The 72,089-nt window shown below is 41.1% G+C and overlaps 2 pseudogenes; both read left to right on the top strand.

Moving 5' to 3' along the window:
* Nucleotides 1–18,094: 18,094 nt before the first annotated feature.
* On the top strand, nt 18,095–19,329 carry LOC121491733 (annotated as a pseudogene).
* A 16,056-nt stretch (nt 19,330–35,385) lies between these two features.
* LOC121490578 lies at nt 35,386–35,625 on the top strand (annotated as a pseudogene).
* Nucleotides 35,626–72,089: the final 36,464 nt, after the last annotated feature.

The raw sequence follows: 72,089 nt of genomic DNA on the forward strand, positions 1-72,089 counted from the left end.
ACCTACCTCCCCACCACTTTGCCTATCTGTGACTCAGTTTCTCCATCTATAAGAAGAGAATGATAATAATAGCATGCTTATCTCCTGGGTGTGAAAATGTAAGGAAATCATGTGAACAAAGCCCTTGGAACAGTCCTAGCCCAAGGGATGTGTTTGCTCTGATTTTGCCTCCAGCCTTTGTAAGCCACCTGGAAACTGGTATTGGTTAGTATGTATTTCTAAAATGCTGGAATTAACTTGAGGCTGTTTCCTTGTCTCTAAAAGAGCAGCTTTGTCTACCTGCCTTTGAGAATTGTCTCAATTCATGGTTGTAAAAGCACACAGGATGGCACATAGTGGGTACCCAGTAAGCATTATTATTACCCACTTATGATGTAAACCTCATCTTACTTTTCAGCAAAATGGGTAGCCTCAGGAAGCCTGCCTGAAAGGTGCTACTATCCTCATTTGACGAATAAGGAAACGAAGATCCAGAGACTCGCTAAGGTTAACATACTGTACACATATAACAATGAAGGTCAAAATGCTATGTAAGCAGTGAAATGCTGTACAATAGTGAGCTGCTGACACCATCCACCCCTGCCTCCTCCACCAGTACCTCCCCACCCCACATGCTTCCTCAGCCTCCAGCCACTCCCTCACTCCCTTTCCGTTGAAGCTGCCTCCTATTCCCCTCAGCCTCCTGGCTTCTCCCATCCTTGTTATTTCCCAGCTGCCCCCGGACCCTGCTCCTTCCCAGGCAGATTCTCTCCCTGCAAACATGTGCCTCACCCTCCAGGGCCAGTGAGGTCTTCCCACTCCTTTCCCTTATCCACTGGGCTGCTGGCAGGAAGCCCTTACCTCCTCTCTCCACCCTGTTTCCTTTTGTAACACCCTGCACACATGGGGACTATTTCTTCTGGCAGCAGGTGTCCAGCTGTCACACAAGTGCACAGTCTTTGGGTGCATCAGTCTTTGCCAGAAGGAGGCAGGAAGGAAGGTGGAAAAATGAGACCCAAATGGAAAAGGCCTCCCTCCTTGTCCCGGCCAGAAACTCTAAGAAATGGGGAGGTATGCATAGAAGCCATCAATCCCAGAAAGGTGCAAGAGAGCAAATCACAGATCTTTATCTGAGAGGCTGGACTCATCCAAATCCCAACTTCTTGCCCAGACAAGTGCCCTCTCTAGCACAAGCAGAATGCACAAAGGTGCCAAAAGAAAGAACAAGGTAAGATTCCAAAGTGAAGGGTCACCTGCTCTGAAGATTCATTTCTAGTTACTTCCATATTTGTATTCACCACCTACGGAGTACAGCATGGGACTGCCTTCAAGATTAAATAAGTGGGTAAGCAGAAGTACTAGAACAGTTCCTGTCGCACAATAAGCATTGTGTGAGTATTAGCTAATTATACTGTTTTATCATCAGGAATGGTAAAAATACATCAAAAGTTCTGCAGATTGTGGATTTCAGAATCAGAGACTTGGTCTCAAGTTCTCTTTCAGCTGCTTTCTAGCCATTGACATCTTTGAACCTCAGCTCCTTAATCTGTGAAATTGTAGCAATATTACCTTCTTTATCACTAGGGACTAAATTGTACCTCCCCAAAATTCCTATGTTAAACCCCTAACTCTCAATATATATTTGGAGATGGGGAAGGTAGGAGGTAATTAAAGTTACATGAGGTCGTAAGGGGAGGCTCTGATCCTATCACACTGGTGGCCCTATAACCAAATGAAGAGGGAGATTGCACAGAGAACAAGCCAGGTATGGACACAGCAAGAAGGCAGCAGTCTGCAAGCCAGGAAGCGGGCCTTTGCCAGAACTCTGCCAAGCTGCACACTGCTCTGGGACTTCTGGCCTGCAAGCTGCAGGGAGACAATGTCTGGCATTTAAGCCATCTGGTCTGTGATATTTTGTTATGGCAGCCTGAGCCGACTAACACACTTGCCTTGCTTTGAGTGGCAACTGGGAGGTATATCCTCTCTCTTTCTAAGTTGAGGAAATAAAGTGAGAGTCGAGAGCAGGTGATATGACCTACAGTGATATTCCTTCTCATCACTTGGAGTTTACCATAGCCCATGGAAGCTTCTAGGGCATTGACCATGTTTTCACCAACAGAAGCAAGGAAAAGAGAAAGAGGGTGGCTGTCAGAGAGACAGTAAAATAGGGGTGGTGGGTGTGAAGCATTACCTCAGTTTCTGGAAAGGGTACCAATGTTGGAGTCAGACGATCAGTTCAAATCCAGCTCTGTCATTTACCTGCAGTGTGATTTTAGGCAAATTATTTAATTTCATTGTGAATCCACATTTTGGGGGGATTCAAATGAGGAAGTATAGAAAAGCCTAAAATTGGTCAAGACTCCTGTGTTTCAAAGGGGTAAGAAACAAACTCACACTATATTAAACAGAAGAAAGGACTGCAATGGCTCAAGCAGGAGTCAGAGTTCCAGAACTTCAGGCTCTCTCCACCCCCTTGACTGCTCCCTTCTCCCTTGCCATCATGAGTTCACTCTCCTACCACTCTTCTTCTCAGTTCTGTTCTCAGTTGCTGCCTTCAGAGTTTGATTTCCTTTCACTTAAGCTCTGTTTACTTTTGAAAGCATTTTCAAAAGTAACAGGTGCGTGTTTCCTCCCCACCCCCCACACAAAAACACACTTGGTTCCATGGAAAACACAAACCATGGACATAAAAACCTCATAAACCAGCACTTTGACAGACTTGCTCAGAGATTTGGAACCTAACCTCTAGTCATTTCCAAAGTTTATTCTTCCAGAATGTCAAACTACATACAGTGGACATATATTTTGAGCCCAAATTCCTGAGGGCACTAGTGACTAACACTTAAATATCATGTTCTTGGGGCTCAGTTGGATAAGCAGCCAACTCCTGATTTCAGCTCAGGTCATGGTCTCAGGGTTGGGACTGCGAGCCCCGCATTGGGCTCTGCACTGAGTGTGGAGTGTGCTCCCTCTGCCCCTCCTCTTGCTCTTGCACACACACACACACACACACACACACACACTCTCTCTCTCTCTCTCTCTAAAATAAATAAGTCTTCTTTAGATATGTATTCTTGAGTTCTAGAAGGAGAATTAGATCCAGCCTAAAACATATGACATTCCACTTCCCACCTCAAATTCCACTCTAGAAATTTGACCTTAAGGTTCCTGTTTGTTTTTTCCACTTTTACTTCCTATTCCATGCCTGACTCCACCCTCAACCCCAAACACACACTTATGCAAATAAACCCTGTGTTTCCAGCTATACAGAGCTATTCTGGGTTCTCCAAATGCACCATGCACTTTCATCCACTTCCCCAACAGAAATTCTGATTCATCTTTCAAATCCTGGCCCATGCAAAGGGTATTCCAGCACATCTCCCAGGAAATTTGTCCCTTTTCTCTCATCTCATGACAGTGCCCTAACATACCATACTGTGGCCATTGGTTTAACTTTCTGCTTTTCTTTCTTCAAGGTCAGAAACTATCTCAGTCACCTAATTTCCTAGCACCTAGTACTGTATTTGTCACACAGTAGGTGCTCAGTGAATGTCTGAAAAATGCAACAGTGGAATGTCTGGGAGGTTATTATGTGTGAATGAATTTCATACCTCATTTAAGACCTGTTGGTAGAGCCACGTTTGTCCATTTACTTAGTGCTACAAAATGATATTCAAAGTAGCTTAACATAGCCCAACATAGAGTAGCTTAAAACAGCAATGTTTGTAATACCTCTTACAATATCTCTGAGTTAGGAATTCAGGGAATACTTGGTGGCAAGCTCTGACTCAAGGTCATTCACTCAGCTGCAGTCTGACAGTGATTAAAGCTGGAACAGTGTGGAGAAGCTGGGGTTGGGAGGCTGGAGTATGACTAGGTATCTCTCCCCATGTTGTCTCAAGGACCCTCCTTGTTATCTCTCTGCATGGGCTACCTTGAGCTTCCTCTCAATATGGTGGCTCAGAGCAGTTGGCCTGCTTACATGGAGACTGAAGTCTTCAAAAATAATCACCACTTATGGGATCCCTGGGTGGCTTAGCGGTTTAGTGCCTGCCTTTGGCCCAGGACGTGATCCTGGAGTCCCGGGATCAAATCCTGCATCAGGCTCCCTGCATGGAGCCTGCTTCTCCCTCTCCTGTGTCTCTGCCTCTCTCTGTGTATGTGTGTCTATCATGAATAAATAAATAAAATCTTTAAAAAAAAAAAAAAAAAGAATCACCACTTATGACCTACACTTGGAAAGTCATGCATTGTCACTTCTACTATACTCTGCTGGCCAAAATAGTTGTCAAAGACTGTCCAGTTTTCAGGGAACATAGACCTCACTTTCCATGGGAAGAGTGTCAAAAAAATTTGCAAACACATTTTAAAACCACCCCACTTAAGTACAATGTGGATAGAAAAAGAGGCCTTTGGAAAAAACATAAAATTAAATTAAATCTAGAGTATGATTAATAGTAATGTGCCAATGCTAATTTCTTAGTGTTAACAAATTATCATGGAACTGTATGATATTAGGGGAAACTGGGTAATGGATGGTATATGGGAACTTTCTGTACTATTTCTGCGACTTTTCTGTAAACCCAAAATTATGCAAAATTTAAAAAGTTGAGTTAAAAAAAAATGCTGCACACCTCCTTCTCCCTACTCTAATAGCTGTTAGAGAATAACTAGTCTTGAGCCAAGAAGCTCATGCATATGCAATAACTAAGAACAGATTCTGGCAATCTTCTATTCTGATCAAGCAGGATTTGCCACACCCTCTATAAATAGACTATTCACAATGTTCTGTGGTATCCACTTAAATGCCTATCTCCCTTACTATGTCCCCTGAAGAAACTTTTCTACTGTTCTTTTTATCCACAGTACCCAGAACAATGTTGAAATAATGTAGTAGGTAGAGCCATATGAAAATGCCAGTTTTGTAGCTCAAAAACAGTTGAATGGCAGCAATTAATCTACAAACAATTGAATGAAATGGACTTTCCTTATCTTATTCATATTTTTGCTCAAAGGGAAGAACAGAGTCCAAAAGTCCTCCTTCAGGAGGAATTCTTTTAGAAAACAAGTATTGACCTATATTTTTCACTGAGAGTTCCACAAAGACCTTGGGATTCCTTACCCATTGGCTAACTTCTTGTCTCCAGAGCCTTTGCTGGGCTGAGAAAGTTTGCCTTGCTCTAGTCGGCCAACAGCCAGAGGCCACAGGGCCTCCAGATGCAAACATGAACGTGCAGGGTGGGGTCCCTGATAGCAGAGGATCCAGGCCCAGCTGGAAGGCAGCCATGGGTGCTGCTGGAGCGGGAGGCTGCAGGAAGTGAAGGAAGGAGGAAGTTATCTTGTTGGCAAGCCCCACCCCTCCTCTATTTCCCAGGAGGTCAAACAGATGCCATCAGATGAATTTTTCCAGACTTGAATGGAAGCTCCACTATGATTCTAACAGGAGACAGTGGGGGGTACATTTTTGCCACTTTCTTTCTTCCTTTTTCTCTTTTTAAGCCCAAACTTAAGAGCAACAGCAGCTGCTTTTTTATTGTGTTAAGTTGTGCATCACTCTGCAAGGCCCATATAAGCAAGAAACAGTCACCAGAAGGACAAAGGTAATTTGACAGTCTCATGCATGCTACATGACTTCCTCCAGGATCAAATTAAGACATGTCTTCAGACACATCTGAGAAGAGAAAGTGGCGAGTGGTGCTTGGTGGCCAAAAGAGTTCTGCCACCATGATGGCCTCCAACTCATTGTTGAGTCATATCCAAAAATGTGTTGCCTGTTTCTCTGTTTATGAATTATCCTTCCCCAAACAGAACAGCTGGAGCATTTTGTTCTCCATTCTCTGAATACGACTGGGCTTTCCAATTTCTTGTTCTCCATAGTTTAACACACACAGCAATAAAACATAGAGCCATTTTCTGTGGTATTTAGTTAATGATGCAGTGTCTGGCAGCCTCTCCTCCTTCACCAAAGCCATCCTTGGGAAAAGTTCTCATTCAAACACTCTAGAAGTTGTTTTTAACTGGCAAGTCCCAAGACTTAGATATTTTTTTGGGCAATCTGGTTCTTATTTTAACTGAAACTAGTTTATTCTCCTCAGAACAAAAGAATGCCAACAATTCATCAGTCCTTCACGCTGCTATGTCACCAGCCAGAGCCTTTCTGAGCTCTGAGAAACAGTGCTTCAAGAGATTAAAATAGAGGTCCTGGTGGTTGTGCAAGGCATCTGTTTTTAATTGGTCTTATTCTTTATTCTGTGTGCCCATGCAGCCAAGAGTATGTTAAGACCCAGTGTACATCACAGCTGAGAGCCTTTGGAGCCAGACACACAGAGGTGCAAGCCACACTCCAATGAGACCTGGGATATGGTCAATACAGGGCTAGTAGGGAAGAGGGTACTTCTGTAAAAGATCGAGAATGTAATACTGGATCAAGGGCCTACATGCAATAAGATCTTCTTGCAGATCATCCTATAATCTGTCCTTCTCAGGACCAAGAAGGATTGGAAATACCACAGTGATTAACCTGATAACTACTCAAGACAGAGCAGGATGCCCCAAGGCTTCTGGATCCAGTCACAAACCCAAAGTGTGCTCTCCCTTTAAAATTATATCTCAGCCTTTTGGAGGCTTTAGAAAATCTCTATTTTTGTAGATGGAAGAATATTTATTGTTTCAGGGCATCTCTAGAGAAGATGACCCATTATAAGTCACTTTAGTTAACTTTGTCTTAACTCGCTCCAACTTTTTATCTCCTCTCTTCTTCATACACTTCTTTTATTCTTTCCCTCATTGAGTTGGTCAATATTTAAATATTGAATATTTAATTATATGCCTGATTATCCTAGGGACTGAGGAATATAGCAATGTATGTGTCAAAATGGACTGCATTATGTTCCAGTAACAATCCAAGAACTTAATGTTTTAAAACAACAAAGGCTTATTCTCCTAATGCTTCTTATTCATTAAGGATTGCAAAGAAACATGCAAAACAGGAAAATGAAGAGGATATACTGATTATATCCTATATACCAATAGAGTATCATCAGCTCCTCTGCCCACATTTTCTCATTTAATTTTCACAACCCTATAAGATATGAAAATGAGGCTCAGAGAAAAATTAGTACTTTATGTAAGTTGAGACATGCCACATAGTAGAAGCTCTGTAAACGTTACACTATTACTATCATTGTTAGTATCAGAAGGGAGAGTATTAAGTCAGTATATTCCATACAAGTGGAATAACATTTCAAAGCAAGAAGAAGAGCCCAAGATAGCAGTGCTCCAAAAATAGGAAGGAGATTCCCTTGGGCAGAAAGTCTTCAACTCTCGGGAAGTCTGGGATCTCTTTGAGACTCTAATGAATATCATGGACCCACTTCCCAGAAATGTCTATACACACACAGTTTTATGGATCTTCAGATTTATGGACACACAAAAACCCATCCATGAATTCCGGAAAAATAAATATTAATGTTGACCATGTACTGCCAACTATGTGCCAGGCTCTGGTCTAAATGCTTAACACAAATTATCTCATGTAATCTATAGAGCAACTCTAAGGACTAGCTACAATTATTATTTTCGTCTTTGTAGACAATGAAACAGAGACCAAAAAGTTAGATAACTTGCCAAAGGTATACTGAAGTGTGAGAGTAAGTGCCATTACTGGGATTTGAACCAAACTGGCTCTAAAGGAAGTACACTCCTCCCATACCCTGCTGCCACTCAAGACCCCATCCCCTGAAGGCTACTGAGCTCCCCTCCTGCATTCAAAGAAACAAACAAAAAAAAACCTTGCTTCTTAAGAGCAGATTCCTTCACCAATGAACCAAATCATGACCACCTGTTCCTCTTACCTGGCACCTGCAGACCAAGGCCCTTTCCCAGCATGACCATGAAAGTAAAAACCACTTGATTCTATGGCCATCCTGATTGAGAAATAACCAGTTCCAGAGGTGTTACTGAGATCCATACAAATCCTTTGAAATAACAAGCAGCCTCATACAAGCAGAAACTCCTTCCCCATCCATCTCTTCATGAGAAGTGTGCAAAACTTCCTTTTCCACCTCAGAGTCTCAGATATATTAATGTTTTAAGCTCTCCCCCACACTACACTTTCAGGTATATAACCAATCCTTCTCTATTAAACCCAGTAGTGTAACAGAGAGAAGAGGCCAAAACTGTGGGAAGGTCTCAACTAGCAGGGACAGGTAGCACACCCACAATTAATTATACACATTTATTAGAGAGCTGGTAAGCAAATCAATGTCATCAATGATTTATTCCCTAATTTGCTTTGAGTATGCACCTCATAAATCAATAATAGAAAATGGCATTAAAACATTGGTGTTAACTGTCAGCAAAAGGCAGTGTACCGATTCTTTTAATTAAAAGAATGTGTGTGGTGAATATGTCCATGTGTTATATTAGATATGGTACATTTTTAAATTGCTTTTTCACATCAAAAGAAATGCTAGGAGTTTGGAAGAGGACGAAGAACTGTAAATTCACAGTAAGTGGCAAGAGTCCTGGCGTTCCTGGGTGATGTATGGTAATTTGATACGGAGGCTCATCCAAGAGCATTCTGGGGATAGAGATAATATTCTCTAGTTCCAGGCCAGGCTAAGTGGATCTAGAATAAGAGCCATTGCTGACACTCCACCAGAAGAACTTAGAAAACAATGAGATGTGGCTTTATATCCTTTCGGGTACCAGATAAAATTGATTCTATCTTTCCCAAAGAGGTATATATAAACTATGCAAATCAAGTGGTTATCCAAAATTGACAGTCAAAGTAGCAATGGTTCCCCCTCCTCCAAAGTTCTGAGGGTTAGATAACTATTTTAGATAAGAAATCTACAAAAAAAATATTAAAAATCACAGTATTTGCCTGGGTGAAGAAGAGAAGCTATTACAATACAACATAAATTTCTATTCCATCCTGCTTGAAAACACCAGCTATTGTTAAAGTAGATGGCACATGGAAAAAATACACTTTATATTTGATTTTAACCAAAAGGCCAAGAAGCAATAAGGAGCACACTTATAAAAGAGGAACCTGTTACTTGAGTTTAGGGACTCAAGGAGAATATAGACTGCTAGCTACTCAATCTTCCAGCCTAAAAGCAATCAGACCTCCATGAGGGAAAAGCGGTGGGTAAGAGATGTAGCTGCCTGGATGCGAACACAGGTTTTCAGTCAGGTAGACAAGGGTTGAAATCCTGGCTCAAATAAATACCCACTGTGTGATCTCAAGAAGAGCAGTGTCTCTGTTTTTGCATCTGTAAAAAGGGCACAAGAATATCTATAATTTACAGTGTGATTATAGGGTTACAAAAGATAATGCATGTAAATCAATTAGCAGAGTCTTCTGAGCCATAGTGATGCCCCACAAATGGTCAAAACAAAGTAAAACATGCCAAAATAAAAAAACAAAAACCAAAGGTGTGGGACAGGGGAGGGAGGATAGATGCACAGTACAAAACTGTACGTGAGGTAATAAATGCTAGTGTGTGCCCGAGGGTAGAGAAATTTTCTGGAGCTGTTGAGTTGGAAGAAGAAAGACAGAGGCTAGGGGATGGAACAAAATTCCTGAGTAAAGTACTATATGACTTTGGAGTGGTCACTTCACATCTTGAAACTTAAATCATAGGCAGTAAAATTGGAGTTTGAGACTCCATAATCTCTGGGTCTCTTTCAGCTCTAAACGTCTGGGAATGTGTTACCCAAAGATCACAGTGGGCTGAGGGTTTCCTGACTTCCAGGGAATAGCATGTAAATTCTGTCCCTGTGTTGTTGTTGTTGTTGTTTTTTAAGATTTTATTTTTAAGTACTCTCTACATCCAATGTGGGGCTCAAGATCAAGAGTTGTGCGCTCCACTGACTGAGCCAGCCAGGCACCCCAGTCCCTGTGTTTAGATCAGTGGTACACACCTGTTTCTTAAACTAGGCTCCTTTCCAGAGTCTCATTCTTTAAACTAGGACTAGGAATGGACCAGGAGACCAGCAGAGACACACCATTCCCATGTTGGGAAAGATGCTGAATATGGTTCTTTCCAGCTCAAGGATTGTCAAAATGGGGCCCTAACGAATATTCAACAACTAGCTACAATATAGTGTGCATCCACATGCCTGCAAGTGGATGTGCTATTGAGGATGTCCAGAAGCAATAGAAAGGCACAAGAAAGAGTTGGCAGTGTCCTCTTAAGTAACTACTCTGCCTCTACTGACTTCTTTTTCATTCTTTTTATCTGTCTGGAATACCCTTGTTACCCTTGATCTCAGTCTCACTGTAGAAACTCTTCTGTATTTTTTTTAGGCTCTGAAGGTTAAGGCAACCTTCCCAGGAAGCCATTTATGCTTCTGTCAGGTGGATACTGTCACGGTCTCTTTTCAGCACAGTGTACTTCTTTGCTGGCACTCATTGCCATTCTCATTTGTAGCACAACCCCTGCCTGGAAGCTTCCTTCAGGGTCCAGGTTTATGGATCCAGCTGTCCGCTCCAAGGCAAGTCCAGAGCTCATGATATCTCCCTGCAGAGTAGAATGGTTAGGAACTCTGGAGAGAGCCAGTCTGGCTCCATCATGCCTAACTGGGTGATCTTAAGTAAGTGGCTTACTGCCTCATGTGATTTCTCATCTGTAAAGTGGAGGTAATAGTATTCCCAATTTGGATCAGACCCCTTGTTAATACTCTCATGGTATTCTATGTACTTCTTTTCTTTGTGGCACAGATCATCAATGTAGTTAAGTCATTGATTCAATAGTTAACACTTTAATATATGTCTTCTCTATTAAAATAAAAGCTCCACTGAAGCAGAGACCTGCTACTTTATTTCAAATTTCTAGAGGTTGGTTGAATGAGTGCATGAATGACTGAATGAATAAAAAGTCATCTATGTGAATGAATTATATTACTTGAAATATTTTCTACAAGATTGTTCTTCCTTTGAGGTAAGATTTTATCTTTCTGATCTTTATATCCCTAGTGCCTAACATGGAATAGGTATTGAACATGAGGCAAAATTTAATTGAAGGGCCCTTTCTGTGGAGGGCCAAGTACACTCTGGGTGGCAGTGAAAATTCTCCCCAAAAATCCTGTGTTCTGTTGATGTAGACCAGTTGTCTTTCTGCTGTTTTCTTTCTTTTTTAAAAAATATTTTATTTATTTATTTATTTATTTATTTATTTATTTATTTATTTATTTATTCATGAGAGACGCAGAGAGAGAGGCAAAGACAGAGGCAGAGGGAGAAGCAAGCTCCATGTGGGAAGCCCGATGCAGGACTCAATCCCAGGACCCCAGGATCCCGACCTGAGCCAAAGGCCCTCAACCGCTGAGCCACCCAGGTGCCCCTCTTTCTGCTGTTTTCATCTCAGTTTCTCCACCTGTGAAAGCAGAGTAATTGGCTTATGACATGCAAACACTACATAACTAAACCTCAGGCTGTCAGCTTGGAACCCAGGGCAAAACTTGTCCAGTTCCCATGACCTCATCAAACAAAATCATGGGGCAGGGTGGACCCCACCCTCACTGTAGCTCACTGGCATGAACACAGCCAAAATCAGGGCTTGGCCTGTCCTTGCTTATGCAGTGGAATTGTAGGCTTAGCCACACTCATAGGGTTTTATAAAAGATATTTGTGTTGACTTGTACTGAAGGACATTGCTTCAAGCAAACCCATCTCAGACATTTTTAATCTCAGAATACATGGATTTTAAATTTGCAGTTCTTTTAAAAATTTTGTATCTGCCATACCCAAACATTTGGAAGTTGCTATTTATCATTCTGTTATAGAACTGCATAAAGCTCGGGGATCCCTGGGTGGCGCAGCAGTTTGGCGCCTGCCTTTGGCCCAGGGCGAGATCCTGGAGACCCGGGATCGAGTCCCACATCAGGCTCCCGGTGCATGGAGCCTGCTTCTCCCTCTGCCTGTGTCTCTGCCTCTCTCTCTCTGACTATCATGAATAAATAAAAAATAAAAAATAAAAAAAAGAACTGCATAAAGCTCTGAACCCAAGACCTGCAAAAAGTCTAAAAAGTATATATATATATATATATAGAGAGAGAGAGAGAGAGAGATACATTTTCTCTGAAATATATCTTATATTAAGGTGCTATATACACCAAGTAGTGTAAATACAAACATAAACATGCAACAGACCCAACAATCAATGATCTCATGGATAAGCAGGAGAAATGGTAACGTAATAATAATTTGTATCAATTAGAGTATCTTTGGGTGCAAATAACAGAAAATGCTAATTTGCACTGGCTTCAGTAATTTAGAGATATAGCAGCTAGTCCAAAGGTGGAGTATTATGGCTGACAATATCATGAAGAATCCAGGTCTTTTCCATTTCTCTGCTCTGTGTCTTCAGTGTTGCTTTCTTCTTCCGTTTAGGAAATTGCTTCATTCCTATGTGCCAGTTCCAGATATAACATTAGGATATGACAATTTCCAGAGGCCACATGAGGCTATCTCTTCTGTTTTCTCCTTTGTAAATCCTCTCTCCCATCATTGTCCTGATGTATGTCACTTTCCGATCTCCACCCCAACCACTGGAGAAATGGGTATAGGATCATAGTGAAGATTTATTCCTGAGTCTATGATTATGGTAAGAGCTCCTAGAAACATGTGGAAGAGGTAGACATCAAAACATAATTAAAGTTCTGGAACTCAGGGCAAAAGGAAGGTAGATGGTAGAAAAGTAGCTAACACATGCTAGAATATTTAATGTCAACTTGGCCTTTGATGCTATATGACTCTCCTTTTCATACCCATTATCACTTGAATATAAACTCCATAGCTCAGAGATCTTTTGTGTCTTTTGTTCTAGGATGGATCACAGAGAAAGTTCCTTGCACATAGTAAATACTCAAGAAATATTTGTTGAATGAATGAAATATTGACCACATTATTTCACTCTCATGGAAACAGAAGTTAAGAGTGGTTATATGGATTCTCCAGTCATCTAGCTATGGAATTTCAAAAGAAAGATTTAACTCCTATTTGCTAGACTTCATATCCAGTGTTTATTTGAATCACTTTGGCTTAGCTGCCTTATTTATCAGAGAGGTATGGATAAAAGGTTCTGGTGCTTTCAAGGCATAGGTATTGATTCTTACTGGAATAGCTAGAAGACTTCATGGAGAAGGCACATATAATTTCAACATGGAGTTCTAATGCACACATTCATACAGATAGCAACAAGTAATTCTTTCTCACTAGAATCAATTCCAAAATTCTAAATTTTCATGTGATAAGTACAAAATCTGTATATGAGCAGAAAAAACATTTTTTCTTATTTAAAAAAATCTTTCTGCTATTTTCAGCTGCTGTATTTAATAATAACCCACCGGATTTTTTTTATATCAGTTTCTACTTTGATATGTCATTTGCCTTAAATTGTAATGTGAGATTGGCTCCATAATCTGGAGTGGTGAGCCTGGGCCATTTCATTCACCAGGATAGTCATTCAACAGCTATTTATCCAGTCTGTCAGGGGCCATGCAATGTTCTAAATGTGGAGGACATGCAGGCCAAGCATCCACTCGTACACTCTACCAGGTGGTGGTGGGAGCAATGAAGAAGCTCAAAACAGTGGAAACAGGATGGTGGGGGAAGAAAGGGATGCTCGTTTATATACATAGTTAAAGACAGCCTCTCAGCTAAGGTGATATTTGAGCAGATTTGTGTGAAGTTATAGAATATTCCAGAATAAAAGAACAGGAAGCACAAAGTCCCTGAGATAGAGGAATGCTTTATGTGTTTGAGAAACAGTGAAGAAGTCAGTGAAGCCAGAACAGGAAGGGTAAAATGATGGCAGGAGGTGAAGTCACGGGTCCCCGGGGCACCCTAATGAAGGTTCATGGGCTTGGTTGGGCGGCATGGTCCACTGCAGGTATGGTAGAGGAGGACACATGCCCCCTCAACCCAGCCTCACTGATTTCCATCTCGGGTAGAGGACACACCATCAAAAGCCATCATATAATATCTACACATACAAATGAAACGACATTGAGACATAGTGGTAACCAGGCTGGACCGGGAAGTCAGAGAGGCCTATGACAGAATCCAGATTCAGCCACCATCATTCACTTTGTCCCTGAGAAAATTATATAACCTCTCTGAGTCTTAGCTTTTACATCTTACAATAATATGATCATACCTACTTCATTCTGCTGTGAGGACTAAGCAAAATAATGCATGTGATGCAATTAAACGAGTGTCCGGCACGTAGTAGGTGTTCACTAAAGCACACCATTGTTATTACCATCGTCGTTACTGCTGTTGTTCACTGGTATTTGTTCAGCATGGCAGACACTCAAACCAGCTTAGGATCTTCCCAGGCTAACTATTCAAAACTGGAAAGAGTCTTCCCAGAAACAAACCATTTGCCCTTGCAGAAACAGCAATGATGTCCCCTAGTGAAAGTTTGGCAGCCGCAAGAGGCAGGTGAGAAGCTGGCATTGCTCCATGTGAATGAGCAGAGGACAGCCCACCTGAGCCAGGTGGAGAAGAAGAACAAAGCACCCTCTTTGGCAGCCCTGGGCACTGCTGCCTGGGATTCCACACCTAATAAGCCCTTTCAGGGCCCTTGCTCAGCATTCCTGGAGCAGACTGTTTTCCCTGCATGTTCTCTGAAGAGCCAAATATGACTCCTCTAAACTGCACACGTGGGCCTGTGGTTTGGGCCATGGTGGATGGCAAAGGAGGGGGGGCTATGAAAAGTCCTGGGGCGTATGCAGGAGATCTTGGTGTAGGAGACCTCAAGACTACCTGATTGCAAACCTTTCTGGACTCCCTATCCTGCCTCCAGTAAGGATTGGGGGCCCATTTGTCCTTAAACTGCATCCAAAGAGTCTCACCTTGCAGGGGAAGATGACTACAGCTGGAGGACTTGGGGTATCAGGTGAGAGGGTAGGGGGGATGGGGCAGGCATGAAAGATAAAGAGGGGTCCTGAAAGGTTGCTGTTTGACAGCATGTCAGGGCAACATGGAGACAGAGAAAGGCATCTCATTCTGCTTCCTAGTTCCAAGCCCTTCTTTTCTGACCAGAACAGGGCAGAGCGACACCATGTATTGCTGTTGCACTGGACAGTTGACCAGCAAGTGCCCCAGGCAGTCTCTCTTTGAAGCTGTAATTAAAGCTGTAAGTGCATCAGACCTGCATGTCCATCCCCTGGACCCTCCCCAGCCAGGACTCTTGCTCAGCTCCCCCAAGTGCCAAGCCAATCCTGACTTCTGGTGGTTTCTTTTAACACATTTCAACAACTATCTGAGACATCCTGCAGCAGGCCGGCACAGAGCCAGGCAGCAGGATGTAAAGGTGCAGAAAACTGTGCCCCCGTGTTCACACCCCTCAGAGACCAGCCACTCCCCGTGGTGGTACCGGCTCCTTCTCCACAAATACCTGACGCCACCCTAGTTCAACAGGCTCCTTTTTTAAATTCAATTAGCCAACATATAGTACATCATTAGTTTCAGGTGTAGTTTTCAGTAATTCATCAGTAGCATGTAACACCCGGTGCTCACCCCATCGCGTGCCCTCCTTAATGCTCATCACCAATTGACCCCTTCCCCCTACTGCCAGCAACCCTCAGTTCGTTTCTCAGTTAGGAGTCTCTCATGGTTTGTCTCCCTCTCTGATTTCTTGACATTCACTTTCCCCTCCTTCCCTTATTGCCCTCTGTGCTCTTTCTTATATTCCACATATGAGTGCAATCATATGATAATTGTCTTTCTCCTGTTATTTCACTTAGCATGATGGCTCTTTATGAAGCTCTGAGTTCAGCTTCAGCACTATCACTTATCAGCTAAGTGACCTCAAGCATGAAACATATTCTCCTAGAAACTATTTTCTCATCTGCAAAATAGGAATAATCCCTCCTGTCCTGCCCACCTCAGCATGGTTGTTGTGGATCCTAGAGACAACAGCCACAGAACACTTAGAAAAAATTAAACATTGTATAGGACCCAGACATCAGAAAGAGTTTAAAATTCCTCAGCTGGTAGGAATAGCCAGCATGGGGGGCTTCAGGCAAAATGGGATCCCCCAGCCAGGGCATCAAAGGTGAGGTTCTAGAAGCCCACAGGGTCTTTCTCAGCTTTATTCTTAAGTGCTGATAAAGTTCCTTGGCCACTGGGAAGGGACTAAAAGACCATCCAAAATCAAAGCTAGTAGCCCCAAACACTCACAACTTCCTTCCTGTCTTTCCTCAAGTGACTTGTTTTTACTGGAACCCAGTTTCCTCTTCCTGTCTGGGAAGCTCTGTTGACAAAGACTAGCTCTATAAGGAAGGCAAAAAGGAAAGCTCTTCCCACCAACCAGCCTTGGAATTTTACCAGGTTATCCTCTTAAACCTGAACTAAAATAGGCCATGACTCATCATGTATGCTTGGGGGGCGAGGGGTGGAGGGGAGCTTCCCCATTTATCTTCCCAGGAGAACACATCCTGAATGTTTGCCAGTAAAAAAGCAATCTGTAGGGATGCCTCTGTAGAAAAACAAATTAGGAAAAAATTCATTTTGGGAAAACTCTTTCTCCACCACACTTGCTTACAATATCTAAGCTCTCCACAGGCTGTCCTCAACCATCTTCTCCTCACCACACACTTCAATGCACTCTCTGCTGCATTTCCTCATCCAAGTCAAATTTCCTTTCATTGCTTACCCTTCCATCCCAAAGTGACAAATTCCTGGATGTGTGACCCCAGACACAGCTCTTCAAGCTTTAGTTTCCTGACCTATAATATGGCTAATAAAGGTAAATCATAGCCTACAGATGACAGAGCTCTTTGTATCTGCCACCATGTGAAGAAGCTACAAGGAGGAGCTCCCACTGTCTTCATTTCACAAATGAGGACACTGAATCACATGAAAGTAAATAATTCACCCAAGGTAACATATCAGGAGTAGAGCCAGAATCAAAATACAGGCAGTCTGGCCCATGGTTTTAACCCATATCCTACACTCACTGACCCAATTCATCAGCATGTTTTGAAGGTTTATTTTTTTTTTAATATTTTATTTATTTATTCATGAGAGACACGGAGAGAAAGAGAGGCAGAGACACAGGCAGAGGGAGAAGCAGAGTCCATGCGGGGAGCCTGATGTGAGACTCGATCTCAGGTCTCCAAGATCATGCCCTGGACTGAAGGTGACTGAGCCCGGGCTGCCCTATTTTGAAGGTTTAAAGAGATAACTGGAAAATGGCAAGCAGTGAATAAATATTGTTATATTATTGGGTGGAAATATATGTTAAAGCACCTGTCATAGTGCCTGATTCATAATGGGCCTTAAATTCATATTATTCCCTTTCCCTTCATTCATCTTCTCAAAGCAATGCTCCTGACCATGATCTGCCCTCAGGCAGCCCAGAATGTGCTGCTTGAAGGTTATTCCTGAGACATTTACAACACTCAATAATTTTTTCCTTAAAATAGAGTCTTCTGAGTAACTGTATCATTAAAGGGGATCTGCCACTTTCTAGATGGTGCTTTAGCTCAAAGGCACTCAGCCATGGGCACAAGTGCCATCAATGCAACACAGAGTTTCTGTGATAGTTTCTAAGAAACCCTGATTCTTGGTGAGAAAGCAGGGTTGTTATTCTCCATGATGAAACTCCCAACAGAGTAATATTCTTAACTTTACCCATTGTCCTCTCCTCTCTTACTTAATCAAGGATAAAGAAAACCACTGTATAATGATCAAGGGGCCAATTATCTAAGAAGAAATAACAATCCTGAATATGTATGCACCTAACAACATGAGGCAAAAATTGATACAACTGCAAAGAGAAATAGAAGAAGCCATTAGAATTAGAGACTTTAACACCCTTCTATCAGAAATAGACAGCTGTGGCAGGCAGAAATCAGTAAAGATATAGCTGAACTCAACAGTGCCAGCAGTTAATCCTTAAGCTCACATAGAACATTCACCCACATAGACCACACTCTGGGCCATAAAACACACCTTAACAAAGATAGTGTAATAGAAATCATACAATGTCTGCTCTCAGACCCCAGTGAAATTAAACTAGAAATCCGTAACAAAATATAGCTGGAAAAATCCCCCAAATACTTGGCAATTAAGCAATACACTTGTAAATAACACATGGGGGTCCCAGCTCTTGAGCTGAGGGAGAGGCATGCTGTGCAGCTGGTCAGGATATTACAGGCTATCAGAGCTGTGGATGAGGAAGAGGAGCAAACAGAGGAGAACTGTCCTGAATTGATCCCCATTGAGATGAGGGAAGGAGAAGAGGAGGAAAAGTCTGGTCCTGGTACCAAGATCCTAGTCACAATTATCACCAGGTATTAAGGGGCTAGGTGCACCAGTACTTGTGAAAAATATCTTGATGGAGCAATATAAGAAAAGAGTAGTAGTTATTTCAAACAAATTTGGGGGAGAAAGTACAGTGGAGAAATCCTTATCTGTCAGCCAAAGTGAAGTTCTCTACCAAAAAAGGTTGGAACTTATAAATGATTGCCTCTGTTATTCTACTGAATAGGATAGTGGCCCTGGAGCTAATGAGAATGTGATGCAGTAAAAGGGAAAATTTGATGACATACCATTAAAGACCACTGGATTAGCAGATGCTGGTGCTGTAGCATCTTTGTTTTGGGGTTGATGCTGAATTAGGGACTAATATTTCTCTTATTAGTATCAGAACTCTTGTGGATACAAAATATGGATTAAAACATTTAGCAGTAGAAAAACTTGATGGTCTTATCCAGGAGGCTTCTAGGCAAACTGCTTCAGCAGATATCATTATCATTAATAAAACAGATTGGGTTTCACAAGAGGATTTAAACAAATTAAGAATCACCATTAGATCAATAAGTGGACTGGGAAAAATTTTAGAAACACAAGGATCAAGAGCTGATCTCTCTAATGTACTAGCTCTTCATGTCTTTGACAGTCTCTCTGGAATACATTTGCAGAAAAGCTTCAACACTTACCAACCACACAGCCTTGCCCTGATCAGAGCATCATCAACATCACATTTTAGAACCAAGAGATGTGAAGGAAGAAAGCCTAGATGAATTTATTCAGAATCTTCTGTGGGTGAAGAATGTGAGAAGCAAGGACAATGACTGCCTGCAGGTCAAGCAACTCAAGGGGCTGGTGTTGATCAAAGACAAACCAAAACCAGTGATTGTCCAAGGTGCCCATGAGCTCTATGATCTGGAGGAGAGCTGGAAAGAAGATACTGAGAGAACGAATCAATTGGTTCCTATTGATGGGAATCTAGAAGAGGACATCTTCGATAACTACTTATAGCTACTAAGACTGAAACAGAAAAGTGGTGGACAACACATTTCAAAGAAGATCAAGTTTATCCATAACACTAGAAACATTTCTTATCCAAAGGATTGGATGATATAATTGGGAATAAGTTTCCTACCAGGTGTATTTCAAGCATCTATTCTTTGTATTACTTGTGTTACAAATTCCAGTATACTTTCAAATAGTGCTTATTTTACGAAATACATAAAATATAGTTATTAAATACTGTGAAACATTTGACATTCATACAATAAAATATAATGTCCACTGGAAAATAAGTAAATAGAACAAACTCATAAACAATACATAAATGAAAGAAGAAATCTCAAGAGAATTCTATTTTATTTTTTAAATTTTTTTTAAAGATTTTTTTTACTCATTCATGAGACACACACACACACACACACACACACACACACACACACACACAGAGGCAGAGACACAAGGCAGAAGGAGAAGCAGGCTCCATGCAGGGAGCCCGACACGGGACTCGATCCCAGGTCTCCAGGATCAGGCCCTGGGCTGAAGGCAGTGCTAAACCGCTGAGCCACCCAGGGCTGCCCGTCAAGAGAATTTTAAAATATTTTGAACTAAATAAAAATACAACTTATCAAAATTTGTGAGATGAAAACAATGCTTAGAAAAATATTTATAGCACTGCATACCTGCATTAGAAAAGAAGAAATATCTGAAAATCAATGCCCTAAGCTACCATCTTAGGAAAACTAGAAAAGAAGAAAAAGAAGGAGCAGATCCAAGCTATGCAGTGCTCAGTTCAGAATTCCATCTGTATTGGCCTCCCTGAGCCACACCTCAACTCAAAGAAGCTCCCGGGCTCTGTGTCAGTGCCTCCTCCTCCATATAACACCTCCTGGAACCTTTCTCCAGGCAGGAACCGGGGCAATCATTGATTTCTCTTCTCTCAGGAATCACTGTCCTGAGTTGCCAGCTGCCCGTACTGACATTTCACAGTATTGAATTTTCCACAAGAGAAAGTAAATCCAGAACAAAAAAAAAAGAAAGAAAGTAAATTCAGTACCCATTAGTGCATTGTGACCAGAGTCAGAAGTCATATCATTGCTATTTTCCTTTTTTTTGTTTGAATTCAATTAGGCAACATAGAGTACCTCATTAGTTTCAGATGTAGTGTTCAATAATTTATCAGTTGCATATAACACCCAGTGCTCATCACTGCTTGTGCCCATCACTATTTCAAAGCCCCTTTCTCACTTTCTTCATCACACAATTAACAGTTGGGTTGGCCTCACTGCAAATAGGCTAACTTCTGTGTGAGAATCACAACTATGCACCACACAGGGACCCAAGTGTTTTACCTGCTTGGTTTCTCATATATTAGCAATAGTTCACATTTTACATGTGTGTGGATGTGTGTGCCATGGTGGCAGCGGCAGGCAATGCACCAATAGCAAGATAACCTAAATCACTGGAGGTTACAAAACAGTTTCAGGTTCTGGCCCAGTGTGATCACAGTATATATGTCTTTAGCCCTAGCTTCTCTTACATTAGTGGTTCCATGACTCTCTGTGTGTGTGTGTGTGTGTGTGTGCGTGCGTGTGTCAGCACAGGTACAGACATGTGCATATTGGGGCTTGGAACTGGGTGGTAGCAAATAAATGCAAAAATTTCTTCATAAACTAAACATTTTGTAACATAATTTGTGATGTATGCCAAATAACTCAAAATATGTTATGACTTTTAATGCTCACAATTACCCTGAAAAATAAACACAATTCTTATGCTCATTTTACAGAACTTGAGTTCAGTGGTACGCTCCTTAAGGTCATGCGATGAATTGTTTTGTACTTGATTTGTGCTATTCTATATTTTATCACAGTGAGGCCAGTGTGACTTCATTATGGGGCCTCAATAAAAAATATTGGGAAAGAAAAGTTTTTCCTTTTCTGCACTGGAACCTTGTAAAATAGAAACCCAGAGTTCCTGATAGCCATTCATCATGCCAACACAGAGCTGGCCTGAGAGTGTCACTTATGCGAAAGAAAACTATAATTTCTAATGATAACTCGTAGGCTTATAGAACCAGTCTCTCTTGAGCCAAAATCCACTTAAAATTATACAGGTAGAGACACATGGGTAGCTGAGTGGTTGAGCGTGCCTCTGGCCCGGGTCGTGATCCCAGGGTCCTGGGATCCAGTCCCACATCGGGCTCCCCGCAGGGAGCCTGTATCTCTGCCTCACTCTGTGTCTAGCATGAATGAATGAATGAATGAATGAATGAATGAATGAATGAATAAATAATAAAATCTTTAAAAAATCATACAGGTAGCTTAACAAATTCCCATTTATGCTCAAGCCAGTTTGAGATTCTGTCATTTATAACCCAGGAGCCCCAAGAAAGGGGCCAAATAGCTACTTGTCTAGGCACTATCATTTTACCTAATTGTCACAAATTCCTTAGGAAGATTAGTCTTCGCCATTTTATAAATAGGAAAACTAAGACCCAGATATGTTAAGAAACTAGTTACACATGAGAAGGAAGTACTTGAACTTGGATTTACTCTTACCTTTCTCTGGCCCTCGGTCCTTCCCACTACTGAATACAGCAGAAGCAAACTTCTGTGATAAATCACCCTTTCTAGCTGGGTGTGTGGAAAGCATACTAAACAAGAGAGACAGATTCCTGGCTTTTTTTTTTTCTTTCTTTCTTTCTTTCTTTCTTTCTTTCTTTCTTTCTTTCTTTCTTTCTTCCTTTGTCCTGGCTCACCATACCTTTCATATGACCTTGAGCACTTTTCCTTTCTAAATCTCAGGGGCTTTTTTTGTTTTTGTTTTTGTTTTTTTGGTCTATAAAACCATGGGGTTTGGATTAGATACTAATGAGCCAAGTTCTTTCCAGCCCTAAAAATGTAAAATGTCAATTCTTGACTATTTTCCTGGAATTCCCAAGTTAGGTACTTGAAGAACCAGACATTGAAGCAAGCCAATAGGCGAAGGTTCCCTCCATGAACCTTCGCTCCTAATTTGGTCAAATGGATGAGGTATGTGTAATTAAAACTGCAGAAATAACAAGCTTCCGGCCAAGTTCTACCCTCACTTAACCATACTCCTGGGGGTTGATCTCGGGGGTGGGGGGAGCGGATGTTGAACCCAGGGTGGAATTTGGCCTGATATGTGGATTCTTATAATTTCCAAATGATGTCAGTACACTTATTTGAGAGACTGAGAAAGTGCTGAGTTTAGTCTATTTGACTCCATAAAGAAAAACTGAAAACCGCTGGGCTAGGGCCAGTGTCGACCAATGTTATCAAGCCAAGAACACTTTTGGCAGGGCAAAGTCATTCGGGGACGATAGTACCCAATTCACGTCGATTTATGGTTGTTGCCTTTCTTTCTGATTAATAGTTTGTTCTAAGATAGGGAATACCAGCCCTGTATTTGTCAACTGGCTCAAAGAAAGTGGATCTGCTAAAAAGTTTCGTCATCTGTTGATTCCAGAGCCACTGAGGTTATAGAAATTTCAACAGCAGCTAAGAGAGGCCAGAGTTAAGTGCCCATTCAGAAGAGTCAGCAAGCTATTGAAAAAAACCTGTCTAGCTAATGCAACTCAAAAAGAGTTTTGATTCTAGTCACACAAATAATGGCTTCATATTCCTCTTTTTGCCTTTGAATTGGCCTCTCCTCCTAGGGGTTCAAGGTAGAGTTTTGAATATGGTATATGTTCAGAGAACCTAGGATTCTAACATTCTACCTAATTACCCATCCCCTCCCCCAGACAGTTCCTTAAGGCAATAACGTATAGTGGGAAAGAGGTGAATGGGAATGACAAGGTATGTGCAGTTAAAGGCAGGTACCCAAGGTTCAAATCTTGCTCACTCCCCAATGAGGAAACCTTGGGCAATTTTTTCATCTGGAAAAAAAATGGAATAATAATTATGAAAACAAAATGAGTTACTTAGGCAAAGCACTCACTTTTTGGCACATAGTATGCACTCAGTAAATGTTAGCTATTAATCCTGAAGATACTATGGACAGAAAACAAAACCAAATGCATACAAGGTAAAAAAAAATTTTTTATTGGGACCAATATCTGGTATATCTTATGTGGTGCTCTGGCTAAGACAAAGAGAAGCTTGCAAACTAGTCTAATTACCTACAATGACTCTACCTCCGAACTACAACTCTTGGGTATTATCACCTTCTGAATGGACCATACCATCCAGGGGACCAGAGTTTTCATGCCAACATTTAAGAAAGCATGCAAAGAAAGCAAAAGACAGGATAAAGTAATCAAACATTGAGGGAAGTTGGCTCAGCTTAGTGATATCTCACCAAAGAAGCAGCAAAAAATAGAAAAGATGATAAAAAATACAACTACCTGACATTTTAAAGTATAATGATCATATCTATTAGTAAATATAGTCTGGTCTATGTCCTGGAATCTGACTAATCAGAGGAATGACTCCCTCTCATCTAGAGAAAGGGAGAGTAGTGGGAAGGGAACGAGGACTAAGAAGACATTCTTCCCCCACCTCTAGTCCCTTTCGTTTCTGTGATTCTCAAAACATGGAGGGTGAACTATCCACATCAGATTCATTTGAGATGTTTGCAAAAATGCAGATTCCTGGAATCTAAGCAGACATACTGTGGTGGTGAATATTATACATCAACTTGACTGAGCCATGGGAAGCCCAAAGTATTATTTCTGAGTGGGTCTGTGAAGTTATTTCTAGAAGAGATTAACATTTGAATCAGCAGACTGAGTAAAGCAGTTTGCCCTCCTCAGGGTGTGTGGGCATCATCCAATCCATGGAGGAACTGAACAGAACAAAAAGGCAGAGGATGGGGGGATTCTCTTTTGTTGTCTGACTAGAGCATCTCTCTGAGCTAGGACATCAATTTCTTCCAAGCCTCAGACTAGGACTTATACCATTGGGACTCCTGGTTCTCTGGCCATTGGACTTGGACCAAAACTACACCACTAGCTTCCCAGGTCTCCAGCTTGTAGATGGTAATTATGGGACTATTTTGCTTCCATAATTATGTAGCCAATTCCTCATAATACAGTTGTATCTGTATCTATATGTGCCAATAAATGTCTCTCTGCCTCTCTGTATGATAGATGATAGATAGATAGATGATAGATAGATAGATAACCCATTGGTTCTATTTCTCTGAAGAACACTGACTATTACATGCATTGGGGGAATCTTTTAGGGTAAGCCTTAAAAATCTGTATTTTACAAGTTCCCTAAATGAACTGATGTTTAAGAATCATTTACCTAATTCACTACAAAGTCATCAAAGAGTGGAGGTGGTACTGTAAAGTACTTTTAAGTAGTCATATTTGAGCACCTTCCAAAACGGAGAAGTTATCAGGCCCAGTGGAAATTACACTAGGCCAGCTGGTGTGGGCTCTGGTATCCATCGTGGGCTCAGCCATTCAAGTCTGGACACATCATGGGCTTTGCCTGCATCTCTCTTTCCTCACTTATCAACAAAAGCTCTCCCTTGCTTTCTTCACAGGGTTCTTGTGAACCTTGAATGAGTTGATGTGTGAAAAAGCCTGTAAAACTTATATAACACAGGAATTATTTATTTCTGTGAACTCAGAAATGCCTACCCTTCCCCACTTTCCCTGCAGTTACAGGGAATCAGAGGCTTGTGTTTTCCCCTTCAACAGGCTCTCCACTAAGATCATATTCACCAGATAATTGCAGACTTCATTTTATTCAGCTTGTGGATTCTGTCACAGGATGGATGCCCATAACCAATAGGAAATTAACCCACCATTTCAGACCAAAACTTAAAAATATCTATATTCTCTCATTAATATCATTAAACTGTTCCTGTATTTTAACTCTACTGACCTCGCTCTTAAACTCCAGCCCTGGATTTCCAATTGTGGCTTGAGTATCTCCCCCTGGATAAGGCTTTTGTATAACCCCAGAAATTCTGTGTGTCCCAAATTGAACTTCCTGGTTTCTGTCCTGAACAGACTCCTCCTGTTGACTTTCCCTTTCCTATTCATGACCTTACCATCCTCCCGAAGCTCCTCCAATTAAAGAACCCAGAGTCAACTTGGATCCCTCCACATCCAATCACTCTCCATCCGGAAAGAGTGTCTCCCTCACAGATTCTTTCATCTCTAAGCCCACCACACTGCCCTCCTTCTGGCCCTCATCTATCACCACGCTGGCTCAGGTTCATGGCTGTGCAGTAGTAAAAATGTTGTAAAGTCAAGTCTAGAAAGTCGGCTCAGAGTTGAATCATGCTTAAATAAGTGAGCCTGACAAGAGAACAAACGACATCAGTTATGTTGCCTCATATGTGCTTGCTGGTTGACAAGACCCAGGAGAGGGTTTTGGAGGTCCTGGATCTATGCAGCCTCTGCTTTGGAACATGCTTAGGGAGGTTCTAGCTGAAACTGAGCACAGCATCTCTCCTGGGAACCTGAGATACACTCAGGGATTTTGCTTGTTTATCTCACCATCATTGTATCTTTTCCTGAAAATAAACCACATTCCATGGAGATCTTTGAGGTTATATTTTTGTCCCACAACAACCCCCTAAGGATGTAGGACAGGAAGTTGGAAGGAGCTGGCCCAATGAAATGGAATCCCTGAGCCACTGTGATGGCCCTGGCCTACCTACCCCGGTACTTCTGGTTGTGTGAGATTAATAACTCCCCAGTTATTCACTGGTCAACTCTCCTCTTGACTGCAACCAAATGCAATCTTGACTAAGAGTGAAAAGACAAATCTGGAAGTTGGGCCAAAATCCATCTGACTCCAACACCTGTTCTCTTAACCACTACTTTATACTGTGGCTTATCTGAGGCAAGAGTTGTACAAATGAAGATGACATCAGATGTCCTAACATAGCCAGAGCTAGCAACTGATATCCTACACCTGGAAGGTCCCTCGAAGTGGCATCATCCCCAGCCAGCCGTGTCCAACTTTAATGCAATTTTCAATGTGCTAGGAGCTAATTTAGTCATGTCTCAGGGATGGAGTCAGAGTAAGATGCTGATTTGGTTTTCACAACTTGCCAGGGGCCACTCTTTTCCTTTGACTGTTCCCCAGGCTTTCCAACATGCACATCTGCCTCAGGAAATGTTATGAAACTGGGACCTCCATAACTGAAGGCATGGCCTCCATTAGCATTTGAACCAGATGGTCCTTCCACTCTGGGTGACAGAAAGGAATACTGTTTGCCTTGTGTTCTAGGAAATGAGAGGCCCTCATCTAATTTGATCTGTATCTGTATCCTGCGGCCTGGCATCAAACTAGAAACATGGGTGAAAATAAAAATATAAGGTAGGCAGTTTTAGACTAATCAGAACCTTGCTTTCATTGGGTCCCCTTGCCTAAGGGGTCCAAATGAAAGAAAATATCACAGTAGAGCAAAAGGGGGCTGAGGGGACCTGGAGGGAGAGAGCAGGCAGCTGACTCACAGTGAAAGAATGCATCATCAGCTTTTATCAGGCTTGACATGGCATCCGTCCTCTGCAGCAGGTCCCATCCTCCAGTGTTTACATTTGTCACATCTCCTTTCCTTCCAAACAAAAGATGCTTGACAGTCTGAATGGATCATTTGTAAGGTGCCACAGCTCCTCAGCCATCCATGCATATACATTTTTGGATCGGAAGAGGGCAAGTGGAGGGCAGTGGCTACATTTTGGGGGCAATGAGGCTATGATATCCCCAAAACATGACCAATGCAGAAAGAACCAGGAGCCGCAATCTCCATCGCACAAAATTCAATTAATGACTCTTCACCCACTGCAGAGGTCAGTGTGCTCCAGAGCCCAAGAGGGCAAGAATGAGGCACAGAACATATCTGCAGAAAAATTAGATGACTTTGACTTTCTGCCCAGACTAATAAACTTCTCCATGTTTGCAAAATCCTCCTTTCAGTTTTGGTTGTCCTGGCCTCATCTACTGCATGAAAAATCAGTTCACATTTCTCTTCTCAGATGTTTAGAGAAGTTAAGAAGTTTGCCTCCATTTATATAATAGAACTAAGAGAGGGTGTGGGGGGTTGTGTGCAGCATGAGCACAGGGTACGAGGCTCCACGGAACCTTGCATTCTTGATTAGAGTTTTGGCCACAATTGCTGGTCCTGATTAGGTATATTTCACTTTTGCAAATAACCTCAAACTGTTGACCCACTACTTGTTTGTTTTTAATCAGCCTCACCATGGGAACACCAAACTTCTTTAGCTCAGCCAATCGGCATATATATTGGAGTTATTCTGAGCAGACACAAGACCTGACTGAGACAGGACCCAGGACTTTAAGGGATGACAGTAGAGAGAGAAAAAAAGTGAATGCAGATTTATGGGTCAGTATGTGTGTGAATTTTTCTTGGAAATGACTCTTTTACTTGCACCCAAAGGATCTGGGATACAGTAAAATGTTATAAGAGAGAGTATTGCCTATAAGCTCTGTAGACAACTGGGATGCTTGAGTGAGGTGTTGAATCTCAATGAACCTTGATTTGCTTATTTGTGAAATGGAAAGGACAATGTGGCTTGGTATGAAGATTAAATAAAATAATGTAAAAATCATTTAGTGTAGTACCTGGCACATAATAGGTCATTAACACATGTTAGCTATCTCAAGCAAGGAGGCAGAGAAGAAGAAAAGAAAGCACTGGTGCAGGGGATTTTTCTAGAAGGTGTCGCACTTTGTGAGTTCTTGGTGCTTTGGGGCTAGAGAAGTCAAGAAAGGCTGCCTGGAGGAAATGAGATAAGATTCGACCCTTGAAGACCAAAAAGGATTCATATTGATAGAATTGCCAAGTGTGGGGTCTGAGCTAGGGTGGGGAAAAGGTAAGGGAAAAGAGGATAGAAATTGGGTTAAGGGTGAGTAATGTTTAGTCTTAATGTTAGAGACCCAGGCTGAGGAAACAGTAGTATTCCCAGCACAGATTTAGCAGAATCCAGTCCAGGAAATGGTGGCAAGGAGAAGTGGCTAGGGCAAATGGCCTATGTTGCCTGAGAGCGGGTAATGAGAGAGAGTCTTGGATCAAAACAAGTAGTTTCTCCAGAGTGGTGTTATAGCAGAGTGCTATTTGCTCTGCTGTACAGATTCTTTCAAGCTCATTGAGGCCAGTGCTTATGCTCATCAACCACAAAGGCAGTACTATTTCCCTGTCAGTCATCCCAGCAATCAGCCCCACATGGAGTCACTGCCTACTAAACACTTGCCCCAAAGTCTGAGCTACAGAAAGGTCTCTTGTAACTGTGCAAGGGGAAAAAGTCACTTGCTAGCAACTGCCCCTTCCATTCTGTGTCTATCAGCCTTCCACTCTCCTCTGCTGGGACATGTTCTCCACGGCTCTTACCTGTGCTTTGGGATATTTTCATACAGGGAAGAGAAGAGAGGACCATGGTGGGCCTTGTCTTCTAAATCTTTTACTTTCCCTTCTAAAACCACTTTTGAGATGGAGGTTGCTGTAATCAAAGGAATATAGAAATGAGGATTTTTCAAATGTAAGCTCTGCTATCTCTACAGGTATGACTTCTGGTTGAGTCTTTAAACCTCTTTGCCATGTTTTCTTTGTGCATGAATCTGAGTGTGAATGACAACTTTATCAGGCTGCAGTGAATATCTGATAGTTACCATTTCTGGTGCTTTTCATTCATTCCTCAAGATCTATGTGTCCATTTCTTTTTCTTTCTGGGACTCCTTCTCCTTCACACTGAATAATTCCATTTTGCATTTCTTGTAGCACAGGTCTGGTGGCAATGACTTTGCTTAGCTTATCTTTATCTCAAAATGTCTTTATTCTGCCTACATAATTCAAGGATGTATTTGCTGGATATAGAATTCCAGATTGACAGTTTTTTGTTTTTTTGTTTGTTTGTTTGTTTGTTTTTTGCTTTTAGTGCTTTAAAAATGTTCTTGCACTGGCTTTTGGCCTCCATGGTTTCTGATGACATGTCTACAGTCAGATGAAACATTTTCTCACCCATAACGTGCCTTTTTTTTTCACTAATTTTAAGATGTCTTTTTTATCTTTCCTTTTCTGCTGTTTGACTGTGATGTACCCAGATGCAATTTCCATTGATCTTATCCTATTTCATTGTGCTGAGCTCCTTCCCAGAATGTTCTCTATTACTTTCATTGTTGTGTCCTTAGTGCCTAGAAAAGAGTCTGGCTCTGCCCTATGAGGCTCAGAGAGCTGTGCTTTTCCTAAGTCATGCAGCCATTGGGTTTTAGGAGTCAGAATTTGGAACCAATTCTCTTTGACTCCCTGTGTTTCTACCCTACACCAAGGCAGGCCAAACTCACATTGCATTTCTCATATTAGTTGATGTGCTTCCTCTACAGCTGGCATTTCCTGGTTAGGAAGTTTGGGTCATTCTCTCCGTTGGTCTACTTCCCTTGGAAACAAGATCTGACTTTAAACTACTTAATTTGCATTGAATTAACAGTAACCTTAAGATGAGACAAGCTCTCTCTTCCCTACATGAAAATATTAGATTCTAAAAAAAAAAAAGAAAATATTAGATTCTGTAAAAGGGGCGTAGCATGACAGAAACTGTAGTCTAATAGAACTTTACTTTGAAAACCACCAGATCAGAAAGTTCTAAAACCATGTTAAAGTTTATTTCTTCAGTTTCCAAGAGGAAAAACAAACACGTATGGAGCCATTTTTATTATGGCAGAATGCACTTAATAAAAACCACTTTAGGGGATCCCTGGGTGGCTCAGCGGTTTGGCGCCTGCCTTTGGCCCAGGGCGTGATCCTGGAGTCCCGGGATCGAGTCCCACGTCGGGCTCCTGGCATGGGGCCTGCTTCTCCCTCCTCCTGTGTCTCTGCCTCTCTCTCTCTCTCTCTATGTCTATCATAAATAAATCTTTAAAAAATATTTTTTTAAAAAACCACTTTATACATCATGATTTTTAAGATAAATCAAAGGAGTCTCAGCACTCAGATCTTTCACATGGGAGTACCAAGTACAAAGAGGTACCAAACAAAGGAAATAGGTAATTGAAACACATTTGTGGAATATTATATCTAAATATCTGCACAAGTTTTGCAAATGTACTCATTTGATCTGACATTTTTGTGAGGAGTATATCTATTATTATTATTATTAAACCTTCATTTTACATTTAAAGCTTGGGGGAGTTATTACTAATTAGAAGAGCTAAGATTTAGTTTGAACCTTTTAAACCTAAATCCTATTTCCTTAAGCTTCACCAGGCTGGTTGAAGCAGTGATACACAGATTAGGTAAAATATTTGTTCCAGCCTAGACTCGAGTGGGTAACTTGAGGATCAGACGGGGAAGTGCTAGTGAATGTTCATATTTACACGAAGTGAGATGAAATAGATTAGAAACACATGTGACTGTGCAGTGTGTACATGCCATATACACATGTGTACACATTCATATGCATGTATTTTTATATGTGGACACATACATACATTCACATATGTGTGTGTATAACCCGTGGGGACATGTACGTGTATGTGTATACATATATCTATTGGAATCTTGAAGTATGATAATATCATAAGCTGACTGAATGAAGAAGAGATGAGTTGAACTCTGGGAGAAGAGTCAAGATTGCAAAGAGGAAAGATTAGCAGTAAGAAAGGAGAAATGGTCCCTGCTGCCAGTCAGTCCATTTGACAGAGATGGAAAGGGTATAGCACTCCAGACACCATTGTCTTCGTGCCCATGGTGACCTGTGTCCTTGATTGTGGTGTTTTCCCACAGAGCTTGGATACAACCAGAGTCTTCCTCAAGACTGCACTCCAGGCAGCCACTGTCGGTAGATCAAAGATAGCACCCAAAAAGCCTTCCTAGCACTGCCTGAGGAAATCCCCACCAACTCCATTCTCAGCTGTATTTTTAACTGAGCACAGTAAACCATAGGACTTACCCTTTAAGTTCTTTCATTTAATGCATCATTAAGCCGCCAGCATGATTTGTCCTAAAGCTAGTTCCTCTTTCTTCAGATCTTGACTTAGATTTCACATTCCCCAAAAAGCTTCCTCATGACCCAATTTACAATATAGTAGCCCTTCCATTTCTTAATCTCGACAGCCCAAATGGGCTTCCTTCACAGCATTTATTTTTTGCTTATTGTGTGTCCTGTCTCCCTTGCTAGACTGTGACAGAGGACATATCTGCTGAGCTCTCCTTGTATTTCTAGCACACTGCATGTGATTCAGTGATTCAGTGAGTGCACCAGCATATGAATAAATGAATGAACACCTTCATGCCTGACCTCAGTTGCCTCAGAGTCTAGGTGAAAGGCTCTCATGTAAACAAACAATGCTATCAACGTCATCAACAAGCCCAAACAGCACCTGAGCAAAGTGCTAGATGAGAACAAAGAGAGGGCAACTGGAAGACTTCCCAAAGAGATGATTCTTGAAGGGTGGGTAGAGATCCGCAAAGCAAAGAAACGAGAAAGGATATTGAAGCTCAAAGGCAAATTTAAAACGATAGCACTGAGGGTGAATCTGAGCTTGAGTAAAGCTGAAACAAAAGGGGGTGTTGGGGTGGGAATGCATAAGTGGCCAGTGAGGAGGCCACACCAAAAATGGCCCCCAGCTAATCACTTCTTTGGGGACCTCTGGCTGAGCTCCCACAGCTCTGCCTCTCAGACTGCTTCCTTAGGAATGTTGTTCATTTTTACAATGAACGTGCTTCTCTTTGGTAGACAGTTTAAGCCCAGAAATGGAATAAGATTATCTCTGTGTTTATTTTAGTCTCACTTTAAGGATTTTATCTCTAGTAAACCCACCATCATGGGTCACCACAGCAGGACACGATAGGAAGAGCCACTTTCAAAAAACAGAAAAGAAAAAGAAAGGCAATTATTTCTCCCAACCCCATTAAACTGTCATGAAGTTATTCCTTATTTACAAATGCAGATTCATTGCCCCAAGAGAGGAGGGCAGAGACGAAATCCTAAAGTACACGATAGTTTTGGTGTCTGGACTTTGGGGAAAATTTTTCAGGGTTTTATGAAGAATTAGCTTTCATACTAAACTTTATTAAATTCTAGCCCTGAATTCCTTCCCCTTTGGAAAGGACCTCTCAGCCATTAAGCCTGGAGAACAGCCCACATCGGATGAATTCCAAATGAAATGTAGTGGAGGGTCTGGAATCCTCTGAGCACAGACAACAGAAGTCTCATTAAATGTGTATAGACGCTTGCAACAAAGCCCTCCTCACTTGGAGCCCAAGAATGGAGAGACTGGGGGTGAGGCCTGGTCAGGGGTCTCATAGGCACACACACAAAGAAGGCTGCAAGGAGAAAGCAAACACCATTCTCCCTCATGAGATTTTTCTTTCCCCAATTGCAAAGGGAAAATCACTTGGAAATGCCAATTAGCCTCAATTCTTTTTGTCCATTTTAATACTCTTTCCCTCACCAAATCAAGATCTGTGACTGCTTAATCTCAACTCAAACTCTGGTCAAATATGAAGAGGCCAAAAGTGGTTCAAAAAAAAAAAAGGGTGGGGGGAAGCTGAGGGAAACCCTAGCCTGGGACCCATGTATTTAATTTACCTTGATGTAATAAGTACATTAGTAATATCTTGAAAAAAAGAAAATTATGTTTTTGGGCAAAAAGAGAAAATCCCCTCACTTTCACCCCCATACCCTTTCCAAGAAGCAGAAATAATTAATTCCCAGTTGCCAGCAATATAGAATATGTATTTGGGGGCTATTCCTTTTTTGGGGGGAGGGAAGGTCCTATTTTCATCAGCAGTTTTTCCTTAAAATATAGCAAATGTTACACCACTAAAAGCAAACTGCTTATTCTTTTCATAGGCCCAACTAGCTTGGATCACACAGATTCTGTGAAGTTTGATTCTAGCACAAAAGAACAATCTAGAAAGTGTGCAGAGGGGCAGAACTACATGGTTGAGAGCTCTTTGGAGACAGATTAGCAAGAAAATATTCTTTAGCTAAATCTGTACTGAGCCCTTTGTTGATGCTTAGTACATAGTACCAATTAGGATGTGTCTTCAAATCTCACACCTGCAACTTCTTCACACCTCGGTGTTTCTAGAATTGCAGTGTATCTGACAATTAAAATGTTTATTTATTTAGTGTAGTAGTGTTTCTTTTGTTCCTAAAGCCTCTTATTAAATTGAAAGTGAATTTTATAAGGGACACTTGAATATTCAATAAATTATTATTATTAATTATCACTATTATTATTAGGTAAAGCAAAGACAAGACATCATTTGGGAAGAGACTGCCTAATGGATTAAAATGAACAATTAAGCGGCCAGATCATAAAGGCTCTTAAGTACAATGCCCTGAGTTTGCAAATTTATGGTCTGCAACATTTAATGTGTTTCGAGCAATGGAAACCTTTGTACACCTAGAGACATTTGTAATAGTGGCATGGAGAGAAGAGAAAAAGGATGAGAGGTTAGAGAAAGGGAGAAAAGCCAATTGGTGATGTCCTGAGTAGAGATAAGGGAACCTGAGCTAGAGTAATATCAATGTCCAGATGGGACAAAGAGCAAGATTCAAGAGATATTTGGAATGTAGAACTGTCACAATTTGGTGACCCACTGGACACAGACAGCCTTTTTTTGGTTTCTCATGGACAGGAAATCAGACATGGATGTTGAGTTTCCTCGGTTAGCGTGAAGTTTGCAATGGAAAGCTCCAATTAGGTCTCCAGGTTAAAGATCTAACACAACCTTTGGAAGCTCTGTGTTCCATAGTGCACACTAAATCCCTCAGTCACTCAGCCTGAGATTCCTAGAGCACAACAGGTATGCCAACACATGAGGCATCCGTGAAGACAGAGAAAATGGTTGCTCATGCTGCAGAGACAAGTTTTCGAGATAACACTGCTTGTGTCAGAAGGAGGAGATGCATAGAATGATATCCAGAAAATACCCCCTCCACCCAAACCTCACCAAGGACAGTATCACACCTGAATTTGAAGAAGGTTTGTAGCTCTTAAGAAATTGATTATGGAAAAAAAAAAAGAAATTGATTATGGAGATCTAGACTATGTAGGAAGATTCATCACTTTGTAGATTATCTTGCCTTTCAGGTAAAATTCAGATTTCTTAGTCCCATATAAAACTCATCATTCTCCCTCCACAGCTTTATGCATCTATCTGCATAATTACTAATAGCAATTACCACTCATTGAGCATTTGCTATGTGCCAAGCATTTTGCTAAGCACCTTACATTATTTCATTTAATCCTCAGACTAACTTTATGTGATTCTTCATCATCATCATCCTCATTTATAGATGAGAATGCTGAGGGTCCCAGAAATCAGTCAACTTGTCTGAAGTCAAGATGTTTGTAAGTGGCAGATCTGAGAAACAAACTCAAGTCTAGCTTACAATATAACCAAGTGCCTCCTCTAGGATTAACACTCTCACAGAATACAACTAAAATCTCTGGAAAATTTAAGAACAAATATGTAAAAGCAATACAGAATAATTAAAAGCAAAAAAATATTGGAGGAGAGGGTAATTGACATTGAGGACAGGTTAAAATTCTAGTAGAGGGGCACCTGGGTGGCTCAGTCAGTTAAGCATTTGACTCTTGAAGCCCCATATTGGGCTCCACATTCAGTGTGGAGCCTGCTTAGAAATATAATTAAATTAAATTAAATTAAATTAAATTAAATTAAATTATTTCAGTAGAAGGCCAGTCTTACTGGGTTGAAGTACCAAAGAACAGACTTTAAGGCAATTCCAGACACTGAAACATATGGAGAATAATACCAGGAAGGAGAAAGCCAGAAAGAGAGAGCTCTAATTTCTATGTATAAACCATGTCCAAATCTCTGGCTAAGTCCTAAATCATGAATACTCCATGCATACTCCAAGCAGATCAGTGAAAAATAAAAGATTCAGTTGACATCAAAATTTCCACCCACCAAAGAGGAAGCAGTGTTTGCAGCTAAAATCCAGCCACGTTAGGTGCTCACCAGGAAAACAACAACAGTAAAATCCACTTTTTGGAGGAATATACCCAGATCCAAATTCTCTATAACCTAGCATTCAGAATACAGGACACAATCCAAAACTGATCAATATACAAAGAAACAGGAAAATATGATGTATTTTTAAGAGAAAAGGCAATCAAGAAAAGTGGGAGCAGTGTGGGGAGAGCATGTTGGACTCAGAGCTCGGCAGGAAGTGGGACCAGTGCATGGTGGACCAGTGCATCTGAAGATAGATATTGGTTTTGGATTAGGACTTGTTTTTTCACTTACCTTCTTTAAAAGAAGAATGTGGCCACTAGGCCTTTGTTTCTGGCATGGGATTGGGAATGGCCTACTCCAACTGTCAGCGTGATTTCCAGGCTCCATATCTTCTATATGGAAAATATGTCAAAGAGCAGGAGCAGTGACTTACACCTGAGAACATACCATCCCAGTGGGAGGAACAGAGAAATCATGTTTATTCCTCAGGAATACTTAAGTGCCCCAGAGTAAGCTGACATTCTTCTGTAACAATGTTATCAGTAATGCTTTCAACTCCAGCACAGTATTTATGTATTTGAAATGAAGTCTGTTTCTTGTTTTGTATTTTCTCTCTGGAAATTGCAAGGAGGTGGTCTTAAAAGAAATAAATTAAAAATAGGGGGGAAAAAATAGGGGGGAAAAGAGAGAGAGAGAGAAAAGGCAACCATGAAGACCACCCTGAGATGACCCAGATATTGGAATTAGCAGATAAGGCTTTTAAAGCAGCTATTTAACTATATTTAAGAATATGAAGAGAAAGACACCATAATGGATATGAAGGTAGTAAACTCAGTACAGAAGCAGAAAACATAGCAGAACCAAATGGAGATTCTAAAACTGAAAAATAACTATCTGAATCAAAAAATTCCCTGGATATGATAGCAGTGGGCAATGAATATAAAAATAGTCCAATGGCAATAATTCCAACATAAAGAACAAAAAGAAAAAGAATTCTTAGGGCTCTATGAGATAATATCAAAAGGTCTAACATGAATATAGTGAAGTCAGAATAGAAGAGGAGCAAGAGACTGCGTAGGAAAAAAATGTAAGAGATAACTAAAAAATACCTAAATTTGTGAAAGACATGAACTACAGAATCAAGAATCTCAGTGAACACCAAGCAAGATAAATACAAAGAAAGAAGGGCACCTGGGTGGCTCAGTAAGTTCGGTGTCTGCCTTTGGCTCAGGTCATGATCCCAGAGTCCTGGGATCGAGCTCCATGTTGGGCTCCCCACTGAGATTCTCCCCCTCCTTCTGCCTTTCTTCTCCCCTCTCCCCTTGTTTGTGCTCACTTGCCCTCTCTGACAAATAAATAAATAAAATCTTTTTTTTAAAGAAAAAAAGAAACAGATACCTAGGAATATCATAATGAAATTGATGAGACCAAATATAAAAACAAAACCTTGAAAGCTGCCAAAGAAAAATGGCACATTACTGTAATTAAGTGAACTCTAACTTTTCATCAAAAGCCAGAAGATAGGGCAGCCCCGATGGCTCAATGGTTAGCGCTGCCTTTGGTTCAGGGTGTGATCCTGGAGACCTGAGATCGAATCCCATGTCAGGCTTCCTGCATGGAGCCTGCTTCTCCCTCTGCCTATGTCTCTGCCTCTCTCTCTCTCTCTCTCTGTCTCTCTCATAAATAAATAAATAAATAAATAAATAAATAAATAAATAAATTCTAAAAAAAAAAAAAAAAAGCCAGAAGATAGTGAAATAAAATCAAGCATTAAAAGAAAACTACTCTCAACCAGATTTCTATATCTACCAAAAACAGACTTCAGCAATGAAGGCTAACTAAAGACATCTTCAGATATAAGAAAATTCATTGCCAGGAGACTTACACTGCAAAAACAAACAAACAAACAAAAAGCTACAGGAAGTCTTTCTGGCTGAAAGGAAATGACACCAGATGATCTTCAGGGAAGAATGAATAGACTCAGAATGGTAAATATGTGGGTAAATACAAAGGGCTATTTTTCTCCTCTTAATTTGTTTAGGACATACAATTGCTTAAAGCAAAAAACAATATTGTATTGTGGAGTTCATAACATACGTAGATATAATACATGAGGAGTACAGCAGAAAGGATGGGAAAGTGATAAAATGTAACAATGTTAATTCTAATTATACTGTTAAAAGTTAGGGATGTGCAGTTGTAATTCCTATAGAAATCACTAAAAAATGCAAAAAAAATACAGCTAAATAGTCAACAAATAAAATATTCTAAAAAACACATTCAGTTAATCCAAAAGAAAGCAGGAAAAGAAGAACATAGAAACAAAAATCAAAAGGCAAAAATTGAGAACAACTAGTAATAGTGCAGTACCAAGTTCAACTATATAAAAAATTAAATATTAACAAACTAAAGACTCCAATTAAAGGGCAGAGATTGCTAGAACAAATTTAAAATGCAAGACCCAGCCATATGCAGTCTACAAGAGATAAACTTAAATATGAAGCCAAGATAGAATGAAATAAAAGGACTGAGATAGAATGAAGTAAAAGGACTGTAAGATTACTGACATGCAAACAGTAAGCATAAGAAGGCTGGAATGGGGCAGCCTGGGTGGCTCAGCGGGTTAGTGCCGCCTTCAGCCCAGGACATCATCCTGGAGTCCTGGGATCAAGTCCCACGTCAGGTTCCCTGCATGGAACCTGCTTCTCCCTCTAGCTGTGTCTCTGCTTCTCTCTCTCTATGTCTCTCTCATGAATAAATAAAATCTTAAAAAAAAAAAAAGAAGGCTGGAATGGCAGTACTAATATTAAATAAAGTTGACCTCAAGACAAGGGGGATGATAGAGTTGAAGAGGAGCATTTGATAATGTTGATATGTTCAATTTTTCAAGATGATCTGAAAATCATCAATGTGTTTGTGCCTCATAACAGAGTTTCAAACTACATGAAGCAAAATTTGATGGAAACAAAGAGATACACAACTTCACAATCAGAATTAGAGATTTTAACATGCCCTTTCCAGAAATTGATAGAACTAGACAAAAAAGTAGGCAAAGATAGAAGATATGAAGAACACTATTAGCCAACTTAACCTAATTGATAATTTATAGAACACAACACTAGCAACCGTAGAATGCATATGCTTCTTAAGTGCATGTAGATATTCAGCAAGACAGGTCATATATGAGGCCATACATGTAAATACATGTAAAATGACTGAAATAATGCAGAGTAGGTTTTCTAACCACAATGAAATAAAATTGGAGATCAAAAACAGTAAGATACAGAGAAAAATTCCAAATACATGGAAATTAACTTACATACTTCCAAATCAACCATGAGTTAAAGAACAAATCATGTGATGTGGGAAGTGAGAAAATTTGTTGAATTGAAAGAAAAAACAACATATCCAAATTTGATAGTTGTGGCCCAGAGAAAGGTTTATAGATGTAAACAGTTATATTATAGAAGGAAAACAGTACATTAGTTTGTTAGGAGTGCTATAACAAAGGCCACAGACTGGGTGGTTTAAACAGGGGAGATTTATTTTCTCATGATTCTAGAGGCTGAAGTCCAAGATTAAAGTGTCAACAAGTTTGGTTTCTTCTGGGGCCTCTCTCCTTGGGATATAGATGGCAGTTTATCTCTATTTTCACACAATCTTTCCTCTCTATCCATTTGTGCTCTCATTTCCTCTTCTTACAAGGATACAAGTCATATTGGATTAGGATCCACCCTAGTTAACCTCCTCTAACCTTACTCACTCATCTCCAAATATAGCCCCATGCTGAAGTCCTAGGGGTCAGGACTCCAACATATGGATAAAAAGAAGACGATTCAGCCCAGGACAAAAGGTCTGAGATCAATGATCCAATGTTCCAATGTAAGAAACAAAAGAGTATAATAAAATAATAAGAATAAGAAGAATAAACTTGGAAGGAAGGAAAGAATAAAGATTTGAAAAAATCCATTTTAAAAAAACACAACAGAGAAAATTAACAAGGCCAAAAGTTGAATTCTTGACAAGGTTCTCAAACATTGATAAATTCCTAGCAAAACTGGTTGGAACAAAAAAAGAAAGAGAACACCAAGTACTAATATCAAAAAAGCAAGAGTAAGGATTAGCATTACAGATCTTACAGACATAAAAATGATAATATTGGAATTTTATGAGCATCATTGAGCCAACAAATCTGACAACTTAAATGAAACAGACAAATTTCTTTAAAAATATGACTAGAAACTGACACAAGAAGAAACAGAAAATCTGCAGTCACAGACCTATTGAACAAATTAAACTCATTATCAGAGAACAACCAACAAATGGAACTCTAGTCCATGGTTTCAGTGATGCAATATACCAAGTGTCTAAGGGAAAAACTACTATCTGAACTTCTTCATACAATTGAAGAAGGCATACTTCTTAAGTCATTTCATGAGACCAGCATAACTCTAAAGCAAAACCTGACAAAGTTATTACAAAAAAGGAAGTTATAAACACATATTCCTCGTGAGTACAGATGTAAAATCTTTAACCAAGTGTTCTCAAATTGAACACAGCAATGTACAATAAAAGGATAATTCATTATGCACAAGTTGAATGTATCCCAGAAATGCCAAGTTTTAACATTCAAAAAGTAATCAATGCAATTCAATATATTAAAAGAATAAAGGAGAAAAAACATGTATGATATTTTAATAGATTCTAAGCATGTGGCAAAATTCAATATTTCCTTGTGATAACTCAGTTGGTAGAGCATCTCTGGGTTGATCTCTGGGTTATGAGTTCAAGGCCCATGTTGAGCATAGAGCTTCGTTTAAAAAGAAGAAGAAATTCTCAGCAAGCTAGGAATAGAAGCATCTTTCCTCAATCTTGTAAAGGACATTAGCAAGAAACTATTAACTTCAATTATATATAAATCACTTAATGAGGAAACAATAAACGATTGTCCTCTAATAGTTAGAAGAGACAAGATATATAAATGTTAACAACAACAATCCCTGCAGGTGTTTTTCTTGTTCTATTTTGTAGAAATTGATGCACTCATTCTAAATTCATATACAACTCAAGCTTGAAAAAAGAAGATAAAGTTAGAGGTTTCTTAAACACTAACCAAACACCTGCAAAAACTGAAGTGTCTGAGAGTTTACTGAACTTCACTCTAATAAGTTGGCCCTCCACAGTTTCTTGGATTCTGGAAGAGGTCACAAGACTTGACTTAAAGACAAAGGACAGTTTATTACTCACAGTGATAACATAGCCAGAGTATCAGCCAGTGCTGTTCCTCTAAGCCCTGATTTTGATGAGTGAGGAGAAGGGGACCAGATGACACCTGCATACATAGTGGATTGGACTGCAGGAGGGGAAGCTTTTGGAGAGGATCTTAGAGAACCCAAAATTTCTAAAATGGGCTTTAAGCCCGCCTGGCATTTGCCTGGGAAGAAGACATTATCTTCATTATACTTGACAGTAAACAAAGATACTCCTGAATCTGGAGGTAGAGACACCATATCTTCCAAGGCTGTTCATAATACCAACATTCTTGACATAATATGCAGTCAGTGTTTCTGTGCATCAGATGTACCAGAAAGTGAGAGAGTATATTGTGCCCCACCTATCTGATAGACGTAGCCATTCTGTTCCTAAGTATTTACCCAAAAGAAGCAAGAACTTATTCTGCTAAAACACTTGTACAAGAATGTTCATAGCAACTTTATTCATAACAGTCAATAACTTGAGGGGCAGCTGGGTGGCTCAGTCAGTTAAGTGCCTGCCTTCAGCTCAGGTCCTGGGATCAAGCCTTGCCTTGGGTTCCCTGCTCAACAAGGATCCTGTTTCTCCTTCTCCCTCTGCCCCTCCCCTGCTCATGCTCATTCTCTCTCTTTCCCAAATAAATACATTAAAAATCTTTTTTAAAAAACATCAAAAACTGGAAACAACTAAGGTGTCCATCCATAAGAGCATGAGTATACAAACTGTGGTATATGTATACAAAAAGATACTTCTCAGTAATAACATGGAATGAAGTACCAAGGCAAGCAGTAAAATAGGTAAATCTCAAAAAATTGAAAGAAACCTTACACAAAAAAGTATAAAACAAAAAAAAATCCATTTCTAAGAATTCTAGAACGGGCAAAACTAATCTATGGTGGAGAAAGATCAGGCTAGCATAAGAAAAGCTATCTATGGTAGAGAAAGATCAGAACAATGGTTGCTTCTGAAGGTGCAGGAGCAGGAAATGGTTGGGAATAGTCAAGAAGGAATTTCCTAGGGAGATGGTAATGTTTTATATCTTGATAGGGCATTGGATGACACATTCACCAAAACTCACCAAATGGTACACTTAAGATTTATGTATTTCATGTATGTAAATTTTATCTCAAATGGAAAATTCTCCAAAGCATCACAAATACCAAACTCTAGTTGATGGCATGCATCCAAAGGATTTAGAGGAGACTGTATTGATATGTGTAACTTACTATGAAATGCATTTAAAAAATGGATCAGTGAATAGACAGGTAAATGGTAAAACAAGTATGGAAATTGTCAATTATAGAATTTAATGATATATGTTCACTATAAAATAACTACAATTTTTTCAGTATTTTGATGCTTTTTATAATAAAACAGTGTGTGTGGGGGGGGGGGGAAGAGATCAGCATGTACATCACCAAAAGAGAGAGAAAAGGGCCGTGTGTCTGTTTGACTCCAAAACCCAGTCTCTCAACTCATTTCCCAACTTATTTCTCCCTTATGAACTCAACTAGCTGAGCTACTCTCATTCCCCCATAAACCCCCATTTTCTCAGTTCTTTGCCTTTGTGCAAGGTATTTTCCCCACCCATAAAACTCATTCTTGCTACTTTTTCTTTTTTCTTTTTTTTTTTTCAAAATTCTTGCTACTTTTTCAGGAGCAAACTCTATAAAATTATTAGTAGAAAATCCATTCTCTTCCATTCAGCAATTCCTTCCCTTACATTGTCCAAGAACCCCAGGGACTCTTACAGTCCACAGAGTATAACCTGGTTTCCACCCAAGGGGACAGAAGGAATGAGGGACCTATCAGCCACTATGTTGCCACTGAAGATAGGCCCTGAGGGCCCAATACCTAACATCCCTGGCAGCTCACTGCCCTCACAGCAGTTCGTGCATCACAGGGATCCTAGCCACGCAGGTTTCAGCTCTGCAATGCTTTGGCTTACATGCTGGGAGCTCAGGTCCCAGCTTTTCTAACTTATTTGAAGTCTAAGCCCTCCCAGAAGCACGGAGTCAGGATGTCTTGTCATGTCTGCCAGCCCTTGCACCTAAAACTGCTGTCTCTTCTCTTTCCAGGGTCAAGCAGCTTTTCTTTACTCCTTCAAAACACTTTTCTCCAAATTGTGGAGCTGTATATTACCCTTCTATGGGGCAATAATAATCATGACACTCTACTACTACTATTACTACTAATAATAATAGTTCTTGGTGACTCAAAAGTGGTGTATTCTTCCAAGAGAAACTTTCCAAGTGGGTGTGAGATTTCCATACCCACTGCAACAGGAAGAATTGGGTGGGGAGAGAAGGGAGGTGTGCGGGAGGCACCACTTTCAATGCTTCCAAAAGCAATATTATGACCTATCACACTGAGGAATAATTTTTAAAACACAAGTTTTAGTTTTTGATGGAGTATTCCACTACTTATATGTATGAGTATTTTCAAACATATGTTGATGCTAAAATACAAATTAATTTAAAAACATTGCTAATTCCTAGTGATCTTTGTCAGTGCTTATTTATCAAATGTCCAACAACTCTCATACCTCTGAGTGGAGGTGGGGGTGGGCGATAATAATGCAAAGTTTAGGATACTAAGATAGTGTTTATACTTAAAGTGTGCCATTCATCTAATACTCTTTCCCTTGTTTAATCTCTTTATTCATCCCTTTATTATTTTTTGAGCCTCTCCCACTTGCCGCGCAATGTACTTAGGTGCCACATCTACTGGTATGAGAAATATAGACATATTCCTTTATTTCAAGAAGGCCAAAAGCTAGCTAGCATGAATCAAGCCACCCCCATATGAGTGGTAAGGCCTACTTTAAGGAAAAATCGAGTACTAAGGAAGGAATTATCACAGTAACCTAACTAACCAGAGGAGGATCCAGCAAGATTTCACAAAGAGAGCTACATTCAAGCTCAGGCTTGAAGGATATGCGGGCATTAGCCAAGCAAAAAAGGAAAGCAAAACCTATTCGGGAGTAGATCAGGGAAGGACTTGGATAATGGCTAGAGGCAAGAGGAATTGAAGGGAAAGTTGAAAGAGTTGAAAGATGTTCTATAAGCCTGGGGTGTATTGTGCTATTCGGGGGTGGGGGCTACAGGGAGATGAAGTTGGGGAGGCAGGCAGCGGCCCAATATTAGGGGACTTTAGGAACCATGTTAAGTTTGAGAAGACTGAGAGCCAACGCATACCAAGAAACTTGCTCAAGGGAACAGAGCAGATTAGGCACAGAGCCAGTCTAGACTCCAGCCTCTCCAGGTTTTAAACTAAAACCTTCCTATGGACTCCGCTAAGATAGGACTAAGGGCAGCCATTTCCGCAGAATGAGGATGACATGCAGGGGACCTGAGCCCAAGCCTGTGTCATTGACTAAGTGCAAACAGTAGGTGAGAATGCGTTGGTCCTCATCACCCACCTGGGACTGTGGGGGCTAATTAATCATAGTGACAGCTCCCTGGATGCAGTCAAAGGGATTATTTTTTTCCTGAATGCTGCTAGTTTAACCTGCCCAAGGCAAGACTTCACTTTATGACACCAAGACGAAGCCTTGTTGAAAATGATGAATGCCTTTTGGAAAAGAATAACATTTTGATAAAAGCCCTTCCAACCAGCCTCCAGGTTAGAATAGAATGGTTTTCCTTGAGTGTTTTTGCAGTCATTTTACAAGAAAGCCAGCTTTATCTCTGGTCTCCAAGTCAACAAACCTAGAGAAGTCTTTTACGATTAAAAATCAAATAAATAACTTGCCATTGTAACTAGCTTTTCATGAGTAATTATGGCAGGAGCTGCCACTTAGATCTCAACTTTCTGCCAAAGCCCTGTGTGGATCTCATTATTCTAGCTTCCGACTCCTCGGCAGCTCCTGAAGATCACAATTTGGGTTTAAGCTGCAAACAGGGCTTCTCCATTGCCCAGAAAATAGATGTTATAAGAGCTCTGGGGGCTTTTTGCTGCACAGTGTTAGTTTATCCCTGTTTTTTGGCATTAAATGTAGCCTTTTTCTCCTTCTTTTAATCCTCCATTTTCTTGTTTGGAAAATGCTATAGCGTGAAGAGAAAGAAGAACAGAGACAGAGGGAGGGAGGAAGAAAGGCAGAAAAGGGACTTCCAGAAAGCACTGGGAAGCCTATTGATGAGGAGAAAAATATCTCTTTTTTGTAGCATACGGATGGCAGGGCCTCCTACCTTAGATCCAAGATCTTCTGGTGACAATACTCCTTAGATCCTGAATTCCACTTACTGGGTTGGGGAGATAGGGGGTCTAGGAGGAAGCCCAGCTGGGCATGTCCTAAGAAAGCGAATGCCAGCAGAGGGCGATACCCATCTCCAGCCCAAAATGGAAGGTCGAGACTAAGAAAGGAGCCTACTTAGAAGCAGAGACTGCTAGCTTTTGTTTGCCTACGTGAGAATATCATGAGGACGTGTATATGCTCAAAAGCACATGTATGTGTGTGTCACACACACACACACACACACAAAGGTGGACATATTGCACCTAAAATGCAGCAACTATCTAATACATACTATGATTAAGGATTGGATCGAGCCTGCCTTTAATTGTTTCTGCTTCTTTGGCCACTTCTATTTATAACTTACTTATAGAATATCACTACTAGTTACTATTAGCACACTTAGATCCTTTATTAAAAAAAAAAAAAAAAAAAAAGCTTTGAAAGCCAAGAGGCAAACAGGCCTTGTGAAGGTATATATTCTTTATCCCAATAATTCTACTCTCTTTGTTTCTTTTAAAGAGGCAGAGCATGTAAATGTGAGCAAAGGAGAGAGAGTGCTCAGCAGGCTCTATGCCCAGTGCAGAGCCTGATGCAGGGCTAGATCTCACAACCCTGAGATCATGACCTGAGCCAAAATCAAGTCAGATGCTTGACTGAGCCACCCAGGTGCCCTTCAATAATTCTACTTCATACTAACAATTTATACTAAGGATATACCTGAGCATACCAAAGATTTAGCTATATGAGCACAGCTATACAGACGTTTGTGTCCTCCCCTCCCAAAATTCATATGTTGAAACTCTAATCCCTTTTGCAGCAGTGTTTGGAGGTGGAGTCTTTGGGAAGTGATTAGGTCATGAGGATGGACTTCTCATGATGGGATTAGCACCCTTATAGAAAAGACCCAAGAGAGCTCCCTTGTCCCTTACACCAGGTGAGGACACAAAGAGAAGTTAGCAGTTTGCAATCCAGCAGAAACTCTCACTAGAACCCAACCAAGCTGGCACCTTGATCTTGGACTTCCAGCCTCCAGACCTGTAAGAAATACATTTCTGTTGTGTATAAGCCACCTGATCTGTGATATTCTCTGACAGCAACTTGAATGGACTAAGACGAGTATTAATTGCAAAGCAATTTATAATAGAAATATTCAACAATATAGGATTAGTGAAATCATGGTAAACATACAAAGCAAATTCTCTCAAGTTATTAAAAATTATGTTGTTGGAGGTTATTAATTCACCTAAGCAAGCATACAGGAAATATTTATTTGGCACAAATGATGTATGAAATATGCAAAGTGGAAGAAAACAGCAGTTTACAAAGTTAAGGTCATAATATGCTTTCATTTTCATAAAAATTCATAAATATTTGTATAAAAGTGTCTGAAAGATAGACACTCAAATGTTAGCCAATGTTAAATAGATGGGATAGGTCATGGTAACATTTTTATTTATAATGTACATATGTAAATTATGTAATCAGGAAAAAAGTAATTTTTTTTCAATTCAAGTCACTTGTTTTGCTTACCTATACAAAAACATCTGATTTTTGCCATGTGAATACCACTAATACTAACAACTTTTAGTTAAATAATAAGAGATTGAGTTTTAAAGTTTCCATCAACCCCAAGCAAAAACTAACAACTAATATTCCAATTATCGGTGGCCATAAACCAGCTGATGAATTTTAACTCTTAGTGTCACACAACTACCAAGCCTTCCCAAAAGTCTCTGTTGGCAAGCCAAACAGAGCTTGGTCAAGGTCAAATGCAAGCATAGGAAACTCTTCCTTTTCTCTGGACAGCAACCCAAAATTTGTGGCAACCCAAACTTCGGGGTTCTGCATGTAGTCAACAACTTCCCAGAAGGCCCTGCTCCAGATGACTCAGATCAATAGCTTCTGAGGTAGAATCTCTGCCAGGTGTGAAAAGTACCAAGTAATGGGCTTAGCTAACCCTAGGGATATTTTTATCCCTCTACAACATGGATCGCATCTCAGTTACCCAGAAAGAGGTCAGAGTCAGGACCCCATGATGTTTTTCCTTAAATAGGCTCAAAGCTCTCAGTCTTCTTTCCTCTTAAGTCAGTCAGTGATGCTTGTCTACCTACTTCTTAAGTTACCATCTTTGCAGAGCTCCTGCACGCTGACCTTTCTTCTGCCTTTTTAACCTCTCCTTGGTCCATTTCATCTTCAGTAAATGGAGCTCGTAGTTTTAATCACCAGGGAACTGGAGATTCAAATTCTGTGCTGGCTGTTTAGCTAATTAATTCACTTAGAAAATATTGAGGCCTTGGGGCACCTGGGTGACTCAGTCAGTTAGGCGTCCAACTCTTGGTTTCGTTCAGCTCAGGTCATGATCTCATGCGTCATGGGATCAAGTTCCAAGTCAGGCTCCTCACTGGATGGGGAGTCTGCTTGAGATTGTCTCCCTCCATCCCTCCCCCCCGCTAGCACTCTCTCTCTTGCTCTAATTAATTAATTAAAATAAATCTTTAAAAACAGAAAGAAAATATTGAGGCCATACCATGTGACAGAATGTTATTCTAAGTGGTAGGTATTCCACAATTAAACAAAACAGAGGAAGAAAAAAATCCCTGACCTACATGGAGTTTTAGCAGCATAAACAGATTGCAAACAATAAATAACTGAAATAATTCAATACATCAGATGGTGAGAAATACTCTGGCTGATACAGAAGGTTAAGCAGATGGGTGTCATGGAGGCAGAGGGCAAGCACAATTCTAAAAAGGATGGTCAGGGAAAGTCTCGTGGAAAAGACATAATTTAAGCAACATCCATCAGTACATTTCTTAAACTTTAAGGGGCTTGGTTTTCCATTTTAAAAATAAATAAATAGTAATTCTTCCTAGTAAGTTGTGAGCATTAAATGGGACAGTGTGTCATCAACGGCATGGCATTTGGCACTAGAACTAGCTCCTTGTTCTCTTTCTCCTTTCAGTCTTTAAACATAAGAGTTTTCTACAGGTTATGGGCAAAGCCCATTCCCTCTTTTTTATAATATTTTATTTATTTATTCATGAGAAACACAGAGAGAGAGAGAGAGAGAGAGACGCAGAGACACAGGCAGGGAGAAGCAGGCTCCAGGCAGGGAGCCTGATGTGGGCCTCGATCCCAGGTCTCCAGGATCACACCCTGGGCTGGGCTGAAGGTGGCGCTAAACCACTGGACCACCTGGGCTGCCCCCCCATTCCCTCTTTGTTTTGTTTTGTTTTGTTTTCCCATTCCCTCTTTGATAACTTTATCCCCTCCCATTGCTTTAGTTCTTTTCTCTCTGCAAATGACCCCCAGACTGCCACGTCCAGGACCTTCATCTTGTGATTACCTGGGTGGTGGCACATCTACCACTGGCTTATAATTGCATGTAGACTTCTTGCTTTTCCCCACTGGGATCCAACACCTTACTGGCAAAGGTGATGTGTTTCATCTGTATAAGTCCAAGAACCGGCACAGGAACCATCTCAGGATTGCCACTCAAGAAAGGTTTATTAAATAAACAGATGAATGACATATCTTCTATATACTTTCAGTTGAATATCGCCAATTTACCATTTAATATTTTCCATCCAAATGTCCTAACAGTACCATATGTAAACATGTGTACAGGCCCTTTCATGTATCTTAAGATATTACAGATGTGGGGCACCTGGGTGGTTCAGTGGTTGGGCGTCTGCCTTTGGCTCAGGTCGTGATCCTGGGGTCCTGGGATCGAGTCCCACATCGGGCTCCCCACTTGGAGCCTGCTTTTCCCTCTGCCTCTGTCTTTGCCACTCTCTGTGTGTCTCTCATGAATAAATAAATAAAACCTTAAAAAAAGATATTACAGATGCTACACATGCTGTTCTGTGACCGACATCTCTCGCCACTTAGCACTACATTTCATTATTTCTGAAACAGCATCAATGCTAAGACATGCCATTATTTTATGGATCACTAAGAAATAACAGTGCTGCCTATTAACTATGATGCAATACATATCACTTAAAAATACTTTATAATTTACTTAAAGGGCTCATAGAGACTTAGATTGTTACATATTATCTTTGCATACATATAAAAAGGAAAATAGTTTTTCCTAGAACTAATCTTCATTTGGAGTTCAACTTGTCTATGACTTTTTGTCTCCGTTATCAATGTCAGTATTCTTCCAAACATCATCTTGCTCTGTCACATCAAAAACATTGGTAGGGGGCAGCCCGGGTGGCTCAGTGGTTTAGCATCTGCCTTCAGCCCTGGGCGTGACCTGGAGACCCAGGATCGAGTCCTGCATCGGGCTCCTTGCATGGGGCCTGCTTCTCCTTCTGCCTGTGTCTCTGCCTCTCTCTCTCTCTCTCTCTCTCTCTCTCTCTCTCTTTCTCTGTGTATGTGTGTGTGTCTCTCATGAATAAATAAATAAAATCTTTTTTAAAAAAAACAGTGGTAGTGTTACATTTCTTACAACAATTCATGACACACTGATTCTGGCTTCTTCAACTAGCTATAGAGTTATATAGACCTTGCCTATTTTTTATTTTCCTTTGATTCATCACATCCACTCATCTAGTTGCTCCAGTATTACTGTCACAATTTTTTTCCAACCCAAACACTAATACCCAGTCTGCCAGTTCTAACACTGGCACTTTTGAGATTTGCCCGTACACAGGCAATGAAAAGCTACATTTTGGCTACAGCCAGGCCTCTGGCAATTATAAGATACTGTCAATTGTCAGAGATATCCCAATGACAGACATGTCAAATTTGTTAAAATAGGCATCTCAGAAATCTAGGAAATGTGTCATATCATAAATATTTGCCATGCATGTAATCCCACAGGATTGGCTTAATAGTAACACACAACTACCACTGATAAACAGCTAACATACATGGAAACTGAGGGCTTCCTGTGTGCCAGACTTTGTCCGTATAGACTATTAACCTAATTCTCACACTACAGAGCATATGATATTATTATTCTTTCAGTGAGATGAAGAAACCAAGGCACAGTCAGGTTTGCTATTTGCCAATGAATAGCAAAACCAGAAAGCAAATCCAAGTGTTTTGAATCCAAAGGGCACAGACTCAACCTATACTAATCTCCATTCTATAACGGGGGAGGGGGCACATAATTCAGTAAACCAATATGATTGAATGGATATTGATGTTTCCATTGCATAGAAGGAAGCAGTGGTCATTCTCACAGAGAAAAGTATGTCAATATATGCTGGCTATTTCCTCAGGATAATTTCCCAGATAGGAAACTGCTGAGTCTAAGAGGTGAAAGCCTTTAAAGTTAAATATCTCATATTTAAAGCCACAATGTCCTTCAGACAGATTGTCCCAACTATACTTTCATTAGCAGTTCCTCATAACCTTAAATCTTAGGTATTATTGTTTGTTTTTTAATCTGTACCAATCTGAGGAGAAGCAAATGAATACTCACCTCAGTTTTTAATCTACCTTTCTTTGATTTTCTAGTAAAGTTGAACATGTTTTAATATGACCACCAGCCATGTGTGGTTCTTTTGTAAATGACAGATCTCCTCTGTAAGACTACAGAGGCTTCCCCCAAATTCCAGGATGGTTAGATTCTCAACAGTTGAGCCCCTGCATCCAGCCCTACGGTGGTACCTCACAGCTTTGTTCCAGGCTCTAGATCAATGGTTCTCAGCCTTGGCTACACCTTACAATGACCCAGGGAGCTTTAAAAATATTGAAGCCCAGACTTAACCCCAGAGCGATTTATTTAATTGGTGTAGAGGAAGCCCAGGCTTCAGGATTCTTTTTAAAGCTCCCCAGGTCATTCTAATGTGCAGGGCGGCTGAGAACTGTGTCTTCAGAGATAGGCCCTGTTAATGGCATACTAATGAGCATCCAGAGATGCAGGAGAATTACCTTCCATTAGCGTCTGCTCCTTGTGTGAAGAGCAGAAAGATGAGGGAAATGGATAAATTCACCTCCAATGTCATTTCACTTGGTTCACATATTGACTCAATAAATATTTGAGCATCTCCCATGATAATAATGGTGCACATTTATTGAACATTTACTATAGGTCAGGCTTTCTTCTAAACCCTTTACACATATTCCCTCCAATAATCCTAGGAGGCAAGTACTCTCTTTATTCCCATTGAAACTGAGGCAGAGCATTTTTTCATGTTCTTATTGGCCATGTGTAGGTCTTCTCTGGAGAAATGTCTGTTCATGCCTTCTGCCCATTTCTTGACTGGATTGTTTGTTTTTTGGGTATGACAAGTTCTTTATAGATTTGGAGGGTATGATGCTGAATGAAATAGGGCAATCAGAGAAAGACAATCATCATATGGTTTCACTCTTATGTGGAACATAAGAAATAGTGAAAGGGACCATAAGGGAAGTGGGGAAGAAACGGAGTGGTGAAAAATTAGAGAGGAAGACAAACCATGAGACATTCCTGACTCTGGAAAGCAAATAGAGTTGCAGAAGGGGAAGTGGGTGGGGGGTGCCTGGGTGACGGACACTGAGAGGGCATGTGATGAGATGAGCACTGGGTGTTAGACTATATGTTGGAAAATTGAATTTAAATAAAAGAAAAAGAAAAAAGAAACTGGGGCAGAGAGCTTAAGTCATTTGCTTGTAGTCACACAGCTACTAAGTAGTAGAGGTAGGATTGCACACAAACAGGCTAGCTCTGGAGATCCCCATCATAACACTGCATGTCAGACATCGTGAAGGTGGTTGATATGTCATAGTACACAAACCAGATAACAGTTCCTGCTTTCACAAAGCTTAAAGTTTACCAGAGGATTATGACTATAAATGAATAAGTTCACAAGATCTGTAGGAAAAGTACAAGGTGCTATAAAGGAATATAACCACATATTCATGTTTAACAGCATTATTCACAATTGTCAAAAGATGGAAGCAACCCAAGAGTCCACCCATGAAAAGATAAAGCAAAGTGGTCTACACATACAGTGGAACCTCATTCAGCCTTAAAAAAGGAAGGAAACTCTGATAAATGCTGCAACACAGATGGACCTTGAAGACTTTATGCTAATTAAAATAAGCCAGTCCCAAAAGGACTATCACTGTATGGTTCAACTTATGTGAGAATAGAGTCATCAAATTCTCAAAGACAGAAATTTGATGGTGGTGATCATGGCCTGGGGGGAGACGGGAATGGTGAGGTATTGTTTAATGAGTGTAGAGTTTCCATTTTAGAAGACGAAAAATTTCTGGAGATGGATGATGGTGAGGGTTACACAGCAGTGTGAACTGAACTGCACACTTAAAAATGCTCAGGATGGTGGAGCGCCTGAATGGCTCAGTCAGTTAAGCATCCAGCTCTTGATTTTGGCTCAAGGCATGATCTCACAGTCTCAGGATCAAGCCCTGCACCAGGCTCCACACGCAGTGAGGAGTCTATTGAGATTCTCTCTCTCCCCCTCAGCTCCTCCCCAGCACTCTCTAAATATTTTTTTTTTTAAAAGCTAAGATGTGAATTTTATGTTAGGCATAAGAGATCGATAGATAGATTTCTAAAAGAGTATAACCACAGGGGCAGCCCGAGTGGCTCAGCGGTTTAGTGCCGCCTTCAGCCCAGGGCATGATCCTGGAGACCTGGGATCAAGTCCCACATCGGGCTCCCTGTATGGAGCCTGCTTCTCCCTCTGCCTGTGTCTCTGCCTCTCTGTGTGTCTCTCATGAATAAATAAATTTAAAAATCTTTGAAAAAAAAAAAGAATGTAACCACAGGCCACAAATTAGATTGGGGAAGGAGTCAAAGAAGATCTATTTCAGAAGATGAGATTGAGATTTGGGAATCAAGGATCTTGTAGGTGAAGAGTAGAGAGAAGCTATCCTGAATGGAAGAGTGGCATATGCAAGGGCCCTGGGGCAATAATTATGTGGCAGGGGAAGCCTAGTGAGGGAGAGGCACCTGGTGCAGGGTAAGACCATGCAGGATTTCACAGACCTAGACAAGGAGCTTAGCATTTATTCTAAGTGCTTTGGGAAACCACAAGTGGATACTGAACAGGGAGATAAAAAGACTTGCTTTGTGTTTTATAAAGCTCCATCCATCTGCCCTAGAAGAGTGGTTTAGAAGAGGGAAAATTAGAAAGCAATCACTACAATGTGAGTGAGTGTAGATGATTTTGAGAAAACTGAAGCTCAGAGAGGTTAAGTAGCTCACCCAGGGTCACACAGCACACAAAGGTTTCTGACTCCAGTACCTGTATTCCTTACACTTTGTAGATTTAAAGAAAGAGAAAGAAAGAAAGAAAGAAAGAAAGAAAGAAAGAAAGAAAGAAAGAAAGAAAGAAAGGAAGAAAGAAAGAAAGAAAGAAAGAAAGAAAGAAAGAAAGAAGAAAGAAAGAAGGAAGGAAGAAAGAAAGAAAGAAAGAAAAGAGAAAGAAAGAAAGAGAAAGAAAGAAAGAAAGAAAGAAAGAAAGAAAGAAAGAAAGAAAGAAAGAAGAAAGGGAAATTAGAATATACAGGAAAGAAGATACCTCATAGACCCTCTGGCGAGAGAGAAAAGCACAATGCCACTGTTCCTCCACAGATGTTTCATATTTATGGATGTGAAACCAAACAAATTGGCAGAAAGGCACATAGAGAAATGGAAAGGTAGGAAATGAAGAAGGAAAAAAGAGAGAAAGGAGCTTCCCAGGGATCCTGTTGCACCTATTGCCCCTCTAGGCCATCATGTGGATCAGCCAGTGAAGATCCGAGGGCCAGAGACACCCAAGCAGCACTTGAGGCTGTGCGTGTATGGGAGCAGACATCCTGGGGAGCGTTCTAAGGCCCACTGGCAGCTTCCCTGTGGGGAACACCAGGGCGAGCTTCTAAAACTTGGAGCCCTCAGGGTGTTGGAGTTTCACAATGGCTTGGAAGACATGATTGGGAATAACAAAAAAGGATTAATGAGCACCTCTTTTGAAAAGTAAGAAAAATCCCTGGCAAGGCTGAGTCCCCTCTCCCAATATTAGGTCATGTACCAACGAGCACAAAGCAAAACCTCAATTTACAGCAACCCACCAGTCAGAACCTCCCATTCCTGGGTCCTGTGCAGTCCTTCGCATGAAGCAGGAAAGGCAAGCCCTTTAATAATAATAATAATAATAATAATAATAATAATAATAATAATTTAGAGGGTTATAGCTGAAAGAGACCCCAGAAGTGTTTCTTGTACAATGACACCTCATCTTAGAGACAGGGAAAGGAAGTGACTCGTCTAAGCCACATGATCTTACTGGCTAGACATCCAGTCCTTCTAGTCCATTCTATGCCACTGTGCTCCATGTCTTCATTGGACCCACAGCCCTGTGAAACCATGAAAATTTTGACCCACACTCATGCAGCTCCACACTGCATCAAATATTATCTCCATTGACTTTGTCAGCCCACTCGAGAGCTAGAGGAGCTCATAGGATGGGACTGTGTCCTCATTTGTCTTGGCAAATGTTACGGATGCAGAGCCTTAAATGTACAGGCCCCTGAGAATGGAGGCTGAACTAGCAAGACTAGCTGACCTTCGTCCGTTGCTGCGTAGGCACTGGAGCTGAGGGCCTGACCACCGGCTGCTGTCTGCACATCGCTGGTGAGGTCAGCCCCATTATCACCCTCTGTTCACAAAGGGAAAAACTGAGGCATGAGACAATTTGGTGCCCTACAGGGGTCCCAGCTTTCCTGACAAGTGCCAAACCAAGATATAAATCCGGGAAGCTGCACTCCGGAATCTGCAGTCCTAACACTATACAATTTCTCTCACCAATTTGTCTCTGGCAAATGAACAAATATCCATTTGGCAAATAAGAACCAGAAAGTTGAGGCGCTTGCCCAAGGGTGCACAGCAAATAAAGCATAAAGGGAACCCAGTCCTTCAGCTGCAAGTCTTAGAGGCCCTCCCTCCAACCCTAGCAGTCTGCACAACCTTAGCTTCTTAGGGAAGGGGTCGGCTGAATTACACACTGTACAGCGGCTAGTGGGCACACTGAAGGATCTGCTTCTGGAGCTGAGCTGTGGGTGCCCTCAAAGACCTCAGCTTTGGAAGGTGGACATGCCTGACTGAGTTCCAGATGCCTGGCATGAGCCTGGTTGGCTTTGAGGTTGATCTTGCTGCTTGGTACCTCTCAGGACCAAGGGGACCGTACTACTTCTCTCAAGGATTCTGGTATGACCTGCTGGCTGCAATTTATTAGGATAGATACACACATACCCTATCATCTGAGACTCCGTGTTGCATGGTGTGTATCATGCCACCACTTCCCAACCAGATGACTTACATCTTTCTACCTCAGGTTTCCTTATCTCTAAACAGAGATAACCATAAAGCCGACCTCCTGGTGCTGCTGCAAAAGCTAAATGAGCTGTGCTAGGAGAAACATTTAGGGCAGCGCCTGGTGCACACATTCCACACGCATTGGCTGCTGCATACATTCCATCCCTGGAGACAGAAGCTTTAATTTACTCTGTAAAGATCTCAAGGTTCGTGTCTTTGGTTTTACACAGACCTAAGGAAGGAAGGAGAAGCTTGTCGGAAGTGAGCGAGGGGAATGAGACCCGAGAGGGGTGTGGAAGAAACCAAAGACAGCTTTCACGCCCCAGGCCCACAAGTCTGGCTGATGGGGCTGTAGACACAGGCATGCACAGGGGTGCTTGGAGGCGCCTCGCTGCAAAGCAAGGCACAGATTCAGGGAGGAGGTGTTTCTAGGGAGAAGGACTCGGCAAAAATACCCCAACTGCCTCCTGGGAGCAGCCGGGAGCGGAGCTCTCACAGGCAACGGTGGCCAGCCTTGTAGAATTTTCCCAGTAGCTGAGCAGGCACCGGCCAATGAAGAGATGGTGCAGGCACCGGCCAATGAAGAGATGGTGCACAGTGGAGGTCAGAGTGGCCATGGGGCCTTTGAGACCTGTCCCACCATCAGGCAGGGGACAGACACTCAGACTGCAGTTGAGGATACTGAGGCTAAGGCACAGCTGATCAATGTGCCTGTCATGGCCTAAGTGCCCCGCAAACAATCGGAAGGCCCGGAAATGTTTCCATGAGGAGGGATCAAAGTATTTTCATTAAGTCTGAATCATGAAAAAATTTTGATCAGGGTCATGTCCTCTGGGTAAATGAGGCTGAGCTGTGAATATGAGAGATTTTGGGGGTAACCAGGGAAAGTATAACATTTCTGTAGCCCGAGTTGACACACTGAACGTTTTTAAGCATGAGAAAAGTTGGAATCAGCAAAGGGCATTTTGACAGCACTGAAATTTATGTCTGGCTGGGAGGAGATAGTACCCCACACTTTTTAAACAGTTTCGGTCAGAGGAAAAAAATGTAAAATTGGTCCCTAGCTAATGAGGCCTGATCTTCCTTTTATGGTGCTCTAGTATGCAATTAAGGTTAGCTTCATGTAAACTGCCAGCACACTCAGACTTTTAACAGCCTTATGTATGTCAGGAAGGAAAATAAATAGTCCCCTGTTTGTGCTTTATGCGGGGGAATTATTGAGATAAACAGCTTGGGCCTGACAGGTGTGACTTCTTGCGGCTTAACGTGATGGATTTGCCAATGGCAGCTGGAGCCGATAGCACCAAACTGTTGATGGAAATAAAACATGGTGGAGAGTCCGACAGTTATATAAGTGCAAGAGCCAGGCAGGGTCTGACTTTTGATCACGAGACACTCAGCCTTTCAGTGTTGAGAGTGTGTGAGGACCTGGAACACAGAGATGGAGGAGACTCATCTACAGAGTAGTGGAGTCCCAGAGCTCCAGAGGAAGTGAGAGATGGGGACACTGAGGTCTGGAAAGTTCTAGTGACTACCCGGCTGTCCAGGAGTGGACCCCAGGTCTCCCGCCCATGCTATTTCCACTGTCCTAAACTGCTTTCTAAGAACCCTGCAGGGGTGCCTGGGTGGCTCAGTCACTTAAGCATCTGCCTTCCACTCAGGTCATGATCCTGGGGTCTTGGGATCGAGCCTCACATCGGGCTCCCTGCTCAGCAGGGAGACTGCTTCTCTCTCTCCCTCTGCCTGCCACTCTGCCTGCTTGCGCTTTCTCTCTTTCTCTCTCTGTCAAATAAATAAATAACATCTTTTAAAAAAGATAGAGAGAGAGAAAATCCTACAGAATCCTGAATAGATGGACTAAGACGTGAAACCTGGGTTTGGTCCCATGTTGGCTACCACCTCCTTGCCTCTGATCACCCCCTCTCATAATCTCCTCTGTAATCCATCCACATTCTTCACCACCACTAGAATTTCCCAAAATGCAGATCCGAGTATGTCTCACACTTTCTCCCCTGCTTAAAACCTTTTGATAGCTTCCCTCTGCTCTCAGGATAAATTTGTCTTATTTGCTTACAAGGACCATCATAAACCTAACCCATGCCACCTTCTCCAGCTTCAGGATCCCCATTTCCCTCCCACTCAATCCCTATAATACAGTCACTCTGAATAATCTGCTCTTTCTCCATCTGGAGCATTGCCAGATAAAATGTGTGATGCTGGGTTAAATGTAAATTTCACAAAGACAATGACTGGCTTATAGTATAAGTATATCCCTTTGGCATATTCGGGATATACTTATCCTAAAATATTATTGATTGTTTATCTGACATTCAAATTTAGCTGGAAAGTCTCCATTCTTATTTGATAAATCTGGCAGCCCTACTCCAGTTGGATCCTCATTTTCCTTACCTCTGGGCCTTTTAAAAAATGTACCATCTTGGGGCACCTGGATGGCTTGGTCGGTTAAGTGTCTGAGTCTTGATCTCAGCTCAGCTCTCAATCTCAGGGTCATAATTTCAGGCCCTGCACTGAGCTCTATGCTGGGCATGAAGCCTACTTTAAAAAAAAAATACCATCCTTTAGCTAAGACACCAAATCTTTTCCCTGTTTGGCTAACTCATTGAGTTAAGGACACCAAAGCTTCATGTTCACCTTTGTATTGTAAAATTTTTGCTAGGCTGTGGCTACCAAATCAGTAACTATATTCCTAAGCTGCCTGCATCAGGTGGAGCCCTGTGAGGTCTTACCTATGGAATGTGAAAAAAAACAAAAAACAAAAAACATGCGTGTCACTTGTGGGCCAGAGTGGGCTAAGAAGCAGGTGTATCTTTTCCTCCCTATTTTCTCATCTGACAATTGGAAGTAAAGGACTCCAAGCCCTTTACTAGAAGGAGTCTGGATCCCTGAATTACAGTGAAAAAGTTCACCCACAGACCAACCACATTGGTAGTTACATGGATGAGAAGCAAACTTCCATTATGCTGTCACTGCAGTGTGGGGTTTGTTTGTTATAGCAGTTAGCATTATCTTAGTTTATGTGCCCATTCTTTGGGTCTTGGTATTGACATCTCCTCCTCACAGACAGTCCCTCAAACTGGGTGAGTGGCCCCTCTTAACGTGCTCCCATAGAATTCTATTCATTCTTACTTTGTCAGTAACACCTACCATGAGGTATTGTAGGAGACTCTTTACTTGTCTGTATATATTTCCTACTGGATAAAATGTTTCCTGAGGGTAGGGCCTACAATCATCTTGGCCACAGTTATATCTGCAAAGCATAGCATTGTCAAATGAATAACTAACCAGTGTCTCTTCAACTGTATTGGTCTGTTTCCTGATTTTTAAAAATGAGGTGGCAGACAAGTGATTGCTAAGATTCATCTCAAAAAAAGGAATTTGGGAATTAAGAATATAAATTAAGTGGAACTGCCTTCTCCAGAACCCTATTTTCTACTGGGGAATGGTACTCCTTCCATTCCCATGATTGTGACAGGCTAAGAATCATTGTGATTCATGGCACCCACCTCCCACCTTTCACCACCCCAGGAGCAGGCAGGTGGCCCAGGCGGGACACTAGTGCTCCACTCTCCTACAATAGTGATTGGTCAGAGACAGGACCAAGACCAATCCAGATTCTTCCCCTTAGTTTATATGTGCATGTTGGAAAACAAAAGCTATTTTTTCTACTGGGGCTCCTGGGGAAGAAGGCTGTGCATGGGGACCACTTAATGACAATCTGCTCTATTATTAGAGAGAGTGTGTCTATAAAATGAAATTAACACTCAAAGGAAATCAGAGCAAGAATGAAGAAAAAATAGAGCCCCAATAACATTTTCTTAGTTCTTGAATCTAACTGTGCCTGAAGCCAACCTCCTCTGGACTTCCTTCCCACTTATGTGAGCCAATAAACACTGATTTTGGCTTAAGCCAAATCTTAGATTTTGTCACTTCCTTCCAGAAAGGTACTGATTGAGGTAAAAATAGTAATTTTTGTGGAATTAAAGTACAATATAACCAGAATCACACACTCTTTTGCATAAAATAGGTATAAAGTGTATAAAATAAACTTTATTGAATTGATTAGGATGAGCTAACAATAGACAAAATGAGTTTCTTCATATTTAACACAAAACATAAAGTATATGCCTGCACTATTGTCTATTAAACTGAACAAATTTAGCAAAACTTTTTTCTTTTTTTTTAAAGATTTTATTTATTTATCCATGAAAGACACAGAGATAGAGGCAGAGACACAGGCAGAGGGAGAAGCAGACTCCCTCCAGGGAGCCTGATGTGAGATTCGATTCCAGGACCCCAGAATCACGACCTGAGCCAAAGGCAGATACTCAACCATTGAGCCACCCACGCATCCCTAGGAAAACTTTTCTAAGGGACACCTGGTGGAGCAGCTGGTTAAGCACCCAACTCTTGGTTTCAGCTCAGGGTTGGGATCTCAGAGTCATGAGATCGAGCCATCCACGCTCCAGCCTCCACGCTCAGGACAGAATCTGCTTAATCCCTCTCCATCTGCTCTCCCCTCTCAAATAAATAGTTTTGTTGTTTTTTTTTTAAGAAAAGCTTTAAAAATTGAGTTTCATTTTATAAGAACAAAACGTAAAGAATAGTTAAATAATGTAATTTTAAAGATTTGGAGAGCTCTGATCAGTGGGCATTCATTCTTCCTTATTTTCATATGGTAGTGGAAGAGGAGAGTCTTTCCACAAAGTTTCTGATGACTTGCCTTAGGGAAACCACACTGAGGCAGCTGCCAGCTTAAGACCATGCCTCAGCAACCAAATCTGTGCCTCTCTGTCCCCAACGTCACTGACTGACCCAGGAACAGAAATAGCTTACCAAGCAGGGCAATCACCGGTCTACCTGGAACTAAAGCTTAAACAGAGACAGAATCGGGGCACTAGGTCACATGACGAGCCCATCCAAGAGAGAAGGAACATAACTCCTGCTTCCATCTTTCAGAAGATGTGCTTATTTCCACTTTTCTGATTCTTGATTGTCTATTTATTCTGCCACTCCTGTGAGTTTCCCAACATCTGTTTCCAAAATGTTCTTCTTTGATTAGACAGCATCGGGTATTTTTACTGATGACTCAAGAAACTTCACTCATTCATATGGGGTGACCCAGGAGTACATTTTAAAGTGGATATCAGCTGTCATTGCTCCTGGGGTCCATCAAGCATGCCCTCCTGCCAGCATCCCGCTCCTGGCTAAAGCGCTCCCTGCCCATGTCACACTGAGGGGCAACCCCCCTCCCACCATCACCAGCATCCTAAAACTCAAACCCTCCACTCCCCTCATACACGTAAAACTTTTGGGAGTTGCAACTTTGTTCCATCATTGGACACAGCCAGGCCACATAGTTTAGCTGTTTGATTGAACTTCTCTTGTTTCAAATTTGCCTGCTCCATGGTAGGACTTTAACTTGGCCTTTGTGTACTCCAAAATTTTGTGTTTTCACAAAATAAAAGACCAGCCTTACTCCAGAGATGAATTTTGCTTCTATTCTTACAGGGAAAATAACTGGCAGTAGCTTTAAAATATCACATTGTTAAAAAAAAAAAAAAATATATATATATATATATATATATATATATATATATATATATATATATATCACATTGTTCGTACTTCTAGCCTTAAAGATCCAGAGCTACTAGAGGTCAGATCCCAGTACCCCTTAGCATAGAGAACCCAGTTTACATTCCCACCTTGGAATGCCAAATGGCATCAAGACATACACACCTGGGTTTCTTGCTTCCTTATTTTCTTACAAGGTTGGTTTCTTTCCGTTGAGAATCCAGTGCCTCCTTTGACACATCCAGATTCCTCTAGAGGCCACATGACACCAAGCATCATCCTGATCTTTTGTTCCTCTCCAAACTTCATCAGTAATTCAAATCTAAAGAGAATAATGCAGAGGAGAAACTCTTCTCTGTCCCTAGATTCCTTTCAGGCATCTGGCACTCCTCACACAGCTGAGGTGGACAGGCCACATGGCGACAGGCAAATAGGAAACAGACTTCCATTCGGGTGGTCTGCTGCTCCGTGTCCATTGTAGGCTAACGAGCAGTAACAGCTGTCCAGAAAGGAGGCTGACACACTCCCAGTGCAGACAATGACAAAGCAGTCCTCCCCTGAGGCTGCCAGCACACTACGACTTCTTCCCACAGTATCACCCAACTGGCTGCCAACAAGTAGGATGGGACTGTCTTTCTTCACTGAGTAGGTCACATTGAGTTGGCCAACAAACATCATCCAAAGACTGCATTCACACTTGGACAGTCGTCCTGGCTGAAGAGCCAATTCATCTGTAAATGGGAAATCTCACTCAGGCATCCTGGGGTTTGGAAAATAAAAGGAACCAATGAATGGCTGGCTGGCTGCCAGAATGTGCCCCAGAGCTGTGCGGAGAAAAAGTTGGGGCAGCAGGTCCTCTGCTCCACCAAATATTTGGAAATCACTTCATATTTTAAGCCACTTTCCCGACTGTAAATTGAATGGTTGAACTGGATCTTGGAATCACAGATTGCTGGAGAATGACTAGTAAGCTAATCCAGTCCCTCGTATCACAGACGCTCAAGCAAACTGAGGCTGATTCATATGTCCAACGTGTGTTTCTTGAGGCCTGCCATGTGCCAAGTGAAGTGATAGATACTAGGGATAAAACAAAAGTATATACAGGCTCTCCCTTCAAGCTAGTTCCAGTATATTGGGGAAGGGGAAAGATGTTGATTGAGTGATCATGCAAATAAGTATTTAACACAAGGTGAGGAGTTCTGTGAAGAGGGCTCAGTGTACTAAGAGCATATTTCAGATGAATCTGACCTGTTAAGGCTGACCTATAGGGAAGTCCTTTTGGACCTAAGAACTGAAGGAAGGATAGGCTTTAATGAGATGAACAGTGTGGTGTGGGAGAGAGAAAGAGTCAGAGAGAGAGCAAATGCAAAGGTCCTGAGGCAGGAGAGAGCAGGAGACTTTCAGGAACATGACAGCAGCTAGGATGTCGTGGGCCAGAACAGAGAAGGATAGGCAGACAGTAGAGCAAGATGAGACCCAACAGGAGGCAGAAGCCAGTCCAGGCAGGGCTGGGAAGCATTTGTGTGGTAGGCAAAACTCTAGGATGGTACACAAGATGCTAATGCCCTGTAATCCCTGCCCTTTGAGTCAGGGTAGGCAAGACCTGTGACTATAAATGGGTTAGCAACCTATAGTTATGTTACATTAAATATCAAGGGAGTTTTGGAGATGTAACTAGGATTATTGATCTTCGAGTTAATCAAAAGGGAGATGATCTTGGGAGGGCCTGATGTAATCAGGTGAGTTCTTGAAAGGGACAAGCAGCTGCGGCAGACACTCTCCTGCCAGCCTTCCAGAAGGCAACTGGCGGTGTTGTGAGCTGCCTGTGTCGTGAAGGCCCCTGTGGCCTGGTCCTGAGGGCACCTCTAGGAGCTGAGAGCACTCCCAGACAACAAACAGCAATAAAATGGGGGTCTCTGTCCTATGACCTCAAGCAAATGAATTCTGTCAACTACCTGCATGAGTTCAGAAGAAGATCCTGAGGTCCAGGTGAGGCCACAGCCCCAGCCAACACCTTGATTTCTGCCTTGTGAAACCCTGAATGGTGAACCCAGTTACCCTATGCTCAGACCTCTCACTCACAGAAACTGTTAGATATTAAATGGGGTTAGCCCCTTAAGTTAGTGATAACTTGTTGTGTTTCAATAGAAATTAATACAGCTCTTTAAGATTTTGATATTTACCTTTAGAGCATTAGGATGTCATTGAAGAATTTTAAGGAGGGTGCTGAAGGGGATGACATAATCACATTGGATTTCTGAAGATCCCTGGGGCTGCTATATGAAGAATGAATTGGAAAGGCAAGAGCTCAGTAAGGAGGCAACAGATGAAGGTGGTTCTGGTGGTGGGGATGGTGTTGGCCATGGGGAGGCAGATAGAAAAGATAGCCAGACAGTAACAGAAAAAAAACTCTCAGACTCTTTATCTTTATAGATTTATACTGAAATGTTTGCTTCAAAATAATCCAGAGGGTGGATGGGAGTAAAGATGAAATAAAATTTGCCATGTTTTAATAATCTTTCAAGATGAATACTAGGTTGATCAAGTTTACCCTACAAGAATCTCTATTTTGTGTATATAGAAATATATCAATTTTAAGTTAAAATGTATACACAGTGAAACACACAAATCCCAGGCGCACAGTCGGAGGAAGTTTGACATGTGCATAGACTTATAGGACGCACACTCCCTTTCACCTCAGAAAGTTCCCTCCACCCCCACGCAGCTAATCGCAGCCCTCCTTCCGCAGGCGACTACTATTATTCCAATGTCTATTGTCGTAGATTAGGGTTGCCTATTTGAGAACTCATATGAAGCACATGACTTGTTCTCTTCTGTGTTTTGTGAGATTCACCTATGCTGTTGCGTCCTATCAGTTAATTCCTTATTATTACTTCTTATTCCATTGTATGAATATATTAGTTTGTTTAGTTATTCTATTAATGGACAGGCATACAGGTTATTTCCTTATTTAAGCAGCTATGAAATATACTTGTGCAAGTTTTAGTTTCTCTTGAGTGGGTTTTCTGGGAAATGTGTGTTTAATTTTATAATAAACCACTGCACAGGTTTCCACAGTGGAGGTAACTTTTTACACTCACCAGCAAAGTGAGAGCTCCAACTGCTTCTTCTAGAGTACCAGGAGAGCACAGAGAAGAGGGCTTCCCCTTGTAGTGGCCCCACGGTGACAGCCAGAGAGCTCCCAACATCATCTGCTGAGAGGCAGGGACACGTGGATGTGTGAAGGCTTGTCGGAAGAGTGAGGAGAGTGTTGCTTTGTAGCAGGGAAACATGGAAGGAGGCGGTGACATATCAAGATCACTGGGGACAGTGGAGAGACCCATTAGTGGTTGCTCACTCTGAATTCACAGTGGTACCATGCTTCCTTGTTATGTCATTTTTTTTTCCCCAGAAGTACATTTGGTCACTTGAAATTTGCCACAAAGAAACTAAATGGTTGGATTCATCCAGAGTCTGGGTGAGATATGTAGGTGAGAAAAAAACAGAGGGACAGGAGAATGACAGAAATGACAAGCCAAGGCACATTCGCTGGCTGAGGGCTTTGTGAACAGGGAGTCACCTTGAGATTGTAGGTGTAAGATGCCAGCAATAATGGGGGGCTAAATATGAAGGACATTTCTTTCTGACTCACATAAAAGAAGTTGGCGGTAGCTGCAGGGGTCACATCCTTGGCATGTGTCATCACTATGAAAAGGAGCTCACGTATGTAAACACTTTTCTGGAGGGCAGAATTGACCTCAACAGAATAGAAGTCATATGTGTAAAGCTACAGCTGCCATCAAACTCAGTGGTGAAAAACTGCAAGCTTTTCCTTTAAGATCAAAAACAAAACAAAGATTGCCCACTGCTGCCACTTCTTTTCAACATAGGCTGGCAGTCCCAGCCAGGGCAGTTAGGAAAAAATAAATAAGTAAAAGTCATCTAAATCAGAAAGGAAGAAGCAAAATTATCTCTTTTTGTAGGTGATACAATTTATATGTAGAAAATCCTAAAGACCCCAAACAAAAATGTGTATAACTAATAAACAAATTTAGTGAAGTTGCAGGATACAAAACCAGCATACCAAAATTGTGTTTCTATACGCTAACAACAAACTATTCAAATAGGAAATTAGGAAAACAATCCCATTTACAAAGCATCAAAAGGAATAAAAGTTGTAAGAATACACTTGACTAAAGACATAAAGGTCTTATGCACTGAAAACTATAAGACACTGATGAAAAAAATTAAAGAAGGCACAAATAAATGGGAAGACAACCTGTGCTCATGGATTAGGAAACTTAGTATTGTTCAAGTGTTCATAATACCCGAAGCACACTACAGATTCCATGTAATGCCCATTATGTTTCAAAATTTAAGTGTATTTTTGATGCCAAAATTCCCCATCTGGGAACTTATCATATGGAGAAAATCATACAAGCACATGAAGATGTATGATCACAATAGAATGTTTTAGAATGGAGAGAAATAAATAATCTAAATGCCCATAACAATGGTACAATGGGATACATAGTCATTAATGTGTTTCTGAAGTTCTACATTAATGTATTAAAATGTTCACAGCATGGGCAGCCTGGGTGGCTCAGTGGTTTAGGCCAAGGATCCAGTCCCATGTCAGGTTCCCTGCATGGAGCCTACTTCTCCCTCTGTTTGTGTCTCTGCCTCTCTCTCTCTCCCTCTCTCTGTGTGTGTGTGTGTGTGTGTGTGTGTCTCATGAATAAATAAATAAAATCTTTAAAAAAAATAAAATAAAATGTTCACAGCAAATTAATAATAAAGGAGCAATTATAGAATATAGTGTACAATACGTTCCCACTAGTGTACATTTAGTATCTCTGTATAGGAATGTTTGCACATCCACCCAATTCCTGAAATTCTGGGACTTATTTGTGATTTCCTCCTTATAATTTCCCATGATTTCTCTACTTTTTTGACAAGGAACAAGAACCTGTTTTGGAATCAAGTAAAAAAATACAGTGACTTTATTTTGGAGCGAGCATGTGAGTGACTGAACAAGAGGAATGACCCATGCAAGGTGCATAACTAGAATGTGATTCTCAGCAAGAATAGCCTGAAAACAATGGTGCCTGAGCCTCCTCCTGTTTGCTCAGGAGACTACTGGTGAGACTGGCCAGATACCTAATCATCCACCTTCCCTCGAGCTCCACTCACCTCTGCTCTAGTTCAGCCTCAAATCCTCATTTGTATAACAGTGGTTTTCTTTTTTTGTTTGTTTGTTTATAATAAATTTATTTTTTATTGGTGTTCAATTTGCCAACATACAGAGTAACACCCAGTGCTCATCCCGTCAAGTGCCCCCCTCAGTGCCCGTCACCCATTCACCCCCACCCCCCCCCGCCCTCCTCCCCTTCCACCACCCCTAGTTCATTTCCCAGAGTTAGGAGTCTTTATGTTCTGTCTCCCTTTCTGATATTTCCCACTCATTTCTTCTCCCTTCCCTTATATTCCCTTTCACTATTATTTATATTCCCCAAATAGTAACTTGCCTGTAATAAGGAATAACAGGTAGAAAATACGTGAACTTGAACCAGGGTGGCTGACCTGGAGGCTATGCCTAACTGCTCCTCTGAGTAGCCCTGACTCTCCCCAGGAGAGCTGACCAACCTCACTCTAGTTCCCTCCCTCAAACTCTTACAGATTTCTGTCACAGCCTCTGAAGACTTGGCTATGATCCTATCTTTATTATCAGCCATTCGCTTTAGACTTATGCTGTCACAGGTGGCTATTTCCATAGGAATTAATCAAAACTAAATAACATTAAAAAATTCAGTACTTCAGTGGCACTTGCCGCTTTCCCAGCACTCAGAAGCACACATAGCTAGTGGTGACTGTATCAGAGAATGCAATCTTAGACTATTTCCATCATCACAGAAAATTCTGAACTCTGAGAGGCCAGGAATGGTGTCTAGGTCACCACTGTGCTCTTAGCAGAGAGGCATCTAAGACCAGAGAGCCCTCACTGAGTGAGGGATTCATGATGTAATCCATCAGAGCCAAGCAAAGTGACACTAGGTGGGAAAGGCATTTAGCAGGAGCTAACTTTTCAGCCAAGTCCCAAAGGTAATTTTGTAAATGGGTGGGTCAAGAGGAGGGTAGAGCATTCCGGATGAGGAAAAGACTGATTTAGTGAGAAATGTGAAAGGGAATTGGCACCATCAAGCTATTGTTCTCAAGTTATTTTCTCGCTGCCAATTAAAAATCATCTTAGGCGATGTTTTCTTATCGGACTTCCTCCCTGATTTGGTATTATTGTAAGGTCTGCTCTGACTAATTGGGCTCTTGGCAGTTCAACAGCCAGGCAATTTTTTAAATCTTTTCATTTTATTTTGTTTCATTATTAATGTTTGATTGGAGGTGAAATCATATACCCCAGAGAACTACAAGAATTTTTCCAAAAGAGACTAGGATGCCCATAAGTTATGTGTTCATATGCTTGTTAACAAAATGGGTATGTGTCCTGAGGTGAAGAGGGGTGACAGCTGAATTCTGTGGAAGATCTTTGTTCAAATCCTCAGGCAGGAGATTTTGAACCAGTCATAGCTTAGAGGCATACAACCAGAGTTGATCCCAAACTAAGTCTAAGAATCATCTTTTTTTTTTTAAGTTTCATGTTAATCCAGACTACATGGGGTTGAAACAGCCCTATTACTCACTAGCTGTGTGACATTTCTGAGCCCATTTCCTCTTCTGTGAAATGGAGATGATATAAGTGTTACAATATTAAATAAGGTAATGTATGTAAAGCATGTAGTGCAATTCCAGGTATGTAATAAGTACACAGGAGTTTATTAAATACAAAAGCAGCAAAATAACTGGGGAATGTATATGTTTTGAGATATCTCCAAATTATCTGCAACTGATTGATGTTATTAAGAATGAAAGTGGTAACCTTAATCATAATTATTACATTAACTATCATTCATTAAGCTGCTACTAAACAACTAATCTTTACAAAAACCTGAAAATCCATCACACCACCCCCTAATTCCTTTTTACCCTGATCCAAACTACCATCACTCCGTGCTTGGACTAATTCAGTAGCCAATTATTTGGTCCCCTAGTGTCCTGTCCAGCCTCCTGTATGGCACCAGAGGTATCTTTAGAAATGGCAAATCAGATCCCATCACCTCCCTATATAGAACCCACCAGTGGCTACCTATCAAACAGGGTGGCAGATTCAAATTTGCCATCATAAGGAAGTGTTTAGATACTCACTACATCTAAAGTACCCCGTGTCTTACACCATCATTGCCCTCCCAGCCAGATAAAGAAACTGAGATTCAGAGAGAATAAGTAACCCACCAAAGGCTGCCCAGCAAATCCACGGCAGGAGTGATATTTGAACTCTTAGTTCACAACTCTTGCTCTTAATCAGAGTGACAGATACATGGACTATGATCACAGAACTACAGAGTACAAGGACCTCCTAACACAAGTACCTTCAACCCATACCCAGACTGGGAGCCTAGAAAGGGTCAGTGTTAATCTCATGATTGCCTTGCCTTTTGAAAATAACTTTCACAGAGAGGAGAAAAAAATATGAGGTGTTCTCTTCACTCAAAGTTCCTAAGACTCAGTCCTTATAGAGCTCTTTGCAGGCCCCCAGGCCTGTCTGAGCTTGACATACCCACTGCCCTGCCTTTGTGCTCCTCCTTCAGAATGTTCTTAGGCTTGACATGAAAGAACTGCGTGCTCCATGGCTAACATCCATCTAACATATTTAACATTTTGTATCCAATAACTCAGCAGGAGGAGCTCTGAGACATGGATGCATCACTGATCTGTGTTCATATTGTCCTTGTAGGCAGACCAACTTGGAATTAAACTATTCCAACCTCCAATATAAGGTTTCTGCCATTTTGGTGTCCACTGAACATTGGTCAGTAATCGACTTCTCAGGCTAATACTACGTATTCTTCATTACTGAATATTACCAATAACTTCATTCCCTTGTAGACATGTATATATGATTTTCTATTTAATTATCTATAGATTCATGAATAGTTTTATGTACTGTGTATATAATATGTTTTCATGTCTATGCCCATAACTTCAGTTACTAGTATGCTGGCAACTCCCAAATTTATATCTCCATTCCAGACGTTGCTTTTAAGTTTCAGACCCATATATCCAGCAACACACTCGACATCCCTACTTTCATGTCTCACAGACACACAATTCAGCAAGTCCAAAACTAAATTCCTGATCTTCCTTCCGGAGCCTGTCCATCCTCCCATGTTCCTTATCTCAGTAAATGGCAGTCACCATCCAACCAGATGTTTAAAATAAAAACCTGGAAACTATACTGGATACCACCTCTCTCCCTACCCATCAGATCCATTCATCCCAAGTGCTGACAATTTTACTTCTTCAAGTCATTCATTCATGAACTTTCTTGTTTCTTTAACAATTGCTTATTCTGCAGCACCATATGAAAAAGTGGATGATATTATGGTGAACAAGATAGATATGATCCGTCCGTCTCAGAACTCATCGTCATAAACCACAACAGCACATTTTATTGAATGAATGAATAATATATATACATGAAGGTAGTTTTATTTTTTTAAGATTTTATTTATTTATTTGACAGAGAAAGAAAGAGAGAGCACAAGCAGAGGGATGCTGCAGAGGGAGAGAGAGAAGGAGGCTCCCCACCAAACAGGGAGCCCGATGTGGGACCCGATCCCAGGTCCCCAGGATCACGACCTCAGCCAAAGGCAGATGCTCAACTGACTGAGCCACCCAGGCACCCCCATGAAGGTAGTTTTATACAGGATAAGGACTTTACATAATTTCACTATTGTGCAATTGCATAATTTGTACTAGCTCTTGTCAAGGGACCACCTATAGAGGCAGAGTGAAGTGGCTAAGGGCATGGACTTGAGAATCATTTAGTCAATCAGTTGGTAAATATTTATTGCACACCTATAGTTTTAGTCTGCTCTGACTGCTCAACAACATGCCATTGACAAGGTTGTTTAAACAATAGACATTTATTTCTCACAGTTCTGGAAGGTGGACAGTCCAAGGACAAGGTGCCAGTTGATTCAGCTTCTGGTGAGAGCTCACTTCCTGGTTTATAGATGGCTACCCTCTTGCTGTGAAGAAGAGAGCCCTTGTATTTCTTCCTCTTATACAAGCCCTGATCTCATCATCAATGCCCCCTCCTAATGACCTTATCTAAACCTAAATACCTCCCAAAGGCCCCACTTCCCAAATATCATCACAGTGGGCATTATGGCTTCAATCAATGAATTTGGGGGAGGATATAAATATTCAGCCCATAACAACTACTATATGCTCAGCATATTAGGAATTCAGCTAAAGACACGCAAAGTCTCTGCACCCCCAACATCATGAAACATTCTTCCATGTTTGGGATTTTCCCACCATCTTCATAGGAGGAAGAGATTTCTTCCCTCTGTAGAAGCCATATATTCACTCTCTTGAACTCCCTTGTGGCTCTTGAACTCCCAGTTGCCAGTTGCAGGCATGCAACATGGGCTCAGACTATCAGAAGTCCCTGTAAACTACTTGATGCAAATGGTGACACAAGGAAGAATTTGTTTAAACAAGAGTAGTGGCAGCAACATCCAGCTCCTGGAGGCTACAGGGGAAGAGGTTCTAGCACAAGCAACCTAACAGTGACATTAGTAGTATAAGTGGCTAAAATAATTCAGTGGTGTGATTTAGGATATTGTTCCATTCCTGTTTTGCCAAGGCCACTCAATATCTTTTATGAAATTACTTCCTAACCAATATTGGGTTCTGTTGTTTCCAACTAAGAATCCAAAGCAATAAATATGCCTGAATTAAATCTCAAACCCTGAAGATTTTGGCTGAGGGTCTCTGGGCAAATTATTTAACTTCTTTCAGTTTTAGTTCCCTCACCTACAAAATGAAAACCATTCAGCGCAATAGCTCATGAGCTTGTTGAGAAGCTTCACTGTGGTTTTCACTGGGGCCCTCCAGCTTTAATATTTCAGTGTGCTCTTATGGAATAATCATCATTCTAAGAACTCGGGAAATGGGCTTCCATGTCTCCCCCTGATATCCTTCCATTTTTTTCCTGAAGAGAAACCTCTATCCTGAGCTTCCAGTCAATTCATCCAACTTAAGGAATGAGAACCAGGCCTCCTAGAAAGAAGACAGAACTCAGAATCAGACATACCAGGGTGTAAATTCTGGCTCCATCACTTACCAGCTATATGGCCTCAGGGGATTCACTCAACATTTCATGTTCCTGAGCTTTCGATGCCTTAATTGCAGAATGAGATTGTCCATGCTCTTGCATACATCACCACACTCCACACAACAAATAGCCCATATTGTAGGTGCTATTGTTTGCCAATGGCTTATCAAATAGTAAAGGGAAATTTCATGCTATTTGTTCCTTTTATATAGCATTCAACAGTTTGCTTTGTATTTATATGATTATATTTGATCTTCACAACAAATTTGAGAGAGATATAAGGATAGTTACTTTAATTCCTATTTCATAGAAGAAGAGACCAAGGATCAGAGAAGTTGAGTCCAAGGTGGTACCTTTTTTTTTTTTTTTTTTTTTTTTTTTTTTGCCATATCCAAATTGTAGAGGTAAGGAGCACATTTCAGTTATACTTTTCTGTTTATTGAACCAAAAGTTGTGACAATAAATTAAAGCTACCTAGTTTTCTAGAATTCTAAAATTAATCTTTAAAACACCTTCCTACCTTTGAAGGAACTCCTTACTATGTGATCACATGAGGAAAGCCAAAGGGGACTCTCCCTGTTATCTGTTACATAGAACTAGACACATGACCTAAGACCACTCAGTGGGATGTTCCAATTCCAGCCTATGAATATTGAGCAGGCAATCCAATAACACAGGGTTCTTATGCATTGGCATCAAGATTCAGTGCTGAAAGTCTCAGTGCCCAGTAGTGGCAGGAGTGGCAATGCAGTGATACCATGCCAACAAGGGACTTCAGCTGTGGCTTAACATCCCTGGAATATATACAGTTTTTAAACTTCATTCTCCTGTCTCCATAAATATCGGAAGCTACATAATACCTTTTCAAAACATTCTCTGTGAAATATCTGTCACTTGCATCTAATAATAATCCTGAATGACATCCTTAGAGAAACATCCACATGACACTCAGCCTCAGAGTAGGATTTCTATATGGGTAGACTGGTCGTGCTTAGGCTCCATCCAAGCTCCAAAGTCTGGAAGGAAAAAGGAGCTTTGAGTCACCTGCAGGGCAGGCCCATAAAAAAGGCCACAAAGACATGGGCCAGCCAGGGTCCTGTGGACTTCTGTCCACACTATAGATTTCATGACCACCTATAGGCAACCTCAATACATAGCTCATTACAAACCAGGGCCAGTATAGTAGTGGAATGGCTGAGAGGATACTGTGAGAGTGTATTTGCAGAATTATTTTAATGAGAAGCTACCACTGAGAGAAAACAGACACAGATTTAGAGCAGAAGAAAGGTAATTCCTTAGAAAGCCTAAT

Source organism: Vulpes lagopus, chromosome 5, assembly GCF_018345385.1.
Source record: "Vulpes lagopus strain Blue_001 chromosome 5, ASM1834538v1, whole genome shotgun sequence".
Classification (NCBI taxonomy): Eukaryota; Metazoa; Chordata; class Mammalia; order Carnivora; family Canidae; genus Vulpes; species Vulpes lagopus.